Source organism: Necator americanus, chromosome I (genome assembly GCF_031761385.1).
Source record: "Necator americanus strain Aroian chromosome I, whole genome shotgun sequence".
In the NCBI taxonomy this organism is placed as follows: Eukaryota; Metazoa; Nematoda; class Chromadorea; order Rhabditida; family Ancylostomatidae; genus Necator; species Necator americanus.
This window is the reverse complement of record NC_087371.1, coordinates 20811563-20874925: the sequence shown is the minus strand read 5'-3', so window position 1 is coordinate 20874925 and position 63363 is coordinate 20811563. Positions and strand designations below refer to the sequence as shown.

The window sequence follows — 63363 nt, the reverse complement described above, 5'->3', positions numbered from 1 at the left end:
TTCTTCTAGTACAGCGTCCAGCAAAGTAGGCACTGTCATGCAGGAATAGGAACAAATGGAATCTTTGGCTTAGTCTTACAACTTCTGCGCAGATGTTCTCCATTCCTCTGCCTTCGGCGCCGCCAGTTACCGGCGGTGTATTCGATAGGAAATCACAAAGCATCGAACGGCAAAGAAAAAGTAAATTGCAGTCATCTAAATTTGTTCAGTGTTCGATTTAAAACCCTAGTGGCAATAAGCAAAAAAAAAAAAAGAACGAGAAACTTACGCCGAGATTTTCAATATATCAGAGAAAAAATGTTTCGTTGGAGAAGAAAACGTCCTAAAAGTACTACTAGTAACTGCAGCAGAGCGGTAGCGGGATGAATAGCGAAATCAAGAAAGATTGATCGAATAACTTCAAGTAAAGTTTGAATGTTCGCAAATACAAAGTTGCAAGATGTATACCAAAAATCGAATCGTAGTTCAGAATTCATCTTCACATTCTTCCAAAACCGGATATTTAGGCGGTAATAATTCTAAGAACATAAAAGGACATCAAAAGTTCTGAAAACCCATTTCTAAACTGAAATTATGGAAATAGGAGGGCATAGAAAGAGTGCGTTTAAATGTTATGGCACGGAAGTGGGCTTATTCTCAACGTGCCTGGCCGTGTTCGATCGATATACATGAATCAACGTGAGATGCAGGACACACGGTTATGGCTCTGTTAAGCAAGCCCCTACAAGGTATTTCACACACTGGAATCAGAGATCGTTGGAGATGAGAATCCTTCACACCGCAAACACGGATATGGCTGAAGAATCCGGCAAGGTTACTTGAACGCTAAAGTACATGTTTTTCATTTAAAAAAAAAATACGAATCATAGATCTACGGAATGCAACAAATCGATACCGAAGAATCAAATCTTAGACGGATTACACGAAAATCAGTAGCATAGAAATTACATTAATATATCAGTACATGAACTCAATGAATAAGTACCGCTAATTTCAGAGCATCATAAAATAACTTCACTTGTGTATACGGCTCACAATAAATATTACTTACATACAAAAAAACATAGAATTCTTCGTTCTGCTCAGCCTAAGATTATCGATCATGTCAAGATTTATCGAACATGCCCATGGTGCCGTCAACGAAGCACTGAATTTCGGAGCCAAAAAATGAAAACGAATGAAGGGTCTTCACGATTTTTGTATGAGGTGTTGAATGTGCAGAACTTCAATACGAATTTACACGAAAAAAACACCGAAACATTCGATTTTGAAGACAACAGACGTTGCAGCATGGGGTAGCAGAGCCATGAGTTGCAGGGTATTAATGGAAGATTTACTAGAATACCTGTGTAAGGGGGAATTCCACTATGATACGAACACAACGTCGCTCTCTCCAAGAAAATACAAGTGTTTGTGTACAAAATAACATTAAAATAACATTCAGGGGCCAAAGGACAAAAGCGGAAGAGGTCTCCGATGAGCTACATGTTCACCTGGCTGCTCGTGGCTGACATTACGTTATATATCCCATGAAATAAAGAAAAGTTGTGCATGCACAGGTGTGCAACCAAATGCCACACCCAGCTTCCATCAATATGTGGTGCACTAAGCGCAGCAACTCTGTGAATAACTTATGGCGGCGGCATGGAGAAACATGAATCGTAGGAGTGAGAATCCTACTAACACCGACGTGAGCGTGGTTGCGCCAGACTGTGAAATTCGGTGAAGGGCAGAAGGGGAAATGGATAGAGAGACGAGCTTATTTAAAGAGGTAAAACAAGTCACTCTCAGCGATGTAGCACTTCTTTTCGCATAGCTGTATCTATTCGCTCACCAGTTATATCGACTTTAAGCTGAAGTGATACGAATAGTTGATCAAGAACGACTTTCGGATGTTACATAATTGAGATATTTATTAGTTGTGAAAGAAAATCCTGCTAAGGTAAGTGTGCATGTATTACATCGATTTGAATTTAAATATCCTTACACACTTTGAGCAGGTTGCACACATTAGGCCACTTTTCGCATAGCTGTATATATCCGCTGACCAGTTATATCGACTTTACCTATTTCACTGATCAGCAGATTTTCGCCTGTTTCCCCTATAGACTCAGTAGAAGTCATTCCCATCTGGAGTTCTTGCATACGCTCATCAATATTAAATACTTTTTTTTTGTGCAGAATCATCATTTACATGCTATGATTTACGTAATGATGTTCATGCATTATCTTTCTGGAGTCAATGAGACCTTGCCAATGGAGGTTTCAGCATGCGTTGATTGTGAATTTGAAAATCACTCTAACCGAAAAGACTATTATTTTCTTTTCAAGTATTCTGTCTTAAACTCCATGAGGCTTTGCCAGCGGGGCATTTGTTATACGATTAATCATCTTCCTGTCAAGAAAGTGCCAAAAAAAACATTTCCAATTAAATTTCCAATGAAATTTTACCAAGCTGAGCTCCAACTCACTTCGAAATAGAAGCCAACGTTCTCATTGCAGATTTCGCATGAAAGCAACCACTTTTTTTTTAAATAACCACATATTTTTTGAATGCGTTTAACAGAGCTTAGTGTCATCTTCGCAGCTCTGCAACCATAATTCTCTTAGAACAGATATTTTCAAAAAACGATTACCCTATCTAGTAGTTAGCGAGTGTTAGCTAAGATACTATCTTCAGAATGTCTTATGACGAAATGTAGTCTCAAAAGCTTTCATGGATACCACCAGAATTTCATCGATAGTCGGTTGAAACAGTCTGAGGATGGTCAACTGGTTTTACTGTGTTTCACCACATCCTAGAACGGACATCCATTCAAACGAAAACGCCTTCGAAGTGCAAGTACACGTCCGCTTTGCAATGATGATCAACAAATGCGAACCCGACTGTAAACGGTCTTTTAAACAAGTCAGGCTTACTCGACGATTAATTTGAAATCCGTCAAAATTAGTCGCTACACATTTTTCAATACAAATCAAAGTATTAGGTTGAGTCGAAAGTTCTCGGACAATGTGGTGGTGATGATTTCTAGAGATCATCACTCAGCAAAGAGCCGACAAAAATGAATGTGTTAGCTACCGTTTGATAAAGTAAAAAAGGCTCTTCAAAGTGTATGTTAACAATTACACTGAGCCAGTTCCTTTCCTGCCACCATGCCGCACAATTCCAAGCCGTCGTCACTCCCCCACCGCAACGTCATACTCTTTCTCCATCTATCTGGCCAAGAACCCGCGGATATCGATAGACGTATGAAGGAAGTTTACAAGGAGCACACCCCCGCTAGAAGTACGGTCTACAAGTGGCACTCAAAGCTCGCGTCAGGCGACTATTCCATTGAAGATCAATATCGTTCGGGACGCCCGATGGAGTTGGTTTTGGTCTTGCTGCGGAGACAGGTGGAAGCCGATCCGTTTCAAACCACTCGCGAACTGACAGTCGCCCTTGGGATGGGTCAAACCACAGACTACCACAGAGTAGTCGATGAGTACCACATGCTCTGACGCAGTATGACATGGACTGCAGCGCTGATACGGCACTTTCTCTCCTCACGCTCAAGCGCACCCACACTTGGCTTGGTCACATAACCACCGGAGATGAGAAGTGGATTTCTTATTCTAACATTCACCGACGTACCCAATGGGTTGACAAAGGTACGTATGCAGAAGACGCCCCTAAACTCAACGTACATGCCAAAAAGGTTATGCTCTGCATCTGGTGGAACAAGCACGGCGTCAAATACTGGGAGCTGCTCCCTCAGGGATGTACAGTGACTGCAGACGTCTACACTGAGCAACTGAACAATTTGAAGACAAATCTCGAAAAAACATGCCCGCAGCAGCGCGAAGTCTACTTCCAGCACGACAACGCTCGGCCGCACATTGCAAGAACGACCAAAGCCACTGATGAAACTAGGTTGGGCCATTTTAACACACCCACCGTATTCCCCAGGTCTGACTCCCTCGGATTACCACTTTTTTCCCTATCTCCAGCGTCACGGTCATGGTCAAGACTTCCAAATCCGCGACGACATCAGAAAGGCACTCGAGCAGTTCTTCAAGAAGCAGTCCCCAGCGTTCTGGAACAAGGGCATCTACGATCTGCCTAAACGTTGGCAGAAGACAATCGATGCCAATAGGGCATACTTCAAATGGTTTACAGTTATCGTTTAAAATTTGTAAAATAAATAAAAATCTTGTCAATTTGTCCGAGAACTTTCGACTCAACCTAATAACCGTCTGCTTAGAAGAATCACAGGAAAATCAATCTCAAAAATTCTAAAAAATGCTTTTTTGACTATGGCGTTTAAATTCAAACTTCCAACCAAATTCGATTTCTTTTTCTAGTGTAAGAATTTTTTTGATGACAATAAATGGACAAAATATGAAAATTTTTCTGTATTTCAAATCACATACCACGAAACTGACGATGTTGGGATCTCCAGGAAAATACAGGGTTTAGTGTGTAGATTACGAGTTGTAAAATGTTCATTTACCCTACTCGTTCTGAAAACTACCTTCCTGTACGAATTTTCACATTTTACAATGCGCCATCCATGTACACGCATCGCGTCCGCGAGCTAGCGGATAATCAATTAGGTTTTCCTGGCGGCTCATTCAAGTAGAACCAATCAGAAGGGTGCAAAGAAAACTGGGACGTATACAAAGTTGGTGTTGTTAGGTGCTTCGTTGAGAAATTCGTATTGAAAGTTAGCCAGACAAAAACAGTGATGGATATAAAAAAGACAACCTGTACTGACGCATGCATATGTGTGGGCATGTGGGTATATATGTTCCGTTAACGAATCTCTCCGATTTCGACTAAATTTAGCACGCAGACACTTCGGAACATGGCGCAGAGGACAGACTTCTTGTGCGGAAATACTGATCCTTTCATCGATCATATCAAACTTACTGATTTGAGCACGCTTTTGCTTTAGAAGCAATGTAGTTTGGTTTTTGGCATCCGCTAGCCACTATTATGACCGTATCGTCCAACAATATCGATTTTATCAAAGTATTGGTTCTTTTTTTTTATTTCCCATTCTTAAAGGCATCATCCCACGAATCTGAGGTGGTCCGGATTTCAGGTGGAGTATTTGTATACGGGATAGTACATTATGGGGGTGCGTGTAAAGAGGGTCCCGGCGGAATTTAGAGCATGCCCCGGTCATGCCTCGTCAGAGCAATTAGCGAAGACGCGTGTCCTGAAGAGATTCACTTTCGTTAGCACCTAAATAGTTGGCTCTGCTTATCTACCGCTAATCATACGCTGCATCACCGGCTAGGATATAATTCACTATCCACTACATTGTTTTGGAGAATCAGATACATTCACTGCAATTTTGTGACGTGAGTTGATCTCAATTTTGTAATCCTACCACAAGCAAGAGAAATCCTCACGTGAAATATGAGATAAGGATGTATCTAATAACTTCAATTTACGTGCATAAAAATTTTCGTTAAAACGGAACATTCCAGCTTTCAAAACTAACGGTAATGAGAATTATCGTTATCCTGTAACTCCCAAGCTTTTTTGTAGCCTAATTTATTTCTGGACAGAGGGGCCTTCTGTATCTCTGACTTCTTGGAACTTACAGGAAGAAAAAGAGTTCTAATTTCGTAAGATTTCTAGACTTTCTGAAAATGATATAAAGACAAACTCACTCCCCTTCTTTGTTAGAACACCATCCAAAATCCCATGTACTTCTATCTAACACTATTTTTCTTTGACTTATTCGGTAATTTCGACAGCTCATACCATCTTTGCATATTTTCTTGTAACTCCGCAGTTTTCTGCGTCTCTGTGGCTAGAAGAACATCTAAGACGGTTGTCTGCATCTTTATGAACGACTGAAGCGTGACTTCGTCGAGATATGTTCGCGTATCCGCCGGCATATCCACTGGACACGTTATGTCTCGGAGGCATTCGCGGAGAATCCACTGGGACCCTCTTTACCGTTCCCCATCATCATCAGCTGTGCAAAACACTTCTTTCTCCTGTAGGCAAACCAAAGATGGAGTGGTCAACCTTGTAAACGCTTGCACTCCCTTCGAATAAATAGCCGATGAAGTGCTGAGTAACTCAGTCACTTGAAACTGGAGAATGGATAGGATCAATGGCAAGATAAATGAAGAACATGGAATATTATAAGTTCAACGGAAAGAGCAACCTAAAAACTTAATTACGCTTCGTGACATGAAGGCTGAGACGTGAGGGCAAATGAATGCAAACCCCCTAGAAAAAAATACGGTTGATTAACTATGCTTAGGAATTAAATAAAAAAGGAAGTTTCAGATAGACTATTTTCCAGAATTGAAAAACGAGACTTAAGGACAATGTTTCAAGAAAGTGACAACTGATCTGTTATGATCTCTGCATAAACAGATAGAGATAGCGAGTAGTTCACGATTACCATCTGCAAAAAGATCGCGAAAACGAATGGCGATCAAAAAAAATATATTCGAAGCTGTCTTATCATCATAACATCGGTATTAAAGACTGGCGCGGTATCTATGGGGAACAAGAACCTGATAGAGAAAGATTGACCTCAAAGTTGTCAAGATGAGGCCTCGTACGACCAAGGGTGGAAGGGTAGGGAGGTCGGAATCGGCGTAAATGCGAAGCTGAAACTTGAATAACAGTCCGACATTCTAATCGTCTGGGAAAACTTTGCAAACAGAAGCACCTCATTACTGCTTCTACGAGTTCGAACATGACCTTCTTCTCATGGATTTCACCTTTCACGAAAGGATCCGGCATTTCACTGCCAGTGCACAACGCACATTTGTGGGTGTGGTTGACATAAAGGACCCATTTTTCATCTCCAGTGACAATGGTGTTCAGCCAGTCGAATCTGCGGCTTCTGGAGAGCAGCTGAGTGCAGATCTCCAAGCGTCTTTAGCGGTTGCCGTCGCTCAGTGCATGTGGGAGCCATTGACCGAACTTTTTCACCATTCCGGGAGATCGCAGTCCATAGTTCACGGTGGACAGCGAGCAGCCAAGACTGCCAGCAAAATACCGCACACCTTCATATGGATGCTGCTCCGCTAGATTTTTCAGTTCGTCGAACGATATTGCAGTCGGTCGACCATAGCGAGGCTCATCTTCGAGTTTCTTGTTTCCGGCTTTGAAGCGCTGAAACCAGGCGCGCACAGACCGCTCAGAAGGGGATTCAGTACCAAATACTTGACTTAAGTTTCGATGGGCTTCAGCAGCGGTGTGGCCAAATTCGAACTTGTGAAGGAGTACGTGTTGAATATGCGTGGAATTTTCGGCCATTATAGGATGAAATAGGCAAGGAAGAGGGAGTCAGATATGTTATGTATATACAAGCGGTAGTGTCCTTATATAATATATTTAAAACGGGAACTTGCAGTACATCTCAAAATTTGCGAAAAACTACTGCGAAGTTTTCGACAGATACTTTCCGAACACCCTAATAGCTATATACTTCAAGAAATAAGAGCGAGTTCACTTCCCTCCCCCAACCACACTTTACCCAAGATGTCTACTGCGACGAAGTAGTTCAAGTTCAAGTTAAAGGCTTCGAAATAAAGATATATAATGTATACATAGTATGGAATATATGATAGAATACGGTCCTCAGACGTTTCCATGCCCTCAGCTACAGAAAACTGCTGACCCGACGGATCTCTCATATCTTGACATATGGCATGCGGTACACACAGGTATTCATTTGTCAGTCTCTAACTCGCCGCCTGCATCGAAAGGAGTTTCTAAAACACCTAGTTACTGGAGATGAGAGTTGGGCACTCTACTCCACGAGCTCTAAAGCATGTCCTTCATAAAAACGCGCAACTCCATTTAGTTACGGAGAACCATCAAAAAATCGACCCCTTCTCCTACCCTCCTAACATATCCCCCTCCGATTATCACGTATTCCACATCTTTAAGAATTGGTTTTACTTGAATAGGCTGGTGAAAAGACCTCATTAATTCTCGAAAGCTCGTACGCGGATGCGTTTACTGAGCAAGTGACTTCGTTGCTAATAAAATATATAAAGGAAAAGTTCAAAGTTTCTGGCGTTAATCAATCAGCTTGGGATGCACCCCCACGTTCACTTCAGCTCAGAACCGTTGGAGGCTTATGAATCTGTAGCTGGCCTATACAATTACATGGTGGGGTTAGTCGATGCGTCAAGTCAGTGCTTTTATTCTCCCAGACAAGTGGTACCAATTTATGAACTCTGAAAGGATGAAAGGCTTAATGAGCACCAAGGAGGATTCGAACCTCCGATCGATCGTGCAGACAGCGAAAGTCTTTCCGACTGCGCCATATCCGACTTCTTAGTAATCGCAAACACGAAATTTTCGAAGTGATTCACGAAATCCCTCTCAGTATGTTCTACAACGACAGCGCTAGACTACTTGATTTCGTGGTCATGGGAAATCACGGTCACGCTTGTTATAGGAGATGGTCACAACGCCCAGCAATCAACTTATTCTAACGGTCGAAATCACGCCTCCTCAAATGGGATGAGTAAGTTAAGGAATGTAAGGCAAACGAAGCAGAAATCATCTCCAACTGAAAGAAACAGACATGGCTATCGACAGAGCAAGTAAAGGAAGATTCGAAAAAAGAAGCACCTCTACCACGCATTTCTCAGCAACAAGACGTCGAAAAAATGACAAAATTACGGGAAGGGCGAAAAAGAGAGGCAGCAGTGACGCAGCGAAAGCTGCCCACTACAGTAGAGCAGGTTCCATACGCGCTACCGAGAATTTTGAGAAGTTCTACAGAGTCAATCGCAAAAATGGAAAATGGACCGGAAGAATATGTTCAGGCGATGCCATCTTTAATTCAAAAGCATTTCAACAGAAGAGTTGCTGTATCTACAAATTCCTCGAGATTCGTCCTCACATAAACCAGTTCACCAGGAATCCGCTGACGAAACTAAATCAGGTGAAACGAATGAAGGGGAGAGCGACAGGTTCAGACTATCTGGGGGTAGAACTGAAGAGTTCACAAAGTTGGAATTGTGCAAACTGCCTAAAATTGTTTCTGAACCACGTTGGGCAGCAAGCAAAAAATCGCCCGTGAACTGTTAACAAAGCACGACAATGTCTATCCGGAAGAAGAATGGGTAACCAGTCGACCTCCGATTCCAACAATGCTAAGTGACTTCTGATTGAGAAGCAGCGTGATGAGCAAAAATCGCTGCATCTTGCATTCTTTGAATTGGAGAAAGCATTCGTTCGTGTTCTACATGAATTCATCTGGTGGGATCTATGACAACATGTTGTTTCAGATGAGCTAATTATATCAACCAGGGTCCAAATATTCTATGCTGACTCAGGAAGTCGAGTGCAAGAGGCGGGGAACAAATCGACGGAATTCCCATGTCCGTTGGTTTACAACAGAGTTCAGAATTCCTTTCCGTCATGGTCATCGATATCATAACGGGAGAACTCCTGAAGCCTGGACGATAGTCGCTACGCTACGCCAAGACCACATGTTAGCCTCTCAAGAAAAAGAAGCACTACAGCAGCAAATTCAAGTTTGGGCTACGTCTCAACGTCTTAAATACAGAGCACATGACGACTGATGAAAAGGAGTCTGACATCTTCAGAATTGACGACATCAACCTCCCTAAAACTGAAGAGTTCAAGTATCTCGGCTCGAACTGCATTCGACGGCGGCCTTGCACGTGAAGTGACTCGCTCGTGTATTTGTTACTTGGTTGAAGTGACGATCAATGACTGAGGTGCTCGATATGGTGTTACTCGTCCCGACCACATCCGCAATGAAGATGTCCGCCATAGAGGTAGGCACGGTTCCCATAACCGAGAAAATGCATTAAACTTCAATAATACGGTCACGCTTTACCGGGTGTGAGATCAGCGTATACCAAGAAGTATGCGGAAATCGAGTGACACGAAGAAGACAGCGCTAGTTTGACACGATTCAGTGACATGAACCTCCACCCTGATCAAGCCCAACAATGGGCTAAATGGTGTCACCTATCAGAAAAACGGACCCCCACTAAACGGGACAAACGTTGAAGAAATGAAAGAAGAAATTTACTTTGAAAGTGTCCGGTCCACAGCATCACACCTGTAGTCAAATTGTCTTTCCAAATTTGCTTTTACATGTGATCTGAATTGAGATGCTTATTTTTATCACTATGATGCTGATGTTCACATCATTCTAAGTTATCAGGAGTTAAAAGGAGTTAAAAGAAGGAAAAGAGCTCCGTCAAATATTTTCAAAAATATCTGTTTTGGTAACCGCGAGAGAAAGCGATTCACTTTAAATAACTCGTCAGAACAACATGATACTTCGTCTTTGGTGTGAACGCTTGCGAGAAAGGATGCGAGCATTATACATAACAAGCAAGTGCGTGATTGGGCAGTCAACAAACCAGCGAAATGGGCTTCACTATCAAAAGAGGGAGTCGCTGAAGATTAAAAAGAGTTTTCAACAAGAAAACCGCGAAGATCCAAACCACGTCCAAATGGAAAAGAGACATAAAGAGTTGCCAATGACAACGGACAATGCTATTTGATGACAGGAAATCCTGGAATGTGCTCAAGATTTCTTCAAAGTGTTAAACATCATTTGGATGGAGCAAACCACGAAATGGAGGATGTGATGATGTTGTGACCTCTTTACAAAATGGCAGGGTTAGCGATGTAGTTCACCGGTATGGACCACGCTCAATCCTCCCTGGTTATCCCGAAAAGCGTCGTCAGAAACGGTATTGTCGCACTTTTCCCTCCTACGAAACATTTTAAAACGCACGTCCACAAGAGCAAACAGACAATGAAAGGGCTGCTGTCTACATCGTTCGCTGGCATACGCTGTGCCTGCTCTCGCAGACAGGACACTTTATAAGTTGTCTCCTAGGAGAGAAAGCTCCGATAAGACCATTCCAGAGGCCTTTTTTTTCTGGAGAACTAGATGGAATTGAGCGTGTTCCTGCTCATATTCGTGACCCATACCAGTAATCTTATCCATTCGTAGAGGGATCCCAACAGCCACAATTCCGTGGTGTGCTGCCTTTAAAGGCATCGTCCCACGAATCTGAGGTGGTGCAGATTTCAGGTGGAGTATTCGTATACGGGATGGGAGACTACAGAGAGGGAGGTGATTCCGTCCATTTCTTGCTAATTGCCGTAAAAAACGGCCCGGAAGATGCGGCGCCGCACAAGACTGGCGCGCTCCAATCGAACCTCTTGTACAAAATGGTGCGCCAAAACGAATGAAGCCGTATCTTCCGGGCCGTTTTTTACGGCAATTAGGAACGGAATCACCTCTCTGCGTGCTAAAGGGAAATTCAGGCTACTGTGAAGAGATGGGATAGAGCACTTCTAACAAAGGAATACTCTGAAGGCTCCACCGAGAAAAAGGAGACATGAAGTGTAATTAAAACGTGATGTAGATCGCTCGCCACAAATCAATACAAAAGTGATCCAACATTAAGAAAAACAAACAATAAGATTGATAGTTAAAGCATTGTAGGTTTGATCGACAACCTTTTATACTCGTATCTAAATCCACAAATGTTTACGATACCAACAATTGCAGTGCTAATGCAGGGAGGATTTCAAATATGCGCAATAGCTAGCGAGTTCTCCTTTTCCCAGAGAGGTGCAAATGCATGGCAAGTTCCACGTAACTATAAGAAATGATTCGTTGCACTAGATCAAAAGGACATCTGGATTAAAAGTGTACGTCGCACAACTAATCTCTGCCCCGAAGTATAGAAAGTGCTTATCAGCTTCCTACTTCAGCATCAACACCATAAATGTGGCCTGATAAAAGTGAGAAAATCTGTCCTTTCGGATTAGTTGTACAATACATAAAAATGAAAGACAAAACGTGGCTCGACCGTATAAATATCGGTACAACTCACATGTGTTTCCAGAGCGTTACCAGTTCTTCCAGTCTTTTACTCTTGATGCGAAGTTGCCAACGTGGCGGGAAGTGTTGCTCAGAAAACTGTTGGAAATGTACCAATAGTTACCTAAAAGAAGTAGTTAGGATGAATGAGTAGCTCTGAACAGGCAAGCATACAATGCAGTATTCCATAGCCATTGATTTCAAAAGAATTGAGAATGAAGAAGAAACGTTCAGCTATGATTCAGCTATATTCAAATATGCCAAGCACCGCATGATATAAGTGAGAGGATGAGAACTAGTGAGTGGAAAATCTGGGACAAGCTAGATTAATGCGTAACGTGATCATGTACTCGTGCTGCGAAACCGAGCGAGGTAATTCGTAGAGCTGTTAGCCTCCATAGCTTCGACGTTTTTAGGGTCCGGACTCCAAGCTATTCCCTTGTGGTTAATGCGCTTTCCCATTACTGTCACTTCATCATCTAAAAGGATGGGCCGGACAACCATATTTGTCTGAAGGAAACACTGCATTGCTGATACACATTGGTATACCTCTATTTCAGAAATCAATCCAGGAACTGCTTTTTTTGGGTGTAACTTTCATCTACTTCTCAAGTTCCAGCTTCTTTCTTGCTCCACACAAAGTCACTCCATTTCGTGATCATGCACTGCACTCTCTTTGCACAAGCCTTTTGCCTCTTGTTATCTACATTGAAGTGTCAAGTGACAACAATAACTACACTTGTAATTAATATCTAATCAGATATTCTTCTCTTAGAGATAAGTTCTACACAGTTCACACATAGAGTACACAACCATCAATTTTTTTCTAGTCTATCCCTCCACATTAACGAAAGAACTCGTCGCTGCAGCGATCTAGCCGCAAGAGCTAAAGCTACCAGAAAATTTCGCAAGGTACCAGTAGATCCTTTTGCTGCATAGCTTTTGGAATGTGCTTCTAAAGCAACACCGTTGAACATCAAAGAGGATTTACGGGTAATATGTAGTTGGGGTCACTCTGACGCACCCAAATCTATTGATTTTCCTATTGCATTTAGTGTCATTCGTGTACTTCTGTGCCGGCTGCATTCAGAGCGCGAAAAAGGTCATGGAGCACAAAATAGCTGAGTCAGTCGAGGCCCTAAGACCTAAGCATCAGTTTTAGAGGATTCACGACATGTAGGTTGAAGCTACTAAGTAAAAAGGAAGACAGCTGGAACTACTACTTTCTTTAACTTGTTTTAACTTTACCAAATCTTCCAAACAAAAGGAAAATGCAGTGGTGGGGTCACTCAGTGGTGCCCTTACTTCTGGACGATCTGTCTTACTTCTTTCTCTTAGTATCTTTAGCTTACATGTCACAGGAGTCATGTCATGTCACTAAGACTAATGCTTAAGTCTTAGGGGCCCGACTGATTTTGTCATTTACTTCCAGAAATAAGGGCGCCACTGAGTGGCCACTACGTCCAACTACGTTTTATGCCGAACAGGTTTACGAGAAATAAATAACTACGTAATATCATATGTTACTTCCAAAGAAAAAAAAGAACCGAAAATAAATTCTATAGCAATCCGCGATCACTATGTATGCATGCAACAACTTCTATTCACAAATTTTCGATTTTTATTCGCAAATTGGTGACCCTAAAAGGGCCATTGGATTAGCCTTTATGAAGGCTCGCCTGCTTCGCGACTTTACCGAGAGTTCACTACAATTGGGGCAAAGTCACTCCTTCCATTGCCAATCCACGAACAGCGAGCCATTCCCCGAATTCCTCCTTCGACTTCGACGCAGGCTCCAGCCAAGTGGTAATCAGTAACCTGAGTGAAGTCACGAAGAGTCAGGAAGTTCCACCCATTATGCAACTCTGCAATCCCACCCATTATTCCCAAGAATGACACCAAATACAATAGGAAAGCAGCTCGATTTGGGTTCGTCAGAGTGCCCCGCTCGACTACATTTTACTCGGATTCAGTTAGCAAACACGGATAGACTACGCCACGGATTTCCTACGAGAACTCCAGTTAGAAAATTTAGTACTCGAGTACCACCGCACGAATTTGTACACTGTCTTCACATATTATGTCGACAATAATACCAAAAACTTTGTCACAGCCATTTTTGACCCATGTGGAAGTCATGGAGTCAGTAGTCGGTAGTATGATTTATCTCTGATCTATGACTTATTCATAACTTTTCTGCATATATGGATGTGTGCTGAGCAAGACCAACAAATATGCAGTTACCAATAACCATCACTATAGTACTCAGCAACGCGCAAAATTTGATTACAAGTCGCACACGACTGGAAAGTCTGCTTCAACAGGGACTCACTGTAAGAACATGCATCAAACATAACCTACACGCCGCTCTTCTCTCGTACTTAAGAAGTCGATGAAGACAACATGCCTGGTAAAGCCTGGTAAACAACCAACGGGTATCGAAGAAAAGTGTGAAGACGTAAGACGGTATCGTTGCACTGTAGTCGTCGCAATCACACTACCTGCGCGAATTCGACTGTACTCCTTCAATTCTTGTTCTTGAAACTGGTTGCATGCATCTTGAAAGCGAAGGGAATGGTATGGAGTTCCTTACATGGTTTGCGTAGACTTGAGTGCATGGGCCTTTCACTGAGATCGCTTAAGGCGAGGAGTCCTAGTTTTAGGGAAAGAACTGTCGATTGACTCCAAATTGAGGGCGTGATAGATGTGAACTGCAGGCTGCTGCTCGTGAACTCCTTCAGTTCTGCTGTTTTTGACGCGAAACAGGTGCGAGTCAACAACTGTTGGAGCGGATTTTTACGAACATGAGGGCCGTGACAAGAAAATCATAGATTTGGTAAGGGTTACTGTCGTTTTCGCAAACCTCGCATTGGTTGTGCAGAAAAAGCTTTTCTGAATCAGTACTTCATTAAACTGCGAACCAAGTCTACTAACGTGGCACTTTCTGTTCACGTTCGGTGAGAAAAGTTTGCGAAATGGATGCCATGAGCAGCAACTATCTCACAAAAATGATAAAGAGTGGTAGCGATTCATTTGTATAAATGCGAAACGGAGGCTACCCCTATGGTCTGGCAGAGAAAGGAACACGTGGTCTTTCGTTGCACTTTTTTGTTTTCTGCTTGTTTTTTGTTGGCGTATTCTGATTCATCGAATACCCATCTGTATTTGAAACAGAAAATCAGTGTGTCTATGTGCGTATGTGTATGTGTGTATTTCTGTGTGTATGTTCCATATACAAATTTCAGCTTAGGGTATGGACCGATTTTGCACACAGACGCTTTGGGGCGGGGTGCAGCTTATAGGTTACTTTCTCTTGAAATATTCTTTTGTTTTTAAGCATTAATCTGATTTCGATTTTCACGTATTTCTACTACGTACACAATAAAGTTTTTCTACCATGAGTTTTCACTTTCGTGGTCATGAATATAATATTCATTTGCTCCTAAAGCATCGAATAAACCTACCCATTGATTTTTCTCAAATATTTCCCATGCTTAACGAGGCTCATATGCTCTAATTATAGATATAGTAATAGTTTTGGGCAAAACATTTGCCGTTGTGCGCATGAGTGGAATGGCTCACGATAATTTGGGATTTTATACCCAAGACAGAAAACGGTGGTTCGGTAGTAATGTTTATTAAAAGAAGAGCAATGAAGTTAAGAGCACAGAATAATTGCCGGTCTGCTCCGGCTAGTACAACAGCAACATTAGATAAAAGCACGCCGCCTCCTTACCATACGGCCGGTAAGGAGGAGACAGTATAGCAACATCAGAAACATCAGTAAACATTAGAAATTATCAGTTGTCGTGTTCCGAGATCGGAACAGTCGTGTAACGTTGCACAACCGTACCGAGGGAACATAAAAATTGACGTTTGCATTCACGTATAATGAATATAGTACGTTATACATCCGCGCGGCAAGACACCCATCATTTCAACCACTGATTCGAAGCACGCACAACACAACGGTCAAGGACCAATTTCGATTGCGTTCGACCACGAAGAAACGCAATAAGCGGCCACTTCACTTCGTTCATAACCGCCACCACAAACGGCAACACTAACCGGAGTTATTTTTAAATTGACGTCTTATATACTTCCTAAAGGCAGTTGCACACTAGCTGTGTAAAATCGGCAGTAGAGGCTTGTGTTCTTCAAGATGTCGCGAGAAACACTAAATTATGTAGATTCCAGCTATACGGTCCAAAACTTCTTAGTTAAGGAGGAATACATTTTTTTTAAATAGAAACAAGACGTATTTGTTGCCGCTTCAGCAAACTGGCGAAGTTACAAAAGTAGCTCGATTCCAGCAAATGTTACCACTTCGCCTATCAAGTTTTATTTTGCAATTCATTTTCATAGAATTACTACAAACACCTACCCCACAAACCAACTTCTTTTCAAGCAATGTTGATGATTACCTTTGAACGGTGATTCCTCTTGTCACAATTAGCTAAACATGTTCGGCCCAACGTATAACTGTCTGCAGTTGAAGACTAGGTAGCTAAAGCTACACTCGCGCGACTGCGCACCACTCTGTGTATTATGCTTGGTGGAGCAGGGCACTAAAAAGAGTACCGCGAAAAAAAACAATCATAGTTGTAATGAGTTTGACCATAACGTGGCACCACGTGTAACCGAGGCAAGAAGTCTGTGGCGAAGACGAACACTGGCGGTCTGTCTGCTGCTTCGGCGCACTGCTGAAAAATACCGAGACCCTTCTGTCTCGATACGTTCCTTGAAGCATCATTTAGTTCACCCTGCAGCTGCATCGCGTCAGCTCGGTAGCACATTATCCAGGTGGACGGCAGATAAAGTTCATTCATGTCAGAAACGTATGCAGAAACACAAGTAAGCATGATTATGCTAAGAGTAGGAATTAAGTCTAGGAATGCAAAGAAACCAATAAGTAAACAAAAGCGACATTTTCGTTCTAAATAACCAACTTGTTTGTGACCATTGAAGTGCATTTACAATTAAACTGAAGTTTTGTCGATCTCTAGACTTTTACATAAGAATTCGGGTTCGACAGGCGGACAACCTGCACTTTACACAATAGGAAAACTCGTGTGGAAACGGAACATGAAGAGTCTACTGAAAAAAGAGTGGCCACGTCGCGGGTTGGACATTTTTCAATTTGGATTTCAGATGTGTCCACAGGGATAGGTAACTGAAGGACGCTGCTACCACACCTTCAGAGTCATAAATGAGCTTATAGTGGGATGTTCCAATGAAGATGAGCCTATAATTTGCTTTTAAATTTAATGTACGGCGTAGCGCAAAAACATTTTCGTTCCTTGAAACCTCGGCATGCTCTTTTCTTTTATCAAGTAGTGTGTGTACGAAGTTTTTTTTTTTTTAGATGGAACCTTTATTTCCGAAACTTTAGCTGCTTGACGTTTCGGCTTTTTCGTCTTCAGAGTGCTTAAAGGCATTACTCCACCTGAGGATCCATGGATTTCAGCTAGAGTATTCGTATGCGGGATAGTAGATTATGGAGAGGGTGGTGATTCCGTCCATTTCTTCCTAATTGCCGTAAAAAAAACGGCCCGAAAGATGCGACGCGTGCACAAGGCTGGCGCGCTCCAATCGAACCCGTTGTAGAAAGTAGCGCGCCGGGAAGCTCGAAGCCGTGTCTTCGGGCCGTTTTTTACGGCAATTAGGAAGAAATGGACGGAGTCACCCTTCTCTCCATAATCTACTATCCACCTGAAATCCATACCACCTCAGATTCGTGGAGTGATGCCTTTAAGACAAGAGAGAAGGGACCTCTGCAAGAAAAAAAACCTTCTTCACTCCCTTGTGTTTGAACTTTGATACAGCAGCAATAATAACTTTGTAGATATTCTATGTCTACAAAGTGGAGAAGTTGAAAAAGGTTATATGCGTTGTATCCGACGACATTGCGTCAAGAAATTTTCACACAAGTTCAACAGCTTCATAGCTTCAAGATCAAATTACACAACACTATATCGTTCTAAGCAAAAAAAAATAGAGGAATGAAGAACAACACCAACGAATTAAGCACATGCAAGACAGCGTGTATAACTGGACAATTATGCGATAGCTCCAAAGTTAGTGCAAATATGATTCACCTTTAAAAAAAAAACCAAATGAATGCACAACTAGAAACATCATATGTATTTATCATCCGTTATCACACACGCTGCTGTGAACATGATAAAGCAACTCGTGGTGAAAAGAAAATTTATGATAATATATTTACAAACCGAAATCTCAAGTACAAGTAAAGTAGATAGTAGTAAGTAATGTAAATAAACTTATGTTCTCATAAAGCTTCGACCATATTACGCAGTTGCTCTAAGGATCCACCAGCACGTGCAACTGCCTTGACCGCAGCAATTGCCATCTTCTTGTGAGTTACAGAATCAAATAACATAGCACTTGCATTGTAAGCATCTTTCACTACCTGAACCACAACTTACCTATTCCGATTCATCATTTCTTATTTCATAATGGAAGCTAACTGCGACTAACCTCAAGCCTCACTCCGGCAAGACGAGCAGCGTAAAAGCCATAAGATTTAGGACATACACCGCTTGTGAGGCGATATAGGAAGGTCACACTTTCTTCAGTTGGGTTACTTTCATTCTCGTTTTCTACCATACATGCCTGTAAGCGAAGTTGAAACTAGATGCTGCTCTAATTTGATTATCTTCAGCTCTGAATATACTTACTGTTTACTCACCATGTGTGCTAGAGTGACATTAGGGTTAACTGAAGCTGCTCTGCAGAGTGAGTGGTAATGAGTCGAAAAGAATGAACGACACTGGATACGCCGAGATATATCCGATAAAACAGCAGAAGCAATAGCGGTGCCATCAAAAGTGCTGAAATCTTTGGCATTAAAATCCATTTGAGTCTAGTCACGTTCTTGATGTTGACATGTTCGCAAAAGATCTCTTAAGATCTAAAATAAATCTCGAAAGTTTCATTCATCGTTCTGGACAGCACGAGAGGCTAAAGTCTTGCGCATATATACCTACTAACAGCGCGCTTGGAAGATGCATGACACCCAACAGTAAAGTTGTGATGTTCGGGAGCTACTTTCTTAGACACTCTACTGAGAGAATTCGAGCGTTCAAACTGACTGCGACTGCGACTTTGATGAGGTCTTCACACAGCCTGAACGTTCTCAGCAACAGAAGTTTTCTCCGAATAAAGAAAAAACGCGGAAAAAATGCGCTTTCATTATATCACACAAAGAAGTAAATGTTTCCCACCTTGTACCTCTTCCTAATTCATCAATGAGAACAAGAGAGTGCTTTGTCGCATTTCGCAAGATTATCAGAGTCTCCTTTAGCTCAACAAAAAATGTCGATTGAGCTGGAAAACAAATTGTCGTGTTATTTAGTAACTTGCTTACTGTGCGTGTGTTGGTGTGTCAGGAAAATCTCTTGTATAATACTATTAAACTATCTCAGCTCCTACTAGGCATTGCTGTCATATCGTCAGAATGCAATAGGACAGACTATGTGATGGTCGATTGTTTTGGATTTTTTCTACTCTTTTCTACGTAATTGTGAAAACGGTTGCAGTGTCAGGTATCTTTACAGATGATCCACTGTAGGAGGCTTCTCATCATCACTTCTATGGGTGCAAAGACTTGCTTTGTCGGGTAAACTGAAACGCTTGGTGCTCAAAGAGTGGGATTTAGATAGAGGTATTTCACGCATTTAATGCCATTCGTGAGAACTAAGTCCCCAATCTTGACAACTGCTGGAAAGAACCCTACATCGAACATTTACCACAATGCCTACTTAAATACAAAAGGAGCGATCGCCAGAACTCTGACAGGTTATCTTCAGCAAGATGTTCAAATTGATCGATATGTTCCAGAGCATTTTTTCAAGAAAAAAAGGAAAAATGTTTGTACTTACCACATGTAATACGATCGTTTGCACCAATTCTGGTGAAGATTCTGTCCACCGGAGACAAACGCATCGAACCAGCAGGTACCAAAGAACCCTAAATTTAACTGGGTATAGAACAGCATTGCTTACAACTTAATGGCTAATTTGACAACAGTGACTGGCAACGAATGAAGTGTTTCGAACAGAAAAAATATAAGCAATGACGAAATTCTTCATTCAGAGCGGTGCGAATTCTTTTACAAAGCGACGCAGAAACCTTCCATTTCTCCAATACACGTATTACTACAGCTCATTACCATGTGCGCGAGGACGGTCAGAACGGCCACTTGTCTCATCAGCGTGGACTTCCCACCCATGTTTGGACCAGTCAACAAAACTGTTGGAGGATGATCTCCACCCAGCAATGAATCATTCGCTGAAAATGCTCATTGGTGCATCATTATAACAATTCGTAACAACGTTACGTATTCGTTAGAACATGCCAGTTTCGAAGAATAATATGAGAAATACAGTCATAGGCTCCACCTATGTAAGTGCAGGCTGATGTTGCTTCATTAATTGGGAGTTTCACAGCCAGACATGGATGATACCCTTCTTCGATTATCAAGAAAGGCTGAAGAACTTGCAAGAGTAACACATACAAAAAATGTCAATAAACAGAACGAATACCTTCTCTGCATTGCTGACAAACTGAGGGCGACAAACCGCAAGCCCACATGTTTGGCAATAACGAGCCAATGAGAGTAAGACGTCCACCTGCGCGATGCGACCCAACACATTAGACCAAATCGGCCGCCTTAACATAGGAAGATAAAGATAGATCTAGATTCCTACGTTTATACAGAGGTCAAGAATCTAACCGACTATCGAAATCAGAAAATACTCTTCGCGTCGCGTCATCTCGTTGCTGGTCCTTGTAGGCCTCAGCTTTGAATACAGCTTCGATCAGATCATCGAGCTCTTCTGTTGTATATCGGCCAAATCCCTTTACCGATTTAAAACTTCTTTAAAGCAGATTGCCAGCAGCAGATTAAAAAAAAAGGAAATTGCACCTTTCTGCGAGACTTCATTTCATAGCTATGTGGGAGACTGACGTTTTCGGGTATTTCCATTTGGAATCTATTTCTTCCACTGCCGAAATAACTGATCTTCAAGAAATACTATTTTATGTGGTCGCTCATCATCTCGTATATGTTGATAACCTTGCACCGAAGTTTGTTTTCCTGCTCCTTCCTGTAAAGATCTAATTGCTGCATCGCTAGATTTACACTTCGACAAGCATTATCGTATTCTTCATCGTGGCCTTTTTGTGGAACAATCACTCCTTCCTTCTCCGCTACGGTAGAGTTGAAAGACTTCTGAAAACTGCAGAACATTCGAAAGAAAAGCTGTTGTAAGAAATAGATAGTCCTGAAATTTGAAGTTGACTACAGAAGTGAGTTTGGCAGAAACATAAAAAACTTACAGCAAAGTGTTCCAAATGAGTGTATAGATCCACTTCATCGTCTAATCCAAGAAACTGGTCAAGCAGCAAACATCTGAAAGTGAAGGATTGTGGTAAGCAGAGATATTGACGCGCAGATATCTTTTCCTCTACCACTTACCCATCCTGATCTTGTCGTAGTTTGTCATAAACCATAATAAGATCGTAACAAGCTTGAAAACCTGCTAGTGTGGTGAGAAGATCTTTGATTTTGCGTTTGTTATAGTTCGCTGCTTCGAACATAACTGCACGACTATCAGGATGGGATTCAGCGCGATATTTGAGCCCCAATGTATGAATCCTGAAAGTATTTGTACAGAATAAGTCAGTGCGAAGAACTCAAGCAAAGTAAAAAAAAAGACATCAACAACATACTTTTGCAAAAGCCGCTCCAAATCTGGCATCTTTCGAAGCAATTCGCTTGCTTTTTCATTAAATCGCGCAGCAGCTGGAGATATCAACCACTCGACCGCTTCTTGACGAGCCTTCAGAATATTTACGTCACATATTGGCGCACATATCCATTGGCGCAGAAGTCGTTTACCTGGTTTGAAAGTGAGTTTTTCAATTTTCAATAAGACCGAACACAAAATCAATTAAGTATTATCAAAATATCACAAGAACCAGTAAGCAGCAGAAAGTACACAAACCAAAAGGAGTCTGGCATTTATTTACTGTGCTGTATAGTGACAGCGACGCTGCTTGTGTATCTCGACTATCTCCAGGAACAAGGTTCAGATTCTCAATTGTTATTCCATCCAAAATCATCTGCCGATTTGTCCATTCGCGATCTAATTTAAAGCTTTTTTCTAAGGGTTCCAGGGCCGTGAAATCACGCATGGTGAACATATCTACATCGATGAGGCACCTCTGCAGGTAACTGAAAATACCACATCAGCTCGAGTAATGAAATCAGCAGTTGCTGCTAGCTTCGCAGCAACTCACTATAACACTGCTCCAAGCGCACTTAGAGCAAGCAATGAGTCCAATCTCGGTTTTGCAACAACCGAATCCGAGACTAGCATATTACGTAATGTTTCCGGCCATGTGTGATGATCAGCTCCAAGATACTTGTCATTGGCCAACTGAAAACGGTTGAGATGTGAACGATTAATCTATATCAGAGCTTCTTACTAGTTTTAGTGTGTCCTCCGCATCGAAAAACTGCCTCTTTGGCGACAATCCTTCTTTTTGTACAGAATTTAGTACACCATTTAGAATCGCCTTACAGCACGCAGAAAGATGTCCCCTTTCGAAAACTACCTGCAAAGTTCCAATGATCTCAAAAACAACGCCATTCCTATGGAGACCGCTACCTGTACAGGTGTGAAGTTGGCTATGAGCGTGCGTAAGTACGAGCTGTAGTCGTCGTCACGGAACTCTCCCAAGATAAACTTGCCTACTGAAGTGTCTACGAAGCAGATTCCATATGAGGATACATTGCCTTCAACCTGTACAAATAAATCAACAGAAAATGTAGAACATAAATCAATATTCCGCGCAGTGAAAACAGAGAAGACTCATTCTGCGCCGCTCCCGTTTCTATGAAACTGAGAAAGAAGAACGGGTTACCATGATTTTCTTAATTGAACAAAATGAATCCTACACAGTCGCCGGCGAATGTGTTAAACCGTGTGAGGGTGCGACATTGCGCAACGTACTTTTTTTCTCCGTTTGACACAAATTCTCACTTCCCCGTGACTTGTCCGAATTGCAATTTTCCGGCTGAACACATTCAGCGGAGAGTACACATATTTTGTTGGTGATCCTAGCCGGGTCTCTCTTCTATGGATATGACAAGAAACATTTTCTCTTTAAAAATCTATGTATGAAATCCGTATTCCTTCTGACGAATGTTCATAAGGAATAGGGGCTTCATAGATAGATTTTAAAAATAACACAATAACATACTCACCATTTCCTTGATGCTAAGCAAATACTTTGATTGGGTTTCTCCATTATCTGTCTCTCCTCCATAAAGGTTACACCCATCCAACACGGCATACGTGCGAGTACCACTCGTAGTAACGCGGCACACTTCCCTGAATGAAATGTATCACACTGTATAGTGAGAAAAACATCTGACTTCCAAAATCAGACAAAGAAAAATATTTAGCGAGCGATCTGGCAACGGATTTCCTAACGTCAACGCTCGCGTCTTTCGATCTTATGAAGAGAGTAGTTGATAAGAGAAAGAAAATCACCGGCAGAGTTACAAGAAGTATAGCATCGAAACAAATGATAACGAGACATTGAGCTAATGGGGAATGAAATTAGAATTTTCGTAGGGAAATACTTCTCGAACAGAGACTGATTTGACTCTAGGGAGCCCCACCTTTCCAGAAGTTATTACTTTCTCTGCTTTTGTGACGATGGTTTCGTCACACAAGAAAGGGTCTCATTGCTACGGTGGTGTTATTTACTTTCGTTTTTCTTGTAGAACAATGAGTGAAAGCGGGAAAACCGCAGAAGAACAGCCATTTTTACGTTGGAACATACAGATGATATTTATTGGTGCCTTCTACTTCAGAATTTGGACTGTTTATTACTCTCAAAGGCAAGTACTGTTCTTAGTAACCAACTACTACGGAATAGCTGAAAAGACTGTTTTCCACTACAACGAAAACAGTATGTGCTTCCACCAAATACTACTCTTTCTACTTCATTCCATTTAAGATTACTCACACATTTCTGATTTTTTCACATATTTTATCACAACCTGGTCTCTTTCCTTGAAACACTGCAAATTCTCGATTCAAATAAACGGCGTGTGATTAAAATATTGAAAACAATGAAGATCGAGAAATCATCCTCGATTTCCCTCCTATTGGTCAAAAAAAATTCCACTAAGAACGTGTGGAATCCACTGTTTTTTTTTCTTCGCATATATGCCTCAAGATTTTCGGCAGTGTCATCTTTCCAAATGTGCGGCTGAAATTTAAAAAAAGCTATGTACTTCATTTAAACGCATCACCCCACGAATCTGGGGTGATACGGATTCCAGGTGGGTTATGCCTATACGGGGTCGTAGATTTTGGGGAGGAAGGTGATTCCGTCCATTTCTTCCTAATTGCCGCAAAAAAACGGCCAGGCTTCGAGCGTTCCGGGGCGCTATCTTTTACAACGAGTTCAATTGGAGCGTGCCAGCCTTGTGCGCGCCCCCTCTTCCGGACCGTTTTTACGACAATTGGGAAGAAATGGACGAAATCATCTTCTTCTTCACAACCTACGACCCCGTAGAGGCATAACCTACCTGAAACCCGTACCACCCCAGATTCGTGGGGTGATGCCTTTAAAATTGTGACCTAAAGGGTAGCATCTGCTGTGATGACACACGCACCAAAGAGGGCTAGGCAGTAGTTGGAGAGATACGTTACAATAACAGCCAATATCTAGTTCAATTCCAGGACAGGTTCCAGTTGGTTGACTTGAAATATCAAAGATAGCAACACAAAAGCAAGGTATTTTCTCATAATCAAACCTCCAACAGTTTGCAGTTAACCGGTATATGTAGAAAAATCACAGTAAATGTTCATGTTTCTGCTTATTAGTTACTCAACTAGTTTTATACCTTCTTGTTCTTCTAGCAGAAAGCTTAGTAGTATATTTTGCTAACAATCTTAATATTTGGAGCCTTATCCACAACTCCTTCTCTACTAACGCATTATTAAAAAAAAAGGCACGGATTATTCATGCTGCTCAAAATGCGGTCTCCAACGAATCGCTCAGACTAGTTAAAGGTATCACCCCACGAATCTGAGGTGGTGCAGATTTCAGGTGGAGTATTCTTATAAGGGATAGTAGATTATGGAGAGGGGGTGATTCCGTCCATTTCTTCCTAATTACCGTAAAAAAAACGGCCCGGAAGATACGGCTTCGGCCGTTCTGGCGCACTATTTTCTACAGGGAGTTCGACTGGAGCGCGCCAGCATTGTGCGGCGCCGCATCTTCCGGGCCGCTTTTCTTTACGGCAATTAGGAAGAAATGGGCGTAATCACCCTCCTCTCCATACTCCACTATCCCTTATAAGAATACTCCACCTGAAATCCGTACGACCTCAGATTCGTGGAGTGATGCCTTTAAAGATTTGGTTAGTACGGAATGACTAACCTTCGCACTACCTTCTCCTTCCCTCCATTTGCCGTACGATTTCGTTCTTCCAGTTGTTGCGGAGTTTCCGTCTGTTCTATTCGAGCAACTTTATATCCGCGGGACACCAACTGGTCAGCGAACTTGCCGTAAGCTGGCTCCGGGAAGCCTGCATGGGCAAATGAACCCTAGAAAAACTTTTTGTTAAAGTGATGGGTTCAAGCATGTTAATATATACTTATATACTAATATATTAATATATATATATGCACATGTGTGTAGGCCTTACAATTGTTTCAGCGGGTGTGATGTGCGCTTGACTTGGCGCAAATCTTTGCACCGAAAAGATATGTCAGTCGCATAAGGTCCCCGAGGTGTTGCGAATCCTTCACTTCATAGTCTCATCAATGGTATGTATTTGTATTTATTTTTATTTATTTGGTAATTTATACATGTGTACGTGAGTATATATATATATAATAATAATAATAATAATAATAATAATAAATATGAATAGGAATATATATGTATATACAGAAAAGTACATATGTATGTATATATACACATATATACAAAGGAAGCGCATACAAGCCTGATTTTTATCTGCATGTGAGCCTTGACTTCACTAAACGTAATTACGAATCTGGGTAGATGCCTTCGGAACGTTCTAGCTATACAACTTGAATAAAAATAAAAAAGCCCGTATGCTCCCAAGACTATCCTATTTATGAAGATGCTCTTGTCCGACACGTTTTTCCACATCCTGCTGTCGAATGAACTTCAACAAGCCACTATGTCCAAAATGCTGCGATATTTGCATGCACTGCTTTCTGCATTGCAGAAAACTCGCGTAAGAGATACTGATCTTGTTTCGATACTGATCGCTCCGCCATCAGTAACATTAACTACACCACCTACTGCAATGATGCTGATGAGGAGAAGGTAGGAGGCTGTGCAATAGCAGTGAGGAACAACTACAACGTAGAGAAGGAATTTCGTTCAACCTCACCAGAGTGAACTGAATACGCTGATGTCCAATATGGATGGCGAACATGCGGTCATTATCAGAATCGATCGAAAAACACAGATGGAACTCTAACAAGAATTCGACGTGTTTCGAAATGATATTAGCTCAGCAAACGTCAGACACTGGCCATCGTCTGATAGACCTTTGCAAGCAGATGATCTCACCGTTGCTTCATTGTTCAAGAAGAATCTGCGACGCCATCAGTCTACGTGAAAAGGCCCAACTCTTTTTAACGCTTCAAGAGCAGGGCAAGCGAAACTTCTCAATTTCCGGAGACAAGATCGTACACTTCTGAATGTGTCCCTTGTGATAATAGTGACTTCAATCAGCAGAAGGCAGCCATCGTCAGCTGACGGTAAGAAGAACGAAAGGGGCAGAGAGTGGAGTTTGAAAGAGAATAGATGGACAAAAATCAGAAGCTTATGCTCCATTAAAACAGTATAGTGGCAAGATGAAGAGGTGTTCAAAAATTCTCACACTGCTAACGGAGTCGCTGTCGGTAAGACAACCTGCTAATTTGCAGGGAACGTTTCAACGCATCCCGGAACCAGCAATTGCAAACAGCGCCTGAACTCGAACACATCTATTGACCTATACATACAGCAGTAGGAATGTAGAAGAGAAAATGAGTGCCAACTAAAAATTTACATGTGCAGCTGTTGCCATACTCCATTTTACACATCATAATGAGCTCATAGAATTGCAGAACTCCTACGTAATGTTATTGCTCTGTTACTATGCAGGACAGATAAAACATTAATTCATAATTAAATATTGGCTCACTAAAATTATTATTGAAGCGTTAACATTTGCCTAGGCTCAAAACAGACAAACGATTATATAAGACTAAGCAGAAAGGAACCGAACCCTCATGAAGGTAAGGCCAAGACATTCCACAGCAATCACAGCGTCCATATGGTACAGTTCATAAAACTTCCCAACTTTGAACAACAAGACTGTGTCGAAATTCTTGCTTTTGATTGTCCACCACTGTTTATGACCGGAAATAATAAGGAAAGAGTGATTAAACACTCAAAAAAAAAAACAATATGAACACATACCAGGAGTTTGCCCTTTCAGGAAATCGGCTGGAACAAACAGCGTTGTTGGATCGTAGTCGTCTTCGTTCGGACGATGACCTTGCGCGTCACGAATTTTATCTGGCTTCAATGTAGTATTAAGTTAACAACTTCTTCATGTGGACAGCAGCTGTTGCTGATAACTTCCTGCTTTCAGGAAGAACTGCTACCGCTCCATGTAATTTAGGGATGCACACAACAGGCGTTCAAAAACACAAGCGCCCAAATCGTAGAAGAGGTAATTCAACGCTTCTCAAGTCATAATGAAGAGCACTTTAACAATACGAGAAGAAGGAAGCTACAAAATTCTAGGTATTATGTGGATATAAAAAAATGTTTTTTTTTTCTGAATGCGAGATTACACTACAGACAGTACGGTGCTAGCACTGTTTTCCTCGGAAAGGAAGAAACCGCTTAACAAGCTACTTTTCCAGAAAGAAAGAACGAAGAAAAAAATCGGGTCAAAGCGACATGAAGCAAGGACAGTTGAGTAATCAGCTGTGCTCGAGGCGGTGCGGTGGAGCGTAGCAGTTGGGATCGTGTAAGGATCCTTGCTATCGCCATTCATCTCTGCAGTTCCCGATGTCCCACCTCAATTCCAACCGATACGCTCTACCGCGCCGCTTTGAGCGCAGCCGCTTATGCAACTGTCCGTGCTTCATATCGTTTTAACCCGACTATAAGTCATGCAATTAAATTCGTTGCATGCAAAAGCCTCCGGTTAGTTAACAAAATATCTACATAGACGTGCTGCCAAACCACAAATCAAATCCAGTGTGCTCACATCACACTTGATAAAAGCTCCGACCAGGGATCTTTGTCAGCTCAGCACGTGATCCGGAAGTGATACAACAACCATGTCAAAACATATGTGCAGGGTACATGTAAAGCGCAGGCGCTGCTGTTGATAGTGAGGTATTCGGCCCAGCACACTATCCACTAGTGTGCTTGGAATGAATACCCAGTACACGTAAGAAAGCTAGACTGGGTTGTTTCCCTTGCTCGATTCGTTTGTTACCGTGATGCCAGCTTTCTGCATTTCTTCTTGTTTTGTGTTCCCTTCTGTGTTATGTCTTAACAACTGTGAACAATGTCTCGATACATGCAACTTAATGAAGATCTGGTTCAATCAAAAATATTCGGAGATTGAGACTGTTAGGTGATCCTTTCCACTTAGAAAAGCGGGAAATTCGATATAAAAGAGAAAAATGATAAAAATCATCACACATATGTTGATGGATTTAATATACGGGAACAAAAGTATGTTTGTCCGGTACATGTTCGTTTCACATCTAAGTAAAGCTCGATGCAGCTGCATATGCGGCTAGGATCGAAGCCACGCGATGGAGTGTTGAGAGGGGCCTTTGCTAGCATCATTCATCGCTGCAGTTCGCGACGATTTTTCCAATTTCATCTGCTATCTCCATTGCGCCGGCTCGAACGCGGCTGCTTACGCAACTGCAGCGTGCTTCACATCGTTTCGACCTGACCATACACCAGCTACTCTGGTAACATTTGTGATATTTATAAAATGAATATTTATAAAGCATATCTCACTTTTACCACATAGAGTTCGAAAATAACTGACCCTCTCTTCACTATCACTTAGACTTCAGAAAATGACACAAAAAATTCTCTCCTGCGCTTGCCCCCTCATTTCATTCTCCAGATAGTGTTCGTCATCATTCCAAAATGTCTCCCTCTTCTATCGTATTTGCCAATCTTATTTTTTATCTCGATGGTTCCACTTTGCGAGGTGGAAAGGATCACCTAAAAGTCTCGCTCCCAGTCTCTGAATATTGTTGATTGGATCACACTTTCACCATGTTGCATGTACCGAGACGTCGCCCACAGGTCGGATCCTGAAGCCAACATATAAAACACAGAACGAAATACTTAAAAAGAAGACATGCAAAAAGCGATGTCACAACGACAGCGACCAAAAACACAGCACGTCGGCCCCTCAGGCTCTCAACTACCACTATCCATTGCTGCTGCTGTTTTCAATTGCTTCATTAACTAAACGAGGTTCTCTAGCCCACTTCTAGCACTTGTTCCTGCAGACTTTCTCTGCAGAAACGTCATTTGGGTAGCTGACTCCAAGCTTTTCATATACCTTACAGGCGAGCTTTGATATGGTTATGGTCTCATCTCTAGATCAGATATTGACCTGACCGATTTCCCTAGTGGCCTTCTTTTTGGCCAATATATTTTTTTTTATTTAGAATGCAAATTTAGTGCATTTAGCATGATTTTTACAAAGAGTTAAAAGCGCTTATGGGGAGATGGGAGAAATATTCATGCAGGCCAGTACATGGACAACGTAGAAACGTGAAAATGTACCAGCAGTGGACCCAAGAAATTTCAGAACAAAACAAAACATAGATGTGAAATTCGCCCTCAATATGTGGTCAATAACCTTACTATCCCAGCCTAGCAAATTTTGAATGAATTTCCCCTACGAAGAAGCTAATGCAGCGAAGAAAAATAACTCTCACATACACTATGGGATTTCAACTGTTCTCTTCTAGCCGAACAAGAATCAGCCTGCAGGACTCATATTTCAAACACCTCATACATGGCAAAATCTTGACTAAGGATCGAAAGATGGATAAAGCTTTTATCGCAGTTCAGCCATGAGCATTTGAATGAACCAATCATTACAATTTCGTTTCGTTGTCTCTTTTGGAACGTTTCAAACTAGGAACAATTCTTTTTTTTCAGTGAAGAGTAATGCTTACCTTCAAAAAGGGCAGCGTTTCGTGCATGAATTTCTCATCACTCGTCATGGGTAACTGATCATCTTTTAATCTACGACTGGCAGGATCAACCTGATATATCGTTCTATCTAGTGTGTCAACGGATGCCGCAGAAATATCCTAGAAGAAAGTTATGAAGTGTCACTTTCAGCGCTACAACATGTTGCAAGACAGGCTAAAGAAATGCAAAGGAAACTGAACTAGGAGAAAAAGAAGCAAAAGAACAGTTACGAACGACAGCCAAAACTAAAGCAGATACCATATCCTCCTCGCAAACGCGGAAAGAGTCAATGAAGGATTCAGCTTGCATTGTTGACATCGGAGTAGAACACTCTTTCAGGGGTCGATATCCGCGCGCAGTCTTCGGTGTAGATATGTTAGGAGCCAGAGAAACCGGAGTTGATGTAGTAATCTATGTAGGAACAAAAATGAGATAATCATAGTGAAAAAGTGGATCAGATACAATGACGGCCATAGAAGAAGATAAATCGAAGCATACTTGTAATGTCGAAGGTGGTGTTCGAACCGCTAAAAGATTTTCATCCACATTGTCTTCTTCGTCAGAAGAAACGATTACCCTTCTCCTCTTGACAGTTACTTTACCACGAGCAATTGGAGAGTAGTCATCCTCGTTGTTCACCCGTTTCAACCTTCGAGAGTCTAAAATAATTAACGTAAAAATCAGCAGGTGCTTGTAAAATGCAAGATGTTGGGTGAAATGTAGATGGGGTAGCGAAGGGAGAAACTCAGTGGCGCTGCTTATTTCTGGAAGTAAATAAGTAAACCAGTCGGGGCCCTAAGACCTAATCATTCGTCTTAGAGGATCTATGACATGTAGACTTAAAATTACAAGAAAAAAGTAAGATAGAGCCCCCATAAATAAGGGCGCCAGTGAGTGCCCATCCCCTCAACTACGTTTTCCCGATAGTTATTGTCTCGATAACTATAACTCATGATCATGTCATCCCTCATCCCACAGTCAAACCGTTACATTAGGCAGTCTATGTCTCTTGGTAAAGTCGTTTCTCGCACAACCAGAAATAATATCATTTCTGATGGTCAGTAAAGTATTGTGAACTCTAACGTTGATAAGGTTTTGACGCTGTTCCTATGGCGAAAAGCTTTTGCGGATGGGGCCGCTGTCGAACAACGTCATCAGAATAAGCATGCAAACAAATTTCCAAACTCGGGAAATGAAAGACAGCCACGTAACGGAAAAGTGAAGCAAAGGAGGTATAGGCTGATGGTTTGTTTTCTTTCCAAATCATGTAGCTTATTCTTGTCCTATCAGGAGTGAATGCCTTACTGAAAACTACTAGATCACCAAACTTCTAAGTCCCTACTTTCCAATTCCCAAAACAAAAGATGAATTGATTCATCCCACGAACAATTTGTTTCTTTTTTTTTTCAACAACACTAAAGCTTTCCGTTCTAGAGAAGTGAGCTTTGGAAGAGAGACATTGAAATTCTACCAGCAAAATGGGAAAGTATTTCACAAGACGAAGTAGAGAAAATTTCAGATTTGAAAACATGTTTCCCTTATTGTCAACGATTGAAGGAATTATACAATACCACATTATTTTGGATTACAGAATAAAAATGCGAACAAAGGTCCCCATATCAGTGTCTCAAACCAAACGAAGATAGCTTGTTATGAATTGCATAGCTCAAAAATGGTATTATACTTTTTATTCTTTGGAAAAATTGTGATTCAAGCAAGCGATGATAATTTCTGTTTGCTGATGAAGACAGTGAGAAATGTTTTTCGAATTGTGAATTGAGTAATTGTGGGGTCCTCTCGACGAAATGTTCCTCTGGGTATTCTTTCTCTTTTGGTGGAATGACCTTATATAGGGAAAGGAGCGCGAGTCCTCTTTTTCTGACGACAATTCTCGTTTTCCCACCTGAGCGTCAGGAAACATGAAAAATAAAACGAAAGGGAAAAAGATAAAGCGTACTGGAGAATAAAAAAAAAAGAATTTTGAGCGATCTTCTACATACTCCTACTTAAACGATAAACCCTTCATTGGGAAATGAACTATACCGTTATGCATGTTGCGTCAAGCAATTCGCAACTCAAAAACAATATTCAAGAAAAAACAAAAACAATATGCCACATACATAACCTTTACATACACATGGGGTAGAAAACATGCACATGAAACAGCGAATAATGTTACCCTCTTCAATGTCCTCATTAACAATTACTTCCTTCTTCACAGATTCTTTAACTGAATAGGATTTCGCCGAGGCTGATTGCGTTCCTCCAGACTTCGGCGTGAAGAACGAAAACAGCGAACTTTGCTTCTTTGTGGACATCTTAAAGTATTACTCGTACTAAATGAACACGAAGATTAAACACGTCTCAAAGACCTTACAAGTAGAATTTTCACAGATCATACGTACGAATACATTTATTGACACTTTGTTCAAACATCGAATTGGGTGAAAGCTTTTGGTGAAGTTGCGACCTACACGCGCTCAACATTTGAAAACAATTTGGAGTTGCATCGAAACGAGGCCGCCAATGGTGCCATAGCACGGATGCGGTAGCGTATGAAGTCCGAAGGGACCTTCGTCAATCAGCTGAGCTCTCTGGCACTTCGGTTCAACTTTGCTTTTGCTCCACGATATGAGCCCGTATATGTTCTTCCCTCAAGCAGGGAACGATCTCCTATTTTGTCCGAGTATTACCTGTTACGAAAGCTGGAGAGAAAGCATATCCGCTGCTCAGGGAATGCTTGATTAAGAAACAGGGTGAAAGCCGATAGGAAAGTACAGAATTTGCACAATTAGTGCAAATCGCCTCATTCATATAACATACGAAGATGGGTGATCCGAAACGAGGTAGCCTAGTAATACCTTTCCCACCAGTTTCTATTAAAAATTACGTAATACAAAATTTGTTCAGTATCTATGCTCGTCTTGCTCAGCGTCACTTTACTTAATTTACGTTTAACAGATTTCTTAACAGTATCTTAAGTTTTTTTTTTTCAAATCTTGTGTGTATGCTCCATAGTACATGCCTGTATGCTCTATTTCTATCCATAGTGCGTGCCTACTGCACGTACTAGGGCTAGTGATTTTAGATTATTCCTTTCATTGTTCTGTTTGACTCAGTAGTCTCGATGACTTTCAGCGTGCGTAGTCGGGTCAAGACGACATAAAACACGGTGCACTTGCGTAAACGGTTGCGCTCGAAGCGGCGCGGTTGGAATCGAGAAGGGACCATCGCGAACCGCAGCAATGAACGGTGATAGCAGGGGTCCTCACTCGATCCTGACCGCTGCGCTCCCACGCACCGCTTTGAGCGTAACCGCTTACGCAAATGCACCGTGTTTCATCTCATTTTGACTCTACCATACTCTTTTTTTTCATATTTTCTTGTGATCGCGTACCTCCTTCTGCGGGTAAGAGAGCATCTAGGATGGTTGGTTGCGTCTCCATGAACGAGGGAATGGATTGAAGCGTGGCTTCGTCGAGGCTTATTGGCGTCTCCGGTCTCGAACGCATTCGCGGAAATATCTAATGGAGCTTCTTTACCGTCCTACGGTTACACTCCTGTGTTTGTCCGCAATTATGTAGTAGGTTAAGTAATCTTTAATTCATCCTTGTGTTAAAACTTTACACTTTATCCACTTTATGAAAACTGTGTTTTTAAACATCACAGCTGAAGCATGAAGCAGGACTGAGTCAGATTTATATGGTAGGGTCAGAACGACATGAGGCACAGTGTATTTGCGTACGCGCGCGAAACGGCGCGGTGGAGGAAACAGTTGTAACTGAGGTGGGACCATCGCAAACTGCAGCGATGGGTGGTGTCAACAAGTGTTTCAATACGCTCCTAACCGCTACGCTCGACCGCACCGCCTCGAGAGAAGACGCGTACGCAATTCCACCGTTGCTTCATGTCCCTGCTGTAATTGCTGCCATAAATGTGTGCACGATGAGCTGCAGACTTGAAAGCTACAGAAAACCGTACACGGAGTTGCTTCTACAGTTACTCCTCTTTTAACACATCCTGTTAAAGAGTAATCGTGAGATGATAAATCAATTCAGGCTTTGGAGTATTTTCGGGTTGCTTCGGGTTCCTAGTATGATGAAAATTTCATTCGAATTAAAGGCATCACCCCACGAATCTGAGGTGGTGCAGATTTCAGGTGGAGTATTCGTATACGGGATGGGAGACTACGGAGAGGGAGGTGATTCCGTCCATTTCTTCCTAATTGTCGTAAAAAACGGCCCGGAAGATGCGGCGCCGCACAAGACTGGCGCGCTCCAATCGAGCCTCTTGTACAAAATAGTGCTCCAAAACGAATGAAGCCATATCTTCCGAGCCGTTTTTTACGGCAATTAGGAAAAAATGAACGGAATCACCACCCTCTCCGTAGTCTCCCATCCCGTATACGAATACTCCACCTGAAATCTGCACCACCTCAGATTCGTGGGGTGATGCCTTTAAGTATCGCTGGACAATTTTGGAGTAGACAAGAATCTGTGTTGACAGCGGAACGCCGATGAACTGGACGTTGGAGGTGACGTAGAGTAAATACGACTTTTTTTGGAGGGTTCATCCCGTTAGAACCAGTACGAATGATGTTTATTTACAAACTTTTTTGAAGTTTATAGCTCACTGGCCCGTATTCCCCAAAATAAGGAGGTGCCTAGTTGAAAATTGAAGAAGGTAAATGTGGATTTGTTATAGCGTTTTTTTTTTCGTCGTAACGGACACGCCGTTTCCTAGTTTGGGCACGAACATTCTTCTTCATCATATCGTGATTTATAAAGTAGGAGAATTGGTATGCATATATATGATATGTGTATAGTAAAGGACAAGTAATTCGGAATTGGGAAATAATAAAGAAATGATTTGGTGCCGTACAGTGTATTTTCTTTATGAAGCCCTTTAAACGAAGATTTCTGAGGATTGACCGATAACATAATATGAAAGAGAGTTACGCGAGTAGCAAGGCCTCAACATGGTTTCAGTGTAATTAAACAAATAATATTCGAATCGAGGCGACCTGGAACATGGTGCATTTGCGTAAGCGGTTGCGCGAAGCGGTGCGGTGGGACGTGGCGGTTAGGATCGACAGGTACCCTTGTAGCACCACTCGCCGTAGCAGTTCTACTTCGATCCTAACCGCTAGCTCTACAACGCCATTTCGAAGACGGCCGCTTACGCAACTGCACCGAGCTTCGTGTCGTTTTGACCCGAGCACACCCACTTCATTGCCAACCGGAGCAACTAATCTTCACCTTCCTTCACTTTAACTTTTGATCACTGCCCATTCAACAGTACAATTCAATAGATGGATGGAGAACTGGATGTTCAACGGTTCGATCAACGATTAGATTGATTGAGCGTAGATGATGATATGCGAGGTGACAGCTTGCAGTTAGAATTAGAAGAGAGCTGATAAGAAGCCGTTCATCTAAAGCAGGTGGACCGGCTATAATGGCGAAAAGCTGTGACTTCTTTCGGGCAGTTGGCCTTTCCAGAATAAAAAGTCAACAACGAAATGCAGGGCATGGAGCAAGTAAGTAGGGGAATGACCAAAAATTGTACCGAATCTTAAGAAAAATATTCAAGATCATCGGTTATGCGCCGATGGGATAGAGCGAAGTTGTATTTTGGGTACGGATTAATGGCACAGCAATTAATTCTTATACGATTTTCTCGCCAATGTGAAGATGAATTGAGCGACTGCAGTCGAGATAGGACTTTATTCATCTATGGACTCTAGTTGCTCAATAGAGGGTCCCACCCAGTCACTGTCGAGCGCCACTTTCGACCCGACTGTACGTCTCAGTGTTGCTTGTGTTTCTTATGGAGAATAATTAATAACTTGATGTGAAAACTACTTGAATCGCGTTTGAAAAGTATCAACGTGAATTCAGAAGAGCAAGATCTGAGGACTAATAACTGAACACCAACCGGTAATCTTCACACTTCATTTGGTCGTTGAATATTGTACCCTAGTGGGCGCTTTTTTCTGCTTCTGCAACACTGGAATTTAGATGTTCTTCCTCCTTTGAAGTTATTTTGATAAGTGAAGTCTTCTAAAATGAAACGTCACCGAAATTACGAAGAGTGTCTCCCTAATAAGTTCCTATTGCGCAACTCTATCATCGACCCAGATGATCGTAAGGAGGTGTGGTGTAAAATGTGCTTCGTTGTTACTGTTATTTTGGTGGCATAACCGCTTCTGTCAAGTGCCGGAGACAAAGCTCCGGACACTCATTGAATCGTCCACTTTCATCTGCACCTTTCTCTGTCTACCGTATAATAAATAATTCCACTGAACCACTGTCTGGATCTGTTCGAATAGGGTATAGAAAAGCTCTGACTCTCTAGCAGCAATTCTGTAGTCTATGTTCAGCGCCACATTGCTGCATTAGTGGGGCACGGGCTAACTGTTCACCGAAATCCTTTGCGCTTTCTAAAATTCTTTTGTAAATATGAAATTGTGAACTGGGAAGCACTCCACCGGTAAGGAAGAAAGGGAGCCGGTGAAGAAATCCTTCTGGAATTGAACTTTCAGACCGATTAAGACGTTGCTCTTTGTCTGTACGGAGCACACGTGCGATCCAATTTCACGATGGTGCAGAAACTTGTTCTTCAATTAAATTCCTTCTCATGTTGTTTGTATTTCCTCCGAATACAGTGGTTTGGATGCTGCGCTACTCTGCCATTTTTAGGTTTTAAGGTGAACATCTCTATGTAAGATTCTTCCCCGAAATCCAATGTGATTTGCAAATCACCCGTTCTACATGTCTTTGTTTTCTACAGTCATATTTCGGTTAACTGTAGAATTTCCACTTCTCTATCTTTTTTCTTCCCGGCATTTGGTCTACCGCGAAATACCGTTTTCATTGTCCTTCATTGGCTTTAGAAATCTTTATATCATATTACAGTTTATTCCACTTTTTATGAGACGTTCTATGTGCAAGCTGTGCAGAAATTTGGATTCTGAAGAAAAAAGACCTCAGTGCACTTCGTTTCCTTTAACAACGATGAAGCATGAAATCGCTTCATCTCGTTGAAGCAACTGTTACGGAATTCTGATGTAGTTACTGCATCAGAAGATTAGAGACGAAATGTGCGTTGGGGATTATTAGGCTTCCCACATTTATAGGTGTAAATTCATCGTCAACAATTAAAAGTCCCTTATTTCTCACTCATTGAACGGATTCGTCCAAACACTACTGTTAGATAAAATGAAAAAAAAATTCGAAATCGCTCCAGGTCAAGAAAACTTCCATTCCTCTATTGTCAATAAATTAGTGCCACTTGTCTGAAAGGATAAAAACATTGATTTGATAATCGGCTGGTTCCCACAAGTCATTTATTGAATTGAAGTCTAACGTGCTGGAGCATCCCAAGCGAATTGATTAATCAGGCATTTTATTCTTCAATCATTCAACCCCCCCCCCGTAGCTTCTCTCACAGGATTCGATTCACGATAGCATTATGTGAGAGAAATTACTGAAAATGGGTTTGAAAGTCGTATTACATCCACAACACGGCTCGGAAGTCATTAATTCACATTCTCACGTGCTGAGCTACGTAGAAAGGGAAAACACTGATTAGATTGTGACCACATAACGATGCTTGCACCTCCAATTCATTTCTTTTTCTACGGACAATTAAATCACGAAAATGAAGAGGTGAGAGAATTCGCGAGAAAAGATAAAGATGAAATTGTAGATTGCTGGATCCGTGGTGGTTCCGCTCATCTCTCCCTAAGAAAACGGCGTGTGAGCCGCTTTTGGTTTCACTTTTGTAGGATGGTGAGAATACCTCATCAACCCTCGATCGCTCACTCCCTTCGGGCGCGGCGCGTTGCGACCAAAGTCGTGGGGGAAAACGTCGTTTTCCATGCTGTTTTTGTAAATGACGATTAAGGAGAGATGAGCAGGACCACTTTGGATCCTCCAATCTATAACTCCGTCTCTACCTTTCCCGTGATTCTATTACGTCAAATTCGTCGTATGCTGCCTTTAAAGAGCAAGGTGTACGTTGAACTTCATCTGTATCACGTGTCCTTTCAATGGTTCTCGATTTACTTGAGCGGGCTATTGACGCTCCCTTGCTTTCCCTTTGCGTTCAGGTGCTCAGTGACTTCTGCATGTTTGATGAGCACGGAGAACATCATATCTTCCTTGAAAGAATTTCTAGAAAAGGTGAAAACGCTCGTATGGATCACGAATGCACATTTAATTTGCTTTCTCTCGGCACATTTTGCAGCATGATTAGCCTTCGATCGTTGATTAAAAGTTCTGAACTCTCTAGTGATCATCTGCGCGCTGGAGAGTTCCGGATGATTTCCTTTTGGTTACCCTTTACAGTATGATTCCAACGTCGAAGGAAGAGCGTTTTCGATTTCCATGGAAGACTTTAATCACGATCACAAACTCAAAGTCTCTCACCTCACTTGTTCGATAGGTTAGGTAGGTCTGGACGAATTTGGTATGAGGGTCTCAAAGGACTAGCATGAAATTTTTCAAAACCCGTAACCGAAACGGCACCAAATCAGCGGAAGTAGATGTTTGTTTATAAAGTATATTTTAACTTCAGAATCAAAGGTTCTAGAGATGAAGTAAAAATTTTGATTCCTGGCGGATCTCATTTGAAAACTATGTTTTTTTTCACACAAAATAATACCACCCTATATGACCACATGCTTGTTCCTTCTGCGAAGCGTATATGTGTGCCACTTTAGCGCGGACGTGGTGAAATCAGGGTCAGGCGTGTAGTTGGGAAAAAAACCCTAAGATTACCACCACCTATAGAAGACCCTCCAGAAAACGGCCCCCTCATTTAATTCTTTCTATTATGGCGGTCACATGAAAGTAAAGTAAAGTAAAGTCAAGGCGTATCAGTCTACTTGGGATGCGCTAGCGCGTTTTGCGGCAATTCGTAATTGTTGAGATTTTGGAGCGCATATTGGCCTATACAATGACTTGTGGGGGACAGCCGATAACCAAATCAGTGTTTTTGTCCTCCCAGACAGGCCTGGTACCAATTTATCGACCCTGGGGGATGAGAGGCTTGGTTTGCACTAGTGCGGTTTCGAGCCATCGATCGAACAACGGACCTCTGCCCGACTGCACCACACCCGCTCCCACAGTGCTCATACAGCAATGAAAAATAATAATAATAATAATAATAATAATAATAATAATAATAATAATAATAATAATAATAATAATAATAATAATAATAATAATAATAATAATAATAATAATAATAATAATAATAATAATAATAATAATAATAATAATAATAATAATAATAATAATAATAATAATAATAATAATAATAATAATAATAATAATAATAATAATAATAATAATAATAATAATAATAATAATAATAATAATAATAATAATAATAATAATAATAATAATAATAATAATAATAATAATAATAATAATAATAATAATAATAATAATAATAATAATAATAATAATAATAATAATAATAATAATAATAATAATAATAAAATAATAATAATAATAATAATAATAATAATAATAATAATAATAATAATAATAATAATAATAATAATAATAATAATAATAATAATAATAATAATAATAATAATAATAATAATAATAATAATAATAATAATAATAATAATAATAATAATAATAATAATAATAATAATAATAATAATAATAATAATAATAATAATAATAATAATAATAATAATAATAATAATAATAATAATAATAATAATAATAATAATAATAATAATAAAATTAAAGAAACAATTTGGACGCTTAATAAATACATAAATCGAAATAATATGATATAGTAAATATCGATGAATAATGGACATTTATATACAGTAGTATCGCTAATTCTTCGACAGAAGACGAAAAGGACGCGGATTCGCGTCTTTTTGGAAACAGTTTCCGAAAAAGTTACCTGCGGATACATATTAACAAGGCTGAGTCCGAGATAATTGCGCCCCAAGGATATATGATCTTTGAAGTGAACATATTTTTCGAAAAGTGAAATGATTGTTAAATATTCGTAATCTACGTAATATTGCGAACAATTTGATATTTCTCACAGCTACAAGTCCGTGACTCTGAAAATTTTGTAAATTTGACCAAAGTGACATGTTTGAACCCCAGGAGCGGCCGACATTACCAGCTTAAAAATTGTTTTCTTGCAAAATATGCAAGAAAACTATTTGTTGTAGGAGAACCTTATCTCGTGGTTTTCCGGCTTAACGGGATTTTCTGTTTTTTGCAGCTAAATTTACAACTTCGGTCTTTTGCATCTTTTCACTTTGATTTTTGACAGTTCATAAATCGCTAACAAACTAGGCTAGCCATCTGTCAGCGCAACACAGAAGAAAACACTTTTAGTCTTATGAATTTTTCCAATTTCTTCTTTGATATGTTTCAGCTTCGGTCAATTTTGAATCTGCAAAGATATAGAACTTTTCATGTGTTTTTACAGAAAATTTATTTTTTGCGGTTTATTGGAAGTTTCTTCAAACATCAAGTGGATATGTTTTTTTCAGGAGAAAGAGATCTATTGAATGGTGTCGATTTCAAAAAATTATGTTTCTTTCAAATTTCTATCACAAGTTACTTGAGTCTCTATGGAAGGCTATTGTCATCCAGGCACGCCGACCCACCAGATACCTTAGGACACACATCGAGCCACTGCTGTGTTACCGCATTGATTACTACATTTGAAAAGAACAAAATAACTTTTTCGTCTTCTGTCGAAGAATTAGCGATTCTACTGTAACGTGCTGCAAGTAAAACAAAAATATGTAATATAATATAAACGTCACTGATAGCTCACTGAAAGGATAAGAAGTGTGCCAGCACATATGTGCACATTTAAGTTGAAAAGGTGAAGAAGCCCTCAATGTGTATTCGACGACAATTTTTTTCTTGACAGTGATATCAAACGGTCGCAAGTACAATTCCTGCTGGAGTAGTTATTTTTGCGAAATGAAAAAAGAAAACAGTTGAGAATGACAGAGGAAACATTTTGAAGCTATTTTCCTACTATTTGCACACAATTTGCTCGTCGAAAATGAAAAGGAACTTTTAAGGGTTTGATTCCCGCTAGAATTTCTTCATTTTTGCAAAGTCGAAAAAACAACTTATACCGGAGCACAAGCAACAACTAATACCGAAGCAGTTCTAAAAGGATTTTCTCACTAAGTCCTACTTCCTACACACAACTTAACTCATTGACAGTGATTGCAGACAGTCGATAGTTCGATCCCCGATTTACTTAATTATTTGGATACCTAGATGGCCCGTCTTCACTGGACGTGCGGACCCCAGCATCTCTTCCACTCGTTTCGTTCCCTCGCCATTGTCATCCAAAATGTTCTCAAGTTTCATGAGTGACGTTGACGGGGTCCTTGAGCCGTATCCAGCTGAGCTCCCAGCTGGTTCATCCGTGTAGCGGACACGTCACCTCATCTCGTTGGCGGTCTCCCTCAAGGGCGTTTAGCATCTCTTGGGATCCACTCTAGCGTTCTTTTAGTTCATCTATCTTCTTCTCATGATGTGACCAGCTCATCTATGTTTTGCTTTCGATATTTATTCCGCTGGGTCACGAAGACGGGACATTCCTCTTAAGTCGTATGAAGTCTTCTGAAGGGCTCTATGGGTAGTAAGTACCTTCCTAGACGTGGCAGCGGTGTCTGCCCACGTCTCCATAGCGCTGGAAGAAATGCCGAACAGATGGGCACGAAGATCTTGGTCCGTCAGTTGGTCCGTTGGCTTTCCTGATGGCTGCGAATGCTGCTCATGCTGCTCTCATTCTTCTGTTCAGTTCTTCATTCAAGTCGTTTTCCATGTTCATAGAACGTCCGAGGTATACGTATGACGGAGTTTCCACGATTTGGGAGCCTTCAAGTTGTACTCCTCCGTCCTCGCAGTAGGCGTTCTTCATGAACTGTGTCTTCTTTCTGTTTATTCGTAGTCCTATTCTCTTCCCTGCTTCGTTCAATTCGTTGAGCATCGTTTCTGCTTCATTGGTACTGCTCGAAAAGAGAACGATGTCGTCCGCGAAACGAATGTTCGAGAGAAAATTTCCATCAACACGTATGCCCCTTTCCTCCCAGGAAAATGATTTCATTATCCATTGCAATGCAGCAGTGAACAGCTCGACGATATAGTATCGCCTTGTCGTATCCCCTTTCCAATGGGTATGGTGAGGGAGCGGTGGAAAAGCTGTATCTTCGTGGTGCGTCGATCGTAACAATTGGTTAATTTCCTCACATACGAAGCGTCCACACCTTGATCGACCAGCGCTGACAGTATTGTATTCGTTTCTACGCTGTCGAAGGCTTTCTCATAGTCGACGGTTAGAACAAGGAGCAGGCGGTGCCCTCGGCAAACCTCTATGACTCTCGACATGGTCTGGATGTGGTCTAAGCAGCTGAACCCCTGATCGAATCCAGCTTGTTCTTGAGGCTGGGCTTCATCCAGCGTCCTAGATATGCACGTGAGGATGACCTTGGTGAATACTTTGGGTAACATGCTCAGCAAGCATATCGGTAGTTCCGAAGGTCCTCTCGGTCACCTTTCTTATGCCTCTCACCGGTCGCACACACCGTACGACGTCTGAGACGGCAGGGTCCAGACGGAATTTTGATTTTTGCAAAACTACGAAAAAATACTGATAAGGGCACTTTACTAGTATTTTTTTCTGAAATTGTTTTAAGAGCATTGTTCACTGCATACAGGTGTTATTTAGATGTCATTCTAGCGATTAGCCCAAGCCTTGATTGGAAATTACTGCTAGACAGATCGAATTTTGTTGAGTTTAAGTAAACATTAACAACGGATTGAGGAAGAAACGGAAGAGGCTTTTTGCAAAAGGAGACTTGCGCTATAAAACAGTTTTAATATCTTTTTCAGGGATCCTATGTTTTTTTTTGAAAGCTAGTTGGGTAAAAGTTGAGAATTTCTGCGAATTCCTCAGTTTTTCTCAACCAGCGAGAGAGAATGGAACCATTTTGAAGAAAATGAAAGTTCTGATAGCGAAAATGAAAATTGGTTTTTGTAAACAACGAGCTGAGTTACTGGACTTTCTTCGAAGTCATACAGACTTCGACGCGTAGCCGAAAATCTGAAATTTCGCACCTTTTCTCGAGACTACGGTAGCGTGTTTAAAAAATTTGATGCCGTATTTTGAAAGAACATTGAGGGAAACCCTTAACTACATGTTTTGGTCTCTGTAGGTGTTTTGGTCTCAAAAGCTAGTTGAAAAAAATTCGAAAATTTGAGGAAAATTTTGGAATCTTCCTTACCAAACCTTGTAGGAAATGAATTTATTGCGTAAAAGAAGAAATCTATCTCCTCAAACTGCGGCAGCTTTATCGCATGAGATTGACTATGAGCGTCGTCACTCAAAAACTCGTGGAGGCTATTTTGTACTAGTTTTATCACCGATTCCGTCTGTAGATGTCTTTTTTTCACTCAGTAACAGCAAAACTGAAAATGCTTTTTTAACTGATAATAAGGATTTCGCCACTGTCGGATGAGAAAATATTAATGCATAAATGTGCAATGCTTTTATTTGATGGTCATGACAGCAAATTAAATTCTTAGGAAGACCAAGATCTTTATTTAGCCTTTTGCTTTTGGAAATTTTGCTTTTTCTTTTCCACTTTATTACCTTCACAACTTCTATTATATTATTTAAAATGCACTACATTTACTTCGGTATTTGATTATTTGTCCTAAAATTGACGGCTGACTGTGGATAGCGGATACTCATTTTGATTCCTTCTCTCGTACTCAATATTTCCCATTTTCTTGGTGAATTTTTTTTAAACAACTCTTTTTGAAGCAATGTCGCAAGGCATAGTTCAGAGAAATATTTTACAGTCTTTTTCTTGCCTTCGTACTCTTGACCCGTCGCATTTGTCCTAATCTGGATGTCCTTCACTTGCTTAGTATTTCCCCGAAGTAGTCCTAGACCAAAATATATATATCTATTATATCTATTTATCTTTAACATTTTGCATCCCTTAATATGTGTCCATTCAACATAGACTGTTCCCATGTCTTTTTCTCCTTACTCTCTTTATTCCTCTCCTCTTCCGACAAGCCCCTTCCCCCCCCTCCCTAGCTCCACTTGAACTGCAGTGATCAGTGATAGGGATGAGCGGCTGCCATGCAATAAAAGAAAAGGATCGACAAAAATGTTGGAATATTCATCGATCGATGATGCGATATCCAACGACTGTAGTCTTTCAACACCGCGCAGCCACTTCTAAGTCTCTGATTTCACTACCTCTATGCAGTCCTTCTTTCGTACTTTTCCAACCTTTTCTCCAGAAATGATTCACTCGCGTATAGGAGCCAGCTACTTATCTGATACGTTCTAAATTGAATACTTGTATCAATAGGACATAGATATAATTTTAAATTAGCACACTGTGAAAAGAGAATTTTTCCTAGTTTTTCCACATTCTGGGGGATCTTTTCATGACACCTTTCGATTCGACATTCTATTCTTGGCTACATTGTATTAGACTACCTCATAAGTTTCGTACCTGCTCTTTTGATATTTTTATTCTTTTTTTTCAACAAAATGGTTCGAAACCGCACTAGTGCCAACCAAGTTTTTCATCCCTCCAGAGTCGATAAATTGGTGACAGACTGGGAGGATGCGTTGAAGTCATTGTGCAGGCTAGGCATCGTAAACTTCGAACGATTCTGAATTGGAGTGGACGCGTTGGCGCATCCCAAGAATTGCCTAACGTTAGGCGCACTTCAGCACACACCTTTATTCAACAACAACAAAAATATTCCAATCAATAATACAGTTTTGCCTATATTAAAAATGCTGGCTACCGTAGGAGTTTTTTATTTTATGGGACAAGTCTTGAAAAACTGAGAGTATCCGCAAGCAAACAGATGGATCAGCACAATAAGCACAATACTACTACGAATAGTTCTGAAAGGTGAATCTCTGCTAACAATAGCAGTTTTAGTTCTGTGAAATAAAATCCCCGAAGGCTCTGCATTGTTTTTGTCTTCTTATGGATCGTTCCTAAAGCGATCATCACCCATCACAAGCGGTTAATTTGTGCCTTAAGGTTGCAAAAAAAAACAGAACAAAAAACAAACCAAAACTGTGATTGCCAAAAAAATTTTCTTACCGAAGTTTAATGAAAAAAAAACAACAACGGAAAAATGAGAAGCGGCCTTGCTTCTCTAATTTTTCTCCCTGAACAGTTCAGTCAAAGTATTAATGTGTTGTGTGTAGTATATGAAGATTTATATATAATACATAGTTTTCGCTCACACCAAAATAAATGTGCGTTACGTACGTATTCTCGAGAACTGCGAAAATTTTCGGAAAGAGGGAGTGGTAACTGTTACTATGCGATCCGTGTAGTTGCTCTAACATTGGTTTATTTTCTCATCTCACTGCTTTGCAGAATTATTTGTTCCAGATTTTACAGATAAAATCCAGGCTCAGCGAATTTAGAAATCGATGTTAGTTAGTAGGATGCTATCAAATTATGTGTACGAAAGCGAGCTGTGGAACTGATGAATCTTTTCTTTTTTTTAAATTGCTTAAAAGAATTGAATGAATTCTCGTTTCATCCACAGGGTCTTTATGCAGAACAAGTGAGTATAGGAAAATTCACAGTTTTTTGCTTTCTCATGTGTGTTTTTTTTTGCTTCTGAAACCTACTTTTCCAAGAAAAGAGTGCAAGAGTGGATTTGATTAGGGTGTGACTTTGCTATGGAATTTTGATCCTGCATAATAAGAATTCAGACGTCTTAAAGGTGAGAAAGTCCCAACTTGCCTCCCCTTTCCGCTCTCACATATTTCATGGCACAGTTTTCGAGTTATAACTTCTGCACATTCCGAAAATATTTCCTGCGATTCGGTTTGTTACGCTCGTAACGTACCGGCGTTCGCTCGGCTCTCGGTTCTCGGATCTCGAGTGAGTTCCAGAATCAGATAACCTTGTAGCGAGCCGCATTCGTTTTTTATGCAGATAATTTCTGAGGTTGTGTGCCCGTTCGTCTCGTCATCGCTCCCCTACTATGTTCACGCGCGCTATTATTCCCTGGAGGCTATTCCGGCCGGCGGCATAACAACTATGTGCTGACGCACGTTTATTTAGGCATTGATGCGATCCTCCGGATGTTTTCGCTCTGAAATCATAACTCTTTGCGGCGCTATTGATCCGAGGCCATCCCCAAAGTGGATATCAATTCGACTCTTTCTAATGCGAAACTTTTGCCAGTGATAGCTTAGTTTCTTCACTTCGATCTTTAATTTATCGTCAAAGTTTTTTTGGGGTCCTTAATAAATCTCTGTTTAGAAGAAGAGACTGTGGAAGATTTGCTGCTATGGAATTTTAATGAAAATCATGTGGAGAAATAGAATGTCAGCTTACTGTTATTGCAACTCTTCAGATTCTCATTGATGGTACTAGACCTGCCTCCTTTCGCGCAACCTTGGTGAACTCAGAACACATTAGGAACATGCTCAAGGGCTCAGAATGTGCGCATTTCGAACTTGTCTCTCACTCCCGAATGGCTTAGATTCGCCGTAAACATTACCTGAGCCCTTGATCGTGCGGTGCAAGTCAAACTTTGTTCTCCATCCACTCTCTTTGACTAATTTGTTACAACTTTTTGATTTTGAGGAAGATATTTTTCCATTCGTTAGAGAAAGTCTCCTATACATCAAAAAGTATAAAAAGATCCTCTGAGTTCTTACGCGAACTTCTCTGTCGTCATGCTCGCTGTGAACTCCACTAATACGATGACGAACCTGCGATTCATGCAATTTTTCCCTAATAACTTTTTTTCTAAATCAATGGCAAAGCGGAAGACTTCGTGGACATATGCTCACCATATTTCTCACCACCATATTTTTTCTAATTCTTACAATGTTCCAAACAGACTTATTCAACGAATACAGAGGGTGCAATACAGCGACAGTCACATAAAAACAACTACACTATGTTCCATCAAGCAGAACCGACCTCTCCATACTGTTTTATTTTTCTTTTCCAGCCAGGAAGAAGTGTTTGCGCTTCATATTCCATTATCTATGTACATTCATCTATTTTGATCGAAAACTCCGCTGAAACAATTCCTTCTCCTGCCGAACGCGACCTCCAATGATTATTTGCTTCAGCTGCTTGCGCAGTGGTTTCGTATTCTAAGCATCGAGTCCTGATGTAAATTGCGAAAAAAAAACCCGAATGATTATTCGATTCGACATGAAACTTCTGGTAATTATTGCTCGTTTCTCTGCTCATTTACGGCCTCATAATAGGTTTTTTTTCTCTCATTTGAGGCATTGACTGTTGCTGAAAACAATGCAGGCGATTTAGGATAACCTGTTCGAGACTTCCTTCCGCTCTCTGTACCCTATCTATTGGTGAACTGAGAAATTATTTCAGAAAGATCTCTATGGTTGTCAAAAACAACGAATAACTTCCTCCGCTTTCCTGGCAGCGTTCTGCGTTCGTCGCTGGGCAGCTAATTGACTCGTCCGTGTGCATGTCGGCGTTGTCTGACTCATCGGCATCGAATTAGTATTAAACGTACCACAACGTTTTTGCATGTGGATGCATTGAACGTTATTTATGTATGTTAACGTGCACATGGCGGTGCATTTTGAGGCGACAACAAGAAGTGGAGGGAGGTTCTTGGTGTATTTCGTACAAACACAACGTGTTATAAGGCTTTTTTCAAGTGGAGGCCCTTTCGCTGCCTCACAGTCGACGTCGTTCTGTTCTTCATGGTAGCGCTGTTTGTTCCCTACGACCGGGTTCGGTTCGGATTCTGTTGGATGACAATACCTGTTTTTCTCAGATCTGACAGATCTCCATGTAAACGTCAAAAGGACAGCTGGGCCTGGTACTCCTATAACTCTTCGAAATGGCGTGTATATCGACAAGAAGTGGGCGGCTCGCCGTTTTGATGCTCCATTTACTACTCCCAGCTATTGCGTTTCTAAATCGTACAATTTCCGCCTGTTTTCTCCAATTTCCACTCATTCCTTCTTCTTGCCTGCAGTCGTAATAACTTTAATCTTACGAACTATTCGTAATTCCGAAGGACTATGGATTTTCGCCTCTTTAGTTTCTCAGGAAATGCCCTATTGCGGGTAAGCCCATGGATTCCGCTGTGACCGCCACACTCCTCCGCAAATTGGACCAACCTTTGCCTGAATAAGAAGTGTTCAAAAACGCCGAGCGCATTTCGTAAGGTTTTGTGTGAAGCGAGCCACACAGGAAGAACTCTGACATCGGCGACTTTGCAGATTCTCCGCGGGAAGCTATTTTAGACGTTGAACAATCCGCTGTCCACTTTTTTCGATTCTCTTAGTTGCCGTCGCATCTACGTTCTATTTTCTCTACGATAACTCTGCGTGCCGAATGTGAAGCCTATTCCCTTATTCTCACGCACTTCGCCACCTCGCTCATAAGTGACATCATTATCGAGATGGTTTTGTTCGATACCATGTGGTGACGTTGTTTTTCGTACTCATCACTGAATCCGGATTTAGTCCGGTGGGATAAATTGTGTTGTAAATTCACCTGTTCACTTGCTTACTTCATCCGCTCTGGCTTTCTCATTTTGTCTAATGAGAGATATTGGTGCATTTGCTGTCAAAATAAGATTTTCCCAGTGAATACATGCAAATTTGCTAGTTTTGCCAACTTACATGCACTCGTTACAAGTTCTTCGAGCGAGTACCAATGATGGAATTGTGAACTATGTGAAGAATGCAGTATGCACTTGCAAATCAGTTCACTTTACTGCATACTGTAATACAGCATGTATGTACAGTTTTGTAAGATAGCTCGTACAGGAGTGGGCAGGCTTACATGGCAACAATACCTTGTGTATCCAGGTGATCTAGCGTTCTAGCTTCGGGAAAAAAACGACGTAATTGTTGATGGTATCCATTATGACAAAAATGACAAAGCAGTATAGTAGTCGTTCGTGTTATTCTTTCATAAGCAAACTTAGTCGTTCAGTTCAGGCCACTTCCACTGCAAGCACTTGTGAAGGTCGTTGGAAAAGTCATTAAAAGGAGAAAAGTGAATGATGTTATGTTAACGAGCTTCCTATACTTCACTAACAAATGTTTAACTCAATTTAAAAAAGGAGGAAATTCTTGCACGCTAGCAGAGTGCGAGCAGTATTTAGTTTTTTGTTACATGAGAAAACATAATCCAATGTTGCGACTACTTAAAATATTGATTTTTGACTTCTAAATTATATTTCCGAGAAAAAAAAGAAAGAAACTACAAGTCTCCGAAAAAGTCAAGCTCACTCACCTTTTGTTAGCAACCGTTGAGCAGATAGCAACAGTCAAACCGCATTGCTGGGAAAACCGCATTCTTCATGCAAGTTTACCTGTTTAGGCCTATTCAGCTCCCTTTTTCAAATGTTTTCAATTTCATAAATCGAAAGCACTCACATATCCTCTCCGGGTGTAGGACAGGAATCGTGGCATGCGTTTTGCATAAAATTTCGGACATATTACTGTACTTCTTGACTTTCCTATTCTTTCAAGACTTCGTAATGCAATGGCTCATCTTTTATGAGCGCCACGGGGTGCATGCGGGCACATTCGAATTGCTTGAATAGCTCCAGAAAAGAAAAGAGCTCAAGTTATACTTAGATTGAAGTTTATTGAAAAAACCAACACAACAACACCAACTGTTCTTTCATACCATGTGTAATGAAGGAGTGGCCAGTCGCAAGGCTATCACTGACATTTTGCAAAAAAAGCATGTTTAGGGTGCGTGTAAAGAGGATCCGGGCGGATGGCGATGGTGCATGTCCTAAAGAGATCCACCTTTCTTGCCACCTAAATAGCTGACTCCGGTCACCGCTAGTCATACGCTGCATCACCGGCTAGGATATAATTCACGAACTACTGAATTGTCTTGGAGAATCAGACACATCCACTGGAATTTTGCTATGTGAGATGAACTTGAAACTGCACCAGAATCAGGAGCAATCCTCACGTGAAATATGAGAGAAGGATGTATCTAATAGCTTCAAACTATGCATATGAAAATTTTCGCTAAAGCGGAATACTCCTTTCTTTTTCACTACTTTCAAAAGTAACAGGGATGATGATTATCGTTATCCTGTAGGTTCCAAACTTTTTTATAGCCTAATCTATTTCCGGACAGAGGGACCTTCTGCGTCTCTGACCTCTTGGAAAAAATAGTTCACTTGATAGGATTTCTAGACTTCCTGAAGGAAATATCTAGGCAGAACTCACTCACTTTCTCTTATCAGAACACCACACAAAATGGCATGCACTTTTAAGTATATTGTTCTTTAACACTCTTCTCTACATATTTCCTTATAACTGCTTAGTTCTTTGCGTCTCTATGGGCAGAAGAACATCTAAGACGGTTGTCTGCGTCTCCATGAAGGACTGGAACGTGACCTCATCGTGTCCTCAGACATATCCACTGGACACGTCCGGGGCATTCGCGAAGAATCCGCCGGGACCCTCTATACCGGTCCCCGTTGATTACGAGGCGTCTTGATTACGAAGTCGGAGTATATCCTAATCGTAAGCTGTGAATAACAACACACAGATGCACAGATTTTGCGTCTTACTCAGTTTTCTGTGGGCTAAACGCTTGACTGTTTAAATCTTCAGTTGTCAGTACGCAGAACAGCGCAACTTTTTTTAAATGATGAATTTCAAGCTCCTAGTGACTTCCAGTGATAAATTTATCGAACTGCTAGAACCATTAACGCTTTGGCAACGGCCGTTGCGAAAATAAGACAGGACTACCTTCAGAAAATGCGCCAAAACGCACTTGGAGCGAATTCCGTTCGGTTTTTGTGAGTACATATTTGAATCTGTATACGCCGTCCTCTTGGTGCGTTCACCTTATTCATGACTACAGAGAAATTGATGCTGCATTGAAACCAACATTAAGGTGAAGAACATGGTGTAATTATTATATGATTTTCTTCTAATCTAAAATATACTCTCCTCCATTTTTCACAATACATTTCCCCTTCATCTTCCTGGGAGGCTTTCAAAGGCTTCTTCCGAAGTTTACTTGTCCGAGATGACAAACACTCTTCCCGTGCCGTGCCGACTTCTAGGCTGTAGTCTTCGGATCTGGATTTTTCGAGCCATTGTTGACATTGGCTTATGTTTATTGTCCGATCTCAATATGCATCATCGCTGCTATCTTCGTCGAACAAATAAACCAAAGCGCGCTGGAAATTCTTCTTGTATCCTTTCATCTTTAATTGGTAAAATAATTCTTTGAATCAAACTTTGTTCTTCAAAAGTTCCTGTAATACTGAGGATGAAGTTAATTTCCTTCTTGCGTCTAGAAGAAATTGAATAGGACTTCTATTCGTTCTTCTCAGATTTTAATGCATACAAGTAAAAAAGCGCATCAATTATGGGATGACGCCATAAAACAGCACTTCTGCAGATCCATCCATTCATAGTCCACTGTATCATCATACTGCAAACAGAGCCATTGCATCTTATAGGTTGATTTCTACGTTGTAAGCGTTTTTTCTTCTTTTTTTTTTGCTAAGAGAAAGTTCGCATTTCTTCATACTCTTGGAGATAAGCAAGTGTATATCGTAGTTATTTTATACACGGCCTTCCTCACACCTGCTTATGTATGTTCGATTTCACAAAACCTACTTGTCTGTCAATACGTAAAAACGAGGAAACTTTTTTTATACGCTGACCTGACATATGTGACCAGCATATAATGCGGAATATAGTTGAAATGTTCTCAAATCTCTGGGTACGGGATCGCAAGGCAATGCTGGCGTTGAAAGCCAGAATTACCAAGATGGAAACTGTCTGTAGGGTTGAAAGGATCGTCTCTCTAATCGTACGACTGGCACTTTTTTGTGAGTTCTGTAAAATTTCGAAGTCTTGTGAATAACTGCAATAGTCCTTCTACCACTTGTTCTATGTTGTGTCAGCAGTCGGATACAGTTCTATGTACATGTGTTGGAGGAATCACTGATCCCATCAAACTTTGACACTACCGGGGAAAAGGGAAAAGTAATGTAATCGTTCTAGGTGTCTTGAAACCTTTTCCCTTGCGGTTTGTGTTTCATTGTGTTCTTTCATATCTCAGTAACTATGCGTATCAGTTTCTGAAGAATGAATAGATCAGCATTCAAACTATTCGGATCTTTCTCAGAGGATATCAAGAGTTTCGTCACTGAATTTTCTTGGGCTCAGTTATTTAGGGATATTCTTTTAATTCGTCAGTCATTTTTCAATGGAAGATTCGGATCGTTTTTCTCATAGATGCGTGAAAAAACTCAACCTGTTTGAGGACTTTGTAGTTCCTCTTCTTTGTATGTGTTTTGCAAACGTTTGGCTTCATTCTGCCTTGCCTCTTCGTCCGTTTTCCTCTTTCTTCTATGAGTTCCAGTTATTCAGTCTTTTTTCTTGATTTCAGCTTTTAGGTACCGTATCATAAAGTTTTTGATTTTTGGATCTCTTGGGCAATGCAGAGTCTGGGGTTTATAGTTGGGTCAAAACGAAATGAAGCACGGACAACTGCGAAAGCAGCTGCGCTCGAAGCGGCGGGGTGGAGCGCAGCGGCTGGGATCGTGTAAGGATCCCCGCTACTGCCACCCATTTCTGCGTTAAAATCGAGGTCCCACCTCGATTTCAACCGCTGTCTCCAGCGCACCGCTTCGAGCGCAGCCGCTCTCGCAATTGTCCGTGCTTCATGTCGTTTTGACCCGACTATACGCTACTAGGATGAGCGTGGCAATACGCTCAACTACCCCTAATCGTCCTGAACAACAGCGTGGGAAACAGCCTTAGTTCCTTCGAGATGCATTGGAACGCACCGCTTTTGTACACGCTTCGTATTCACCAGCGAGCGGTCGGCAATCAGTGAGGTCTCCTCAGCAGCCTATTCAAGTAAAACCAACGAATAATATGTTGCTGAGAAAGCCGTCTATACCGTCCACGAGAGATCTGTAAATTGAAAATTTAGTGATATCCTGCCTTTAAAAAGAAAGAATGAACAAGGAAATCTGGAATAATTGTATTTAAAGACTATGAAATGTTATTGCATCGTTATTCCGTTTCACAACTTCGAGTTCAACCGAATCTTCGTGTTTCTGTCTTGCAGATCGCGTTGTCCTGGATTTGAGGATCGGCGAACACTTCCGCGCATCCACTCAGCCATGGTGAAATGGCCATTGCTCGTTTGTATCGGAGCGGTGGTGTGCGCTGCGACGATCATGGTGTTGTGTTTTTACATAGTGTGTCGAAGAAACTCCTCCACATATGAGGTCTCAAAAGTTGTTGCGAATCAAGAAATGCCAAAAGGAGGAAACGAATTTTACGTGTAATCAATGGTCAGTGCTCTTTAGTTCTCTACGCATTTACCATATTAGTAGAAATAAGAAAAAGATTATTCCGATGGTAGGAGGGAACCGCTCTCCTCTGCAAGAATAAACTACATCCATCACGGCACTGTAAACAACATAGTTTTCTGCATTTCCCCTGCTTGCACCTGCAGTTTTCAATCCGACTCAAAATGCACTCGTTGATACGAGTTTTGCGTATTTGTTCGTCGTTATCGTCTGCCACCGTTCTTCCGAAATTTCCACTTTTCGCACTTTTTCTTTTGCATTTTCTAACAAATCAAATAAAGAATTCGGAGTTTTGGTCATTTTTGAAAGAAGTACCCAACATGCTCTGTGAGACAAAATTTGGATTACAAGAGGAGGAGAGAGTTAGCTGCTTATCCAAACAGCATTAAGATTTCTTGTGAAACTTCTCTCAAACGGTAAGCGTTTGTCTTGTACGTGATGGAGGAAGAAAAACCTCCGGTCTCCTCAGCAGCTCACTCATCTGCTTTACTTGGGTAGGGTGGTGAGGAGACCTCATCGATCTTCAACCAAACGCTCCTGGACGCGAGTGGCGTGCACAAAGGTGGCATGTTGCAATAGAGTTCGTAGGGAAGAACGCCGTCTTCCACACCGAAATTTACGACGATTAAGGGAAGATAAGCGGAGCCACGCTCCTCTGCATAGTCTAAAACCCGAACTCTACTCTTTTCCTTGCGTTTCCGTCCGACGTCAATTTCGTGATGTGGTGCCTTTAATGTTTTTTGCACACTAAACTCTGTATCATTCATCATTCCATCGGATTAGATTTTGGAGCAAGAGCGGTTTTTCTTCTCCATTATCCCCCTTCCTAACCCGCCTAATCCAATAAATTCTCTACAACTCCTATCAATGAAATTGAAGTGAACAATGATAGATTATTCGTCTTCTACTCCAGGTGATCCTGAAAACGAGATGACCGAAAAGTGCCTGGAAATGAAAGCGGACACTGCAACGTAAGGATGAAGTCTTTGTCGACCTGTATCGTCTGTACATATAGCTATGTCGTAATGAATTTCGTTGTTGACAAAGCGTTGTTTGCAAATAACTACGAAAAGCACATGTAAGACGTATAAAGATTAGATATTGTATTGATTCGAAAGATAAGGGATCGGAAGATCAGAGGAGAAGCGGTATAAGCAACTGTTAGCGCCGCGGAAAAAGATTGCCTTAAACGACAAGGTCACTTGAGAAAGACATGGGAAAAGGTGTCGGTCCAAGGGCATGCAGTAAAACACAGAAGAATTCGGAAGTTCATACTGTTGATGCAAAAAAGTGCAATTTCACAGTGGTGCATCTCCATTACTCTGCAAAAGTATACAGCAGGAGTCTTATAGACCGTTAATTTATGTTCAAACATTATTGTTTCTCTGTGATGCCGAATCGCCAGAGGAGTCACCAATCGAAGGTGTGAGATGCCTGGTAGACCGTGCCTGGGCCGCGATAACCATTCCAGCTATAGAATATCGCCTGCTCTATAAGAGGGCGGAGTCAGTGTTGAAATTTTGAAGTTTCAAAATAAAATTGATTTCAACATCATTCGAAAGAGCGTCTTTTTGTGAGAAGAACTGGGTATTTGAGGCGCTGAAAAAATTCATAGAGGCTGCAAAAATTTCTGTTTTGTGAAAACAGAAATTTTTGCAGCCTCTATGAATTTTTTCAGCGCCTCAAATACGAAAATACGAAAATTTCCCCAATTTGGTCACTCGAAAACCATGACTAGCTCTCATCCAATGTTAGCGCCTAATTCACTTTTCGTAAAGGAAGGAGAGTTCTAAGCAAGTACTGAATCGCGAGACTTAAGCGTTAATTCTAAGCTGTTGACAGCTGCTCAAAAATTGGACCAAATAACGAAATAGAGTAATGTTGTAAGTTTGACAGTGGAAAAACTAGACATTTTCAAAGCTAGAAGCTTACAATATGAACTATTGTCAAGTACAAGTTGTTTGCTGAAAACTTTTCGAGGAGATTTTTCACAGCTTGGAAAGTATGGCTTTTTATTAATCTTCGATGGAACACTTTCGTGAATTTCTGAAGAGAATGGAAATTTCGAACCAACATATGATATGGGGTACCAAAATGCTGTAAATAACCTCCTGATTACGGATGTAATAAACATTTCGTCCAATTTCGAGAAATAAGCGGAAATCCTATGAACACCCCCTTCCTTTCATGGAGATGTATCTGCGGGATACGCCAATGGCAGGATTGCGGAGGTGTGAAAGTAATAAACGGGGCTTCAGGAAACTTTGACCGTTTTCAGGCCACGCATTTGTCAAAAGTAAATTCTCGAAGTATATTTGAAATCAGCAGCTCATTTACTTTCGAATGGTACTTTCAAAATTTAATTTTGACCACTTCCAAGAATTCCGACGGTTTGCGACGGATTTTGGGACACAAGTTAGTAGCGGTGTTGTATGAACCAGTCGTTTATAATTAACACATAGAGCAAAATACCTTAATTCCCCCGCATAGTGCTTTTAGGTGTATAAGACATCCTGGTCTCGGCAAGAAGCGTGAGGTTTTTGATACGAGAGATTTTTTCGCGGATTTTGTTGCCTTTTTTTGATTATAGAGTTGTTCTCACGTTTGAACTTACAAAGTGAACACAATTTTTTTCGTGCGCAATGCCACTCGTTGTGTGAGGCCGGTCCTTAACACGGGGAATTAGGGAGTTCGAAAACCACCTCATTTCAAATATCTTCGCTTTTACCACTGATGAATGGCATATATTCTTAACGACGAGAAGTTGAAGTTGAAATTTGAAGAGTGAACTGAGTGGTAACATCGGAATGGCAGTGACAGATAGAATTGTCGCGACAAACAAAAACGATGCTGGCGAGCGTCAGTGGCGATCCGCGAAGATGAACTTGTAAGAAATAATCTATGCTCAGCGATTAGCCCGGCTTCCGTAAATCGGCCGCGGACATAATGAGGTAATTTAGTTGGTGTGCAATGCAGCGACAAGGATCGTGCGGAGACCATAACTGCGTCACTCGTGGCTGCGATACCATCGAACCGCCAGCTCCTTCGCGTCGCTTCGAGCTGCTACGCACTAAGCACGTCGTTTTGAACTGACTGTAGGATATTCTCACAGCTTCTCTGCAAAAGTGATATAAAACGCGTGCTTTCTCCTAACTTTAACCACAGTACTAATTTTGAAAAAAAACAGCTTGAAGCCATCTTCCAATGAATGGCGCAGTGACAGTCCGGCCTCGACACTTGTCTCCTGCATCAAACATCAGGTCGTTTTGACCAGACTAAACTACATGTAGTAATACTAATGTTTGAAGTTCTGACCTGTTCATATTCTACTCTCAAAAGGTTTCTCTCAACCTAGTAAAAGAGGACCAATTCCCCAGCCCTTCAAGAAAATAAACTTTTAGAGAAAAATTATGCCACTCTCACTTCAGCAAGTGGGTCTTCGCTGTCTTCGTTTCACAGCGACAGTGCGCCTTGAACTCCGTCTACGGAAAGAATCGGCGCTGGTTAAAAACTCGTAACGAGAAAAACTGAATTGAGTGAATCGCACTTCCAGAGCTGTCGAAACCTCAAACTCAAAACTAATGAAGTTTTTGACTTCCAAGCCGCGGTTTTCTCCAACTTTTCAGGACCAAGGATTTAAACAAATCTTATTTACACCATCCACACTGCCGGACTCTTGTCCATTAATTTCATCCTGATGGAACCGCTACTTATATACAAAACATTTACGAAATTCCTTGTAGTCGTACTTTAAAAAAATTCGTTCTTTAAAAATTCAGCGCCGCGAGTAAACAAAACAGATGAACACTGTTGTTTTCTCTATGGAGAGCCCTTCATGGACACCACTCTTTTTTGAAAGAGGCGAGGATGCGCTCTAAATACAGGGGAAATCTCGCCTTGCATTTCCAGCATGCTTAGATGTTTCCTGTTAGCAAGGAAAGAAGAAGCACAATTTTTGCTGAGCGTGAAACGAACATCTGAATATTTTAAGTAAACGATCTTATACCAAAGGAGACCAGAAAGGAACCTGTTCGCTTTTCTTGAGTGAAGAATTGGAAACAAGAGAGGAATTGTTTCAACTAGGCATGCAGTTCTGTTGAGTTGACTTGCGTTGGTTCTGCGATTGGTGCTGGCACGGCATAATTTCGTTCACTTCTTCAGCGATATCTGAGAGCTTGCTCCTATTTTCAACGGTTTCTTGTTCAAATCATCTTTGTTAGCTTCTCTCTTAGATTTACTGAAATAACTTTGAAGTTCACCAGAGACCTGTTTAAGCAGATTTCTGCCCCACTCATGTTTTATAGTCGGACCTGGATGAGTGCAATGCCTCTATGACTTGGACAAGTAGCAAAAAAGAAGTCCTTATCAAACAGAAGAGGGGAAGAGAGAGAGAAAAAAAAAGAAAGGAAGAGAGCGAAGCGCATTCACAAATCAGACTTTTATGGGAGGATAAAAACTCTGGATTGATAGATCGGCCCTCAAATCATTGTATAGGCTAGTTCCGCGTTCGTAAATCTCTAACGATTCGGAGGTGAAGTGAATGCGTCGACGCATCATAAATCATAATAAACACATTCATAGTAATCATAATAAGTGGATTGACTCCAAAAACACTACCGTTATCCTTTAGTGTTGAACCATTAATGGGAGGACTCGTAGATGTAGGATGAATCATTAAAAATGGAAGGTTTAGCAGATCAGAAATTTAGCACAGAAGCTTATTTGGTATTGCTTGCTGCGTGCAATCAAAAACAGAGAAAACGTTTCTCTTCTATCTCCCATCGCAGGATGAAAGAAATCGCTCTTTCTTTTTCATACCACCGCTCAAACTGTTTGGTTGCCCCCCTCCTCTCGTATGGGATACACCAACTCCGCCGACGTCCTGGCGTTACGAATAGAGGACGATCGCGAGGTGTCCCTAAAACTATGACACTTACATTTATTCTCTTCTGGAGCTTTTAGTAACGTATATTGTGGATTTGTTATATCAGATACTAATGTACCAAGAGAAATTGTAATCAAAAGACGGGGTCCGGAACGAGGGAAGCGTTTGCACTAACTTTTTATGAAATTCAAATCCTAATGATGCTCAGTCGACTTAAAGGAATCACCCCACGAATCTGAGGTGGTGCAGATTTCAGGTGGAGTATTCGTATACGGAATGGGAGACTATGGAGAGGGTGGTGATTCCGTCCATTTCTTCCTAATTGCCGTAAAAAACGGCCCGGAAGATGCGGCGCCGCACGAGGCTGGCGCGCTCCAGTCGAACTCCCTGTGGAAAAAAGTGCGCCAGTACGCCTGAAGCCGTATCTTCGGGCCCGTTTTTTACGGCAATTAGGAAGAAATGGACGGAATCACCCCCCTCTCCATAGTCTCCCATCCCAAATACGAATACTCCACCTGAAATCCGTACCAGCTCAGATCCGTGGAGTGATGCCTTTAACCATAAAAATGTGATATGCCTAGTCTATAGCTACCGTACTAGACACTCGGATAACACATGCTAATCGCTCAATTTCAAATTCTTCCCTCTTAATCTCTATTTATATTTGGAAAAATTCAACAGAAATCGCTCATTATCTTGCTGTTCCTGGCCACTGGACCTCCAAAACTCTAAAAGCAGCGCCACCCATAGCTTTGTATCAAATCAGAACCAGATCTCACGAAATTTCACGCTCCAACGCAAGCAGCCGTGACGCTTCCGTAGTACTAGTGCATTGGTGGTATTTTTACGGCTGAGCCGAGAGAATTGCTATTGTTGTTACTATTGTCATTATTATTGGTGATAGACTCACAACCGAGCTAGAACCGAGATTTTTTATCACTGTCAGTTAGCTGCGTCGCTAACAATGCCGCCCCAATCCTTTGAAATCCATAGTCTGGGATGGAGAAACGATCCATCCCTTTTGATCTTTACTTTCTGTATTTCTGTATCTTAGAATGTATTTTACTTCAAGTTGGTTTTCTCCTGGTTTTTGTCTTTGTCTTGCTAGTTGGGAATATTCAAGCAGTACTCATCAGTAGAACGCACTGTGGTCGATCTCCAAAGTTAAGACATATGCTGCATTTGCGAAATCAAGCTGAACTGCGGTTGCTATTGCCGAATTGCTTGGGCATCTACAACAGGAACCGCGCCAATTCATCATTCTGCTTGTCTGATATTTAGTTAGTGGTCTGTAACCAAATCTCAGAATTTCCGACTCGACCACATATCTTCCAAACTTTTTACTTTTTGGTATCTGATTTGTCCTTTTCAGTCCCTAACCTGCTGAGCTTTTAGGTGCTATTGGCTGTCTTTGCAATGACCGGTCGTAAGAGAAATATCACGCAAAGTTCTTGTATGGAGAGAGATGAAGCGTATGTAGAGAAAAGGCGGCGGAACAACGAAGCTGTAAATAGGTATGTAGAGTATGAAATGATATCTTACATTCTGTTTCTTCTTTTCTTTTTCTTTGCTGTATTTGTGGTTAATTCATCATATACTTTGGAGATATTCAGGACTCGTGAAAAAAAGAGACAAGAAGAGTCAGAGACTGCAAGAAAGGTTGAAGAACTACGAGAGGAGAATGAAAAACTCGAGCGACAGGTTCTTCTTCTTGTTGACCCCTTTGGCATAGTTTCCCAGCTTTTCGATTTACAGGTTGAATCCTTGCAAAAAGAATTGTCTTTTTTGAAAGAAATGTTTGTCGCCTACGCGAATGGCAACAGAAAATCTGGTGACGCACCTTCGACGTCAAACCCTCAATGAAAATGGCAATAGTCTCTTTCCTAGAATGTTTTTTTTTTCGAAAGAACGTCATAAACGCACATTTTTTGAAATTTTTTGTCGGATTAGCACCAGTGCGTTATTTTTGATCTCTGACCTATTACCTCTGGGTCGTATTGTACTCAATGGCGGTTTTTTGCATTAGTTCGTTTTTTTTGTTCATGGTAGTCTTTCCTCCTTTTTTCATATAATAGCACATAGATAGGATATTGTATGTGATTATGTTCTGTCCAATACGCCTAAATTCATGCAATCCACCTAAGGACCGTATTCTATCGTTAATGGTCCTTGAAGTGTTAACTTTGTTCATCCACATATACGGGTATTATTCCACTTACTCTGTGATTTTATTGTACATTTCCTTGTGTATTGTTAATAATGATTTTATATAGTATTTACAGATAAATAAGTACAGTAAAGTTTAATGCTTGTAATTTCTGTTCTCTCTGTAAGCTTCACCTAATATCTTAACAGTAATTTCAAGTATCTCGCAAATTTGAAACATTTACAGGGTGCATGGCTACCGATGGTAATGCAGCCAAATTCGCGAGAGTTGTTCGCGATTGTGCAAATGCATCCAGCGAAGCAGTTGAAAACGTTGAGAAGTTCCTCACATCTCTTAAGAGCATTGGGAAAGAATTGGAGGTGGTTCCTTTATTTCAGAATATTTTGTGCTTACTCTGCTGCATCAGTAATGAAAAAGTTGGGAAGAGTTCGAAGTAGTTCAAAACTGCAGGCGGTGCAACGTGGGGGAATCAGCGCAACTTGGGCTTTCGGACTTGCTACGTCCCTACTTCTTCTTACCAGTCATCTGTGGTAGTTCGGGAGTTCAATGACGGAATGGTCCTTTAGTGCTGCAGATTTCGTGTTCCGAACTCTTGAAATCTTCACGCATTTTACATGTAAAGATTTTGTATCTTTTACACTTTAGAATCACATACTTTCTGTTAGAGTGCCAATAGGTGCGCTAGGGATGAGCCGGACCCTCCTCAAGGATGGATGTTTGGCTCATGGGATGTTGTTCAAGTGATGAGGATTCTTGCGCAAAGCGTTCAAAAGTGAGGGGATTGGAGAAACGGCTCTGTCTATCGCAAGCATGAGTGCCTAGGTGATCAGGAGGACCTTTTATTGACCTGACGCTTCGGCTTTTTCGCCGTCTTCTGAGGCACAAATAGTTCTTGACGAGAACAATTTCACGTTTATTCCCTAGTGCCACACTATTCTTCGTCAGTGTTTTGACATTCGTTCAAGGTAGCGATAACAGAAATCACATATGTAATTGTGTGTGTTATTGTTATAGTCGTATTAAAAAGAAAGTCCACCACACCGCTTTGAGCGCAGCCGCTTGCCTACAGTAGGGTCAAAACGACATGAAACGCTACAGTTGCGCAAGCGGCTTTGTGAAGCGTAGCGATTAAGATTGAGGGAGGATCCTTGCTAGCGGCATACTTCGTTGCATTTCGCAATGATCTCACCTTTTCCACTTTCTTCACCGTGCCGCTTTAAGCGTATCTGCTTACGCAACTACACTGAGCTCATGTCGTTTAGACTGGCTTACATACTAGGGTTAAAACGAAATGAAGCAGGGTATTGTTGCGCTCGAACCGGCACGATGGAAAAAAAAACCATGCAACCGAGGTGACACCATCGGGAACTTCAGCGAAGTACGATGCTAGTAACGGTCCTCCCTCGATTCTAATTGCTGCGCTCCGCCGCACTGAGCTTAATGTCGTTTTGACCGTACTATATTTCTTTTTGCACCGGTTTATCTTTGATCTTGAAAAGCCGAAGCATCAAGGTAATAAATGTTCCATCAGGAAATCTCGTGAGGATATTAATAGAAAACATAGACAGAAGCAAGCCGGGGTTCCAGGACACGAAAACATTTGATCTACGTGGGGTCTTTACACTTTTTATGGATTCGTAGTTCGTAGTTAGCTCTGGTTTTTCTTTCGTTAGAGACCATTGCACCCTTATTCTTTGAATTCATTCGTCTTAGTTTGTCAACCTTTTGAAATACGGGTCTTTTGTAGACCCTTATTTTAAAAGTTGCTCATTTCCTGTCAACAAATAAGTCTTCAAATTGTCCGTAGTAATGACTTAGCATCTCTACTATTGGTCCTCTTTAATATAATTCATTATTTATTTCTTTATCAATAATTCAATATATTTGCAGGGAATTAGTTTGCTGGATGTGAAAAATCGTGAGATGATTAGTTACTTGGCAGAGTTGTCGTTACTCATGAGCCAAATGAGTTGTGGAAAATCCATAAGGGAGCATCCTGCTGTATTTCGGGCTTCCAAACACAGAACAGTAAGCTTGTTTTTCTTCACATAGTAAACGTATGACCGATCAAGTTCACGAATTGAAATTTTACTCAAAACCTCGTTTACGTAACATAAATTGCAGATTTTGGAAAGGTTAATGCCAATAGAGCAGAAAATGAGATCGCAGATTGATAAACTAACGCAGGTCTGTGACTTTCTTTGAGGGAATCAATTAGATTCCTTAGGTGGACTCTGGAGTGCTTTTTTAGGGTATCCATGATGGCAAAATAAAGACACCGCTGCGGGCGCACCCTGATCAAATGGAGGTGCGAACTTTCTTACATAAGTCTGTATGCTAATCCATGCATTTATTTCGCTACTAGATTTGTTATGTAGTTGTGTCTACGTGCTACGAATGTTTCTATTCACTGGTCATTTTTCATCTCTGTTGGACTCCATTGAAAGAAGAAACGAGGAAGCAGCTCTGAAACTTTCAAATGTGTGAAATAAGCTATGTCCCATTCAGTTTGAAGATGACTCTGAATCGGAAGAAGATGGGGACGGCAAAGAGGAGGAGGAATTGAAAACTAAGAAGTATGTCCCACCAAAAATGATGGCAGTGAGATACGAAGGTGCGCTTTCTTATTCTGTGCTTCCATGGTGGAGCTGTTTATTGTGGTATTTTTCGCAGAAGAAGAGAACGAGAAACAAGCAAAAA

At 41.1% G+C, this 63363-nt stretch overlaps 9 protein-coding genes across 14 annotated transcripts in view; 4 read left to right on the top strand and 5 right to left on the bottom strand.

Moving 5' to 3' along the window:
* Positions 1 to 3153: 3153 nt before the first annotated feature.
* RB195_006369 (uncharacterized protein) lies at positions 3154 to 3501 on the top strand (the record flags this gene model as incomplete). The annotated part of the gene is made up of 1 exon (XM_064179413.1): positions 3154 to 3501. The coding sequence occupies one exon, from the start codon at positions 3154 to 3156 to the stop codon at positions 3499 to 3501; it is 348 nt and encodes a 115-aa protein (XP_064036370.1).
* Positions 3502 to 3512: 11 nt separating this feature from the next.
* On the top strand, positions 3513 to 4106 carry RB195_006368 (uncharacterized protein; the record flags this gene model as incomplete). The annotated part of the gene is made up of 1 exon (XM_064179412.1): positions 3513 to 4106. The coding sequence occupies one exon, from the start codon at positions 3513 to 3515 to the stop codon at positions 4104 to 4106; it is 594 nt and encodes a 197-aa protein (XP_064036369.1).
* Positions 4107 to 6898: 2792 nt separating this feature from the next.
* Positions 6899 to 7279, bottom strand: RB195_006367 (uncharacterized protein; the record flags this gene model as incomplete). The annotated part of the gene is made up of 1 exon (XM_064179411.1): positions 6899 to 7279. One exon carries the CDS (start codon positions 7277 to 7279, stop codon positions 6899 to 6901), a length of 381 nt encoding a protein of 126 aa, XP_064036368.1.
* A 2438-nt stretch (positions 7280 to 9717) lies between these two features.
* On the top strand, positions 9718 to 17033 carry RB195_006366 (uncharacterized protein; the record flags this gene model as incomplete). Of its 2 annotated transcripts, none has more annotated exons than XM_064179409.1 (3): positions 9718 to 9786; positions 16622 to 16718; positions 16900 to 17033. In XM_064179409.1, 3 exons carry the CDS (start codon positions 9718 to 9720, stop codon positions 17031 to 17033), a joined length of 300 nt encoding a protein of 99 aa, XP_064036366.1. The 2 variants fall into 2 exon arrangements, with proteins under 2 accessions (XP_064036366.1, XP_064036367.1); XM_064179410.1 differs by lacking the exon at positions 9718 to 9786 and adding an exon at positions 14257 to 14322.
* A 1123-nt stretch (positions 17034 to 18156) lies between these two features.
* On the bottom strand, positions 18157 to 33712 carry RB195_006365 (uncharacterized protein; the record flags this gene model as incomplete). 2 transcript variants are annotated; one of them, XM_064179408.1, is made up of 29 exons in its annotated part: positions 18157 to 18297; positions 18366 to 18500; positions 18577 to 18718; positions 19112 to 19214; positions 19769 to 19856; positions 20059 to 20177; positions 20288 to 20375; positions 20432 to 20558; positions 20623 to 20747; positions 20815 to 20910; positions 20965 to 21120; positions 21228 to 21300; positions 21367 to 21546; positions 21621 to 21789; positions 21896 to 22125; positions 22191 to 22330; positions 22380 to 22508; positions 22562 to 22696; positions 23161 to 23287; positions 25356 to 25522; positions 27229 to 27317; positions 27423 to 27525; positions 30182 to 30319; positions 30459 to 30611; positions 30699 to 30859; positions 32380 to 32413; positions 32472 to 32518; positions 32578 to 32670; positions 33598 to 33712. In XM_064179408.1, 29 exons carry the CDS (start codon positions 33710 to 33712, stop codon positions 18157 to 18159), a joined length of 3603 nt encoding a protein of 1200 aa, XP_064036365.1. The 2 variants fall into 2 exon arrangements, with proteins under 2 accessions (XP_064036365.1, XP_064036364.1); XM_064179407.1 differs by having other exon boundaries at positions 32380 to 32518; positions 32573 to 32670.
* A 5624-nt stretch (positions 33713 to 39336) lies between these two features.
* RB195_006364 (uncharacterized protein) lies at positions 39337 to 41587 on the bottom strand (the record flags this gene model as incomplete). Of its 2 annotated transcripts, XM_064179405.1 has the most annotated exons (3): positions 39337 to 39987; positions 40868 to 40980; positions 41491 to 41587. In XM_064179405.1, 3 exons carry the CDS (start codon positions 41585 to 41587, stop codon positions 39337 to 39339), a joined length of 861 nt encoding a protein of 286 aa, XP_064036362.1. The 2 variants fall into 2 exon arrangements, with proteins under 2 accessions (XP_064036362.1, XP_064036363.1); XM_064179406.1 differs by lacking the exons at positions 40868 to 40980; positions 41491 to 41587 and having other exon boundaries at positions 39337 to 40047.
* A 409-nt stretch (positions 41588 to 41996) lies between these two features.
* On the bottom strand, positions 41997 to 42329 carry RB195_006363 (uncharacterized protein; the record flags this gene model as incomplete). Its single annotated transcript, XM_064179404.1, has 1 exon — positions 41997 to 42329. One exon carries the CDS (start codon positions 42327 to 42329, stop codon positions 41997 to 41999), a length of 333 nt encoding a protein of 110 aa, XP_064036361.1.
* RB195_006362 (uncharacterized protein) lies at positions 41997 to 42733 on the bottom strand (the record flags this gene model as incomplete). The annotated part of the gene is made up of 2 exons (XM_064179403.1): positions 41997 to 42388; positions 42490 to 42733. 2 exons carry the CDS (start codon positions 42731 to 42733, stop codon positions 41997 to 41999), a joined length of 636 nt encoding a protein of 211 aa, XP_064036360.1.
* A 17179-nt stretch (positions 42734 to 59912) lies between these two features.
* Positions 59913 to 63363, top strand: part of RB195_006361 (uncharacterized protein) — a gene marked incomplete at both ends in the record, with an annotated part of 5310 nt that continues 1859 nt past the window's right edge. The window contains 9 exons of one of the 3 annotated variants that reach the window (XM_013448618.1): positions 59913 to 60010; positions 60110 to 60197; positions 60252 to 60327; positions 60889 to 61022; positions 62554 to 62691; positions 62788 to 62850; positions 62915 to 62971; positions 63172 to 63277; positions 63337 to 63363. The exon at positions 63337 to 63363 is cut by the window's right edge and continues 89 nt beyond it. In XM_013448618.1, coding sequence (XP_013304072.1) covers positions 59913 to 60010; positions 60110 to 60197; positions 60252 to 60327; positions 60889 to 61022; positions 62554 to 62691; positions 62788 to 62850; positions 62915 to 62971; positions 63172 to 63277; positions 63337 to 63363 — 787 coding nt within the window. Of the gene's footprint in view, positions 60011 to 60109; positions 60198 to 60251; positions 60360 to 60888; positions 61023 to 62553; positions 62692 to 62787; positions 62851 to 62914; positions 62972 to 63171; positions 63278 to 63336 lie in introns of those variants that run through there. The other 2 variants (XM_064179400.1, XM_064179401.1) reach the window with 2 other exon arrangements.